The sequence below is a fragment of the Aristolochia californica genome, unplaced genomic scaffold, assembly GCF_029961685.1.
Source record: "Aristolochia californica isolate CCGP_79_NKW_82.1479 unplaced genomic scaffold, dmAriCali1.0.hap1 SCAF_4, whole genome shotgun sequence".
NCBI classification, from domain to species: Eukaryota; Viridiplantae; Streptophyta; class Magnoliopsida; order Piperales; family Aristolochiaceae; genus Aristolochia; species Aristolochia californica.
This window is the reverse complement of record NW_027182103.1, coordinates 36,214,513-36,286,601: the sequence shown is the minus strand read 5'-3', so window position 1 is coordinate 36,286,601 and position 72,089 is coordinate 36,214,513. Positions and strand designations below refer to the sequence as shown.

General features: G+C 35.5%; 4 protein-coding genes across 9 annotated transcripts; all 4 read right to left on the bottom strand.

Moving 5' to 3' along the window:
* Window positions 1-13,970: 13,970 nt before the first annotated feature.
* LOC137962651 (large ribosomal subunit protein eL37z) lies at window positions 13,971-15,953 on the bottom strand. Its single transcript, XM_068809651.1, has 4 exons — window positions 15,843-15,953; window positions 15,582-15,717; window positions 14,429-14,530; window positions 13,971-14,335 (listed from the first exon to the last, which is right to left on the bottom strand). The coding sequence occupies exons 1-4, from the start codon at window positions 15,843-15,845 to the stop codon at window positions 14,289-14,291; spliced, it is 288 nt and encodes a 95-aa protein (XP_068665752.1). The 5' UTR covers window positions 15,846-15,953; the 3' UTR covers window positions 13,971-14,288.
* An 18,947-nt stretch (window positions 15,954-34,900) lies between these two features.
* Window positions 34,901-37,661, bottom strand: LOC137963296 (potassium transporter 26-like). The gene is made up of 6 exons (XM_068810434.1): window positions 37,521-37,661; window positions 36,850-37,408; window positions 36,701-36,751; window positions 36,363-36,623; window positions 36,213-36,265; window positions 34,901-36,103 (listed from the first exon to the last, which is right to left on the bottom strand). Exons 1-6 carry the CDS (start codon window positions 37,659-37,661, stop codon window positions 34,901-34,903), a joined length of 2,268 nt encoding a protein of 755 aa, XP_068666535.1.
* Window positions 37,662-39,388: 1,727 nt separating this feature from the next.
* Window positions 39,389-43,182, bottom strand: LOC137963777 (potassium transporter 26-like). Of its 4 annotated transcripts, none has more exons than XM_068810979.1 (9): window positions 43,101-43,164; window positions 42,899-42,939; window positions 42,021-42,177; window positions 41,711-41,933; window positions 41,376-41,618; window positions 41,223-41,273; window positions 40,882-41,142; window positions 40,735-40,787; window positions 39,389-40,628 (listed from the first exon to the last, which is right to left on the bottom strand). In XM_068810979.1, the coding sequence occupies exons 3-9, from the start codon at window positions 42,159-42,161 to the stop codon at window positions 39,426-39,428; spliced, it is 2,175 nt and encodes a 724-aa protein (XP_068667080.1). In that variant the 5' UTR covers window positions 42,162-42,177; window positions 42,899-42,939; window positions 43,101-43,164; the 3' UTR covers window positions 39,389-39,425. The 4 variants fall into 4 exon arrangements, with proteins under 4 accessions (XP_068667080.1, XP_068667079.1, XP_068667078.1 ...); XM_068810978.1 differs by having other exon boundaries at window positions 42,021-42,171; window positions 42,899-42,944; window positions 43,101-43,126; XM_068810977.1 differs by having other exon boundaries at window positions 42,899-43,182.
* A 982-nt stretch (window positions 43,183-44,164) lies between these two features.
* LOC137962928 (uncharacterized) lies at window positions 44,165-52,845 on the bottom strand. 3 transcript variants are annotated; one of them, XM_068810065.1, is made up of 8 exons: window positions 52,551-52,845; window positions 50,180-50,658; window positions 50,005-50,077; window positions 49,756-49,836; window positions 49,586-49,649; window positions 44,744-44,831; window positions 44,573-44,657; window positions 44,165-44,453 (listed from the first exon to the last, which is right to left on the bottom strand). In XM_068810065.1, the coding sequence occupies exons 1-8, from the start codon at window positions 52,662-52,664 to the stop codon at window positions 44,415-44,417; spliced, it is 1,023 nt and encodes a 340-aa protein (XP_068666166.1). In that variant the 5' UTR covers window positions 52,665-52,845; the 3' UTR covers window positions 44,165-44,414. The 3 variants fall into 3 exon arrangements, 2 of the variants coding, with proteins under 2 accessions (XP_068666166.1, XP_068666167.1); XM_068810066.1 differs by having other exon boundaries at window positions 50,180-50,637; XR_011115185.1 differs by lacking the exons at window positions 44,165-44,453; window positions 44,573-44,657 and adding an exon at window positions 47,353-47,672 and having other exon boundaries at window positions 44,748-44,831.
* Between the last annotated feature and the right edge of the window lie 19,244 nt (window positions 52,846-72,089).

The window sequence follows — 72,089 nt, the reverse complement described above, 5'->3', positions numbered from 1 at the left end:
AGGCCCCGAGCAACTTCAAAAAGATGACGATTCTTCCTTTCAGTAACACCATTTTGTTGAGGAGTATAGGCACATGATGTTTGATGAATAAGCCCATTACTCTCAAAAAATGATTTGAAGTCATGAGACATGTATTCCTTAGCATTATCAGATCTAAGGGTTTGAATTTTCTTCCCAAATTGTGTCAAGACCATAGCATGAAAATTTTTAAATAAAGGAAGAATTTCGGAACACTCTTCAAATAGAAATAACCAAGTCACTCGAGTAAAATCATCAACAAAAATGACAAAATATTTAACTTGGAAAATATTTGAGACACATAAAGGGCCCCCTACATCAGAATGTATTAGCTCAAACAGAGCAGTACTTGTAGTTGTAAGACGAGGAGAATATGTACTCCTGACATGTTTACTTAATTGACAAACCTCACAACTGATATTAGAAAGTCCTTTTAAAGATGGAACCAAAGAACGAAGTGAAAGGGTAGATGGATGACCAAGTCGGTTGTGCCAAAGTTGGGCCCCAGATGTAGTGGACGATAATGCAGCTAATGGTGGAAGAGTGAAGTAGTACAAACCCCCCTTTTCATGGCCGCCACCAATCACCCGCTTCATAGTGAGATCCTGAAAGACACAAGAAGATGGTGAGAAGGTGATAGAGCAATTTAATTGTTTGGTCAATTGGCTAACCGAGAGCAAATTTAAAGGAAATTGAGGAACAAACAAAACATCTTGAAGGGGAATAGATGAAGTAAGAGAGGAGGAACCTTGGTTTGGCTACCATCCGCAATAGTAACGAATTTATGAGGATAACAAGGAGATAAGGACTGCAACAAGTGTTTGTTACTTGATAGATGTTCGGAGGCCCCGGAGTCGATGATCCAAGAGGAAGAGGAAGAAGAGGAAGAAAGCATACCTGAGGAAATAGTTGTTGCAGCAATAGATGATGAGGGAATAGATGATTCCATGAAGGACTTCATTTTTTGAAATGTAGCATAGTCCTCAGCCGTAAGAGTCACATTTTCGGATGATGATTCAGCCTTATCTTCATTTTTCTCAACGTTAACTGAGACTGGTTTAGCTGTGGCCCAATCAGGCTTGCCATGAAGTTTCCAGCATGATGCCACAAGGTGGTTCTGACGGCCACAATAAGTGCAAAGTTGAGGCTTAGTACGAAAAGAATTCTGACCCATTCTACCACCTCTATTTTCAGCCCCTCTCATAGTTCGACCCCCTCTCATATTTCTACCCCGTCCTCAGGATGAAAAAGATGTTCCCCGATTGCCAGAGAACATCATCGATGGAGCATCAATAGGGGAAGGAGGGGATGGATTTGGTATCCTATGTAATGTAGCACTAATATCATCGAAGGATGGAAGAGCAGAAGAACTTAGAAGTTGAGTTTTGGCCACCTCAAGGTATGGTTTAATATTCGATAAGCAAATGGCTGCTGCCAAAGCTTCTCTTTGTCGTTCTCGAACGGCAATATCAGTGGAATATGGCTGAGATAGTTTCCATTTTTGAAGAAGACCGCGAAACCGTGCCAAAAATTCGTGAATATAATCTCCATGTTTCGTATGCAGCATGTTTTGTAAGACATCATATATTTTTTGTAATGAAGCAGTGCTTGAGTAAAGCTTGGCACAAGTGTCCCATATGTTCTTGGCGGTTTCCAAGTGGACCACATTGTTGGCCACTTGCTCTTCCATGCTATTAATGAGCCAACTTATCACCATGTTATCATCCTTAACCCACTTGTGGTAGGACGCATCTTCATCATCAATCGGAGGAGGAAAGTTAACATCGTGGCTCAAGAGGTCACGAGTAATAAGAACCCTCCAAACTGATTGTGACCAGCTCGTGTAATTGGAGAGACCTCTAAGTGGAATTGTAGTAATACGGAGTATATCACTCTTATTACTATTGTATCCAATCTCCATGATGAGGCAAGTAAAATATGGAGGTCAAGAGAAAAGGCCTTCTTCAAAGAACAATTACTCTATGTAATTTGAAGAACCCGTAGACCAAATCAATCACCAACAAAAGAGAACAAGAACAAATTTCCTTCACAAGGGCAAGCACCAAATTATCAACAAATTTGTGCCTTTAGAAAGTGATAATAACATCCAGCCATCACTCAACTTCTCTTGTATTCATAAGAACAAAGATAAGAAAGTAGATGCAACCGATTAGGCCTTAATCCAAACTCCAACACAAATGAGCAATAGACAAAAATTTAGAGAAGATTTAATGACAAACCAAGACACTTGGAAGAGATTTATCTTCAGCTCATGGGAGACTTCAACATAAGAAAAAAATTCAATTGTTGAAGTTAAAAAAAAAGGGAACTACAAAGGGTAAATGGCTGTTGGCATTTCATCAAACATGTAATGGGCATCCAACAACACAACACAAACCCATGAGCAACCTAAAGTAGGAGAAGATACAGCAACATGTGCTGGAATTCTACCTCAAATGAGATGGATCCAAATTACATAAAGGTAATTGAATTTCACCCATCAATCTTAATAAGATGCAAACAGCAAATGATCTTGATCACTCTTGTAATTGATTTACAAGGAGTCAATATTATAACATCAATTTAGTCATAGTAATAAATCTTTACAACATATAAAGATTTATCTTGACTTGATGTGACTCAAAATTCAAGAAGTAAAGAAAAACAGTAAAAAGGAGTATGTAAATAAGAAAAGGAAACAAAAAAAAAAACGTACATAAGAAGATAATGAACTTATCTCTTTTTGACTGAACTCCTTTTACAGCTTCTTGAACAGATTTCATAATAACTCCATGAAGAGATCCTAAACTCTTTGCTCTGATACCATGTAGAATTTAGGATCTCATGAAAGGAACTTTAGATCAACAAGAAAGAAGAAGAAGAAGAAGAAGAGAGAAGGAGAAGAGAAGAAGAAGAACGTGGAAGAAGAGAGTTTGGATTAAGGGAGAAGAGGGTTGCGTCAAAAAGAAAGATGAGGGCTGGATGAATTTGTGGAAATAGAGGAGAGTGCTCCAATGCCCTACCTCTTAGCCAATGCCTTTATTTATAGTTTTACAATACCCTTAGGGCTACAACTTGATAAAACAAAAGACATAAAAGGAACACATATTTACACTTCTATGCCATCTTTTTGGAAAGTACCATATTTTACACGTATGCTACTCCTTTGACGTGTGGGCTTCTTGTCTTGAGCTCGTGGGCTTGACCCCATCTTCCAACATGTACCAATATGCCACCTCTTTGACATGTAGGTTTTCTTCCTAGGACGTGTGAGCTTAAACCCATCTTCTAAATTTCCCCTTGAAGCTGGAGGAAAGAAAACATCATAAATACCCACCTTGCCACATATAAAAGATAGGATCTTAGCCATAACCAGTTTAGTAAAATATCTACTACTTGTTCTAGTGATGAAATGAGTTTTAGGGAGATTATACCCACTTGAAATTTCTCCCGCATAAAGTGGTAGTCCACCTCAATATGTTTGGTCCTTTCATGGAAGACCGGATTCGAAGTGATATGAATAGCTGCTTGGTTATCACAATATAGACCCACAGAACCTCCTTTATAAAATCCTAGTTCGGTAAGAAGGGACATGATCCATAGGCATTCACTAACTACGTAAGTCATATCCTTGTATTGTACTTTGGCACTAGATCTCGCAACCACATTTTATTTCTTGCTTCTCCATGTAACCATGTTCCCTCCAACAAGAATACAATTTCCAAAAGTGGACTTCCTATCATTAGGTGATCTAGTCCAATCTGCGTCTAAAAAACCTTCTATGTTGAAGTGGCTATTTTTCTTATAAAGTAGTCTTCTTCCTGGGGAGCTCCATTTAAGTATTGTAATATCATTTCCAAGGCTTGCCATGGGTAAGTTGTTGTTTATGCATGTACTAACTCACCATACTTACGGTATATGATATGTCTTGCCTAGTTACCATGAGGTAGATAAGTTTGCCCACAAGTCTTTGATATTTGCCAATATCAATATCTTCTCTAGAACTTGCACAGAATCTAATATTTTCATCCATAGCTGTGTCATTTGGGTGGCATCCCATCATTCTCGCTTCTTCGAGGAGGTCCAAGTCATACTTCTTTTGAGATAATATTATCCCATACTTGGATTGAAGAGCTTCTATACCTAGAAAATAATTTAAAAATCCAAGATGTTTAGTTTTAAATTCATGACATATCATATTTTTGACCTCTTGTATGTTATTCGCACCATTGTCGGTTAAGACAATATCATAAACATACACAACCAATAATATCTTTCCTTTCGAGGTATACTTAATAAACATCGAATGATCTACTGAGCACCGATGAAATCCAAATTGTAGTAGTGTTTCACTAAATTTATCAAACCAGGCCCGAGGGGACTATTTAAGCCCATATAATGACTTCTTTAAGTGGCATATGGACTTCCCCTCAACCACAAAACCAGGTGGTTGAATTATATAAATTTCCTTGCGTATATCACTATTTAAGAAAGAATTTTTTACATCGAGTTGATAGACGGACCATGAAGAGTTAGCGACAAGTGATAATAGAATACGTACCGAATTTAACTTGGCAATAGGAAAGAAGGTGTCCTCATAATCCACTCCATAACAATGAGTGTACCCTTTAGAGACAAGCCAGGCCTTAAGGCAAACAATGGACCCTTCCGGATTATATTTAACGGTGAAAAGTCATTTACAACCCACCGATTTCTTACTTGTCGAAAGCGGTGCTAAGTTCAATGTCTGATTTTCATATAAGGCTTGGATTTCCTCATCCATAACCTCCTTCCACCCTGGATGTTTTAGGGCCTCCTGATAGGATTACGAAATAGAGATGGAAGAAAGAGAGGCAAGGAACTGATAACATGTGGAAGACAACCGATGGTGAAACGTAAAGTTGGAGATAGGATGAGAAGTAGTGAAAGTATGAGGTTCTTTTCTTAGAGCAATGGGCCAAGTATCAAACTGTGGACCAAATGGAATAGGGGGAGGACTTACCTTGGTAGGATCCAAAAACTCCATGGGTGTACTGTCAATCGATGATTCGAGGGGCAGAGTGACATTGACATTAAAGGGCACAAATGGACGAGAAGTGGTAGGAGCAAATGAAAGACCCAAAGGAGCATCATTTGAGGAATAGAATGAGCTATCCTAAAAAAAGGTCACATCCACAAGTAACCGCCGAAGGGTAGGATTGTTACACACATCACTTTTTTGGGTGCGAGAGTAACATAAGAAATGCACTTCATAGAACAAGGAGCAAGTTTACTTTTATGAGGAGATGTGAGATGGACAAAACAAGCACACCCAAAGACCTTTACGGGAAGATAAAATGGGTCTTCACTAGGAAATAATACAGAATATGGAGTCTTATGACCAGGTACAGATGAAAGTGACCTATTGATAAAGAAACATGTCGTAAGTATGGCATGAGGCCAATAAAAATAGGGTACCTTCATGGAGTAGAGGAGGCACTAGGCAACCTCAAGGAGATGACGGTTCTTTCTTTTGACAATGCCATTATCTTGAGAAAATTACTGAAACTCACTAGACGAGCACTCTTTAGAAATATCAGACCTAAGTACTTGAATTTTCTTGCCAAATTGGGTTAATACCATAAGATGAAAGGCCTTAAAGATAGTAAATATTTCAGATCTTTCTATAAATAGATATAACCAAGTAACCTAGGTAAAATCATCAAAAAAGTAACAAAATATTTAACTTGAGAAATATTGGAGACACTCAAAGGTAATTGGGTTAATATCATAGCATGGAAGGCCTTAAAAATAGTAAATATTTCAGATCTTTCTTTATATAGATTAACCAAGTAACTTGGGTAAAATCATCAACAAAAATAATAAAATATTTAACTTGAGAAATATTGGCGTTACTCGAAGGTTCCCATACATTAGAGTGTACTATAGAAAAGGGAGGAATACTCTTATTAGTAGGGAGAGGAGCATATATACTCCTCTGGTGTTTGCTTTACTGACAAACACAATTTAAAGTAAACAAAAAATTTAAAGAAGAAAATAAATGTTGAAGAGAAGATGTAGGAGGATGGCCTAGTCAGTTGTGCCAGAGTTGCACCTCAGATGGAGGATGAAAGTGCAGCTAACAAAGGCAAGTCCAAGTAATACAAACCCATTTTTTTAATGGCCTCCACCAATCAGCCGCTTCGTTGTTAGATCCTGAATAACACAAAAAGATAGTGAAAAGGTGACAGGGCAATTAAATGTTTTGTGAGTTAACTTACCGAGAGTAAGTTTAAAGACAATTGAGGAACAAATAGGACATCTCCAAGTGCTATAGAGTGTGTGATAGAAGATAATTCATTTCCAAGTACTTTGGTTTGGGTATCATTAACTATAGTAACAAACTTATCGGAAATACATGGAGAAAAAACATTTAGCATATGTTTGTAACCTGAGAGATACTTGGAGGCCCCGAAGTCTATTATCCAAGATGAAGATGAGGAAGTGGAAGAAAGTATACAAAGCAATAGTGGTAGCAACCGTAGGTAAAGATGTAAGGGAACACCGCATGAATAACTTCATTTTCTGAAATGTTTCAGTCTTCATGAGTGAGAGTCATCTTCCCGATTTGTGATTCAGCCTTTTCTTCCCGTTTATCATTGGTAACGGAGGTTGGAGTAATCATAACCCATTCCGGTTTGCAATGAAGCTTCCAACAAGTTTCCACAAGGGAATAGTAGTAAATTGACCGAGAAGGTCTCAAGTAATAAGAAAGCTTCTAACCGATTGAAACCAACTAAGATAATTGGATTTTGAGTATGTCACTCTTGCTAGTTGTATTCTCTTCAACCATCTTAATTTAACAAATGCTTAACAAAGCACAAACGAGAATTGTAATTCCAATTGAGATCCAATCAAACTAAAATCTCAATTTAGATGGCACCATTTGCTATATTCCACTATTTAAGAGCTAATTGGACTGAAGTTAGGTCACTTTGTGAAGCTTGAGAACCACTTAAAGCAATGATATGCTGTCCAAAACAACAGGTAACCTGAGTAAGGGAATTTTCCTCCGAATCCAAATTTTAACCCAAGAGGGACTTCTAAGGGTTCAAAACAATTCGTACTTGTATTCAAATTGAGATCTCAATCTTGGGAGGCTCATGTTTGCAGAAAAACCCATAGTTTAAATTTTAAAACTCTTTTCTTTATCAAATTTGAACAATCTTCTTTAAAATACCAGCCACTTTCAAAAAAGAATAAGTTTTTATCCACTATATTAGCCACTAAATCAGGCTTCAAAGACACTAAAAATCATGACTTAAGTGGAGTAAATTAATTACTCATTCAATATAAATTCAAATCCTTTTTTTCTTCAAAAACTCAAGAACTCGTGGATAGTTCTTCATCCAACCTTGGTGTAACTTTTCCTTATGATAGGTGTCATATTTATCACTTAAAAAGACACATTTCCCTTATTCATTTCCAAAAAACAATCCTTTAAGTAATGAACTTGTTTGTAAGTCTTAAAGGTTTGGAGAAAGAATTAGCAATTTCTAAAATTCATAAATCACCAAAACTAACTACTCTTTGAGCTCGGAAAAGTCTCACAAACAATTTCTTTATGTTTGGAGAATCTGAATACCATAAATCATAAAACAATTGGATTTAATTTAAAAAAATCAAGTAAATTATTGGTCTTGAATAATGAGAGATAAAGCTAAGTCTCATGCAAGTCTTGTATCATTATTCCATCATATAACCATCAACTTCATAATCAATAGGTCTTCATAACCTTGTAGGCAACCGATTTTGATCAAACTTGCAATATTTGAGTTCAAGAAGATCAAGGTCATAATATCCTTTAAAAAAAAGTATTAGTTTTTTTTGGAAGATAGTCTCAAGCCCACACGACCAAAGAAGGCCCACATATCTAAGAGTATTATAAGATGGGTCACACGACCAAGGAAGGCCCACAAGATGGGCCCAAGCACATAAGAAGTAGGACCCACCATGATTACGACAAGTTGGAATCCTTATCAAATAAGTTGGAAGATCAAGAAGTACTCACAAAGGCATCTTTATCTTATGGTCATATCCTAGAATAGTTCTAATTTGAATTATATTTTTATTTTATCTATATTGAGTTATTTAATTATGCTAGGAATTATTTGTAAGTGTTAGAGTTTGGGTGTAATTGGGACAATGGTAGTTTTATTGAAATTGGACTCTACTACCTTCCTCTATTATAAATAGAGGTTCATGTACTCTGATTAAAATGATAAGTTAATGAAGTCAATGAAGTATTTCTCTTTTTCATAAATTCAACATGGTATCAAAGAAGGTTATGTGAGTTGACTTGGTCAACCCACAGAGATAATAAGATCCTTTTCTCTAAACCTTAAACCCTTAGTCTACGTTCGTAGTTATTTTTTTAGTCCCTACACCAGTAGTTTTCTTTGCAATTTTCACATCTATACTGAGATTTTCATACTGCAAATTATATATTGACGGAAAGATATTTCAGTCTACTTTCCAAAGAAAAATGAATGTTTTCAATCAGATTTATCTAAAAGAAGATATCGATATTTGAATGAACGAAGGTCAGATTGCAAAATGGTTTGAGCAATAGCAGAAAGGTTTCGATTTCGAGGTATTTTATGTTATCAAAAACTAGACTTTATATGGAGAAATATATGTCAAAATAAATATCTGTAAGTATATTATTTTACCTATTCAACCAATTTTTTATCAGACTTATCTACAAATAGAAATCTATATTGGAAGCAGCAAAGGTCAGATTGAAAAAGAGGTTCGAGCAGCAATAGAAAGTTTCAACATCTGAGGTATTTTATGCTATCAAGAAAGAGACTTTATATGGAGAATTATATATCAAAAGAAAGATATGTAAGTCTATTTTCTTACCTATTCAACCAATTCTCATTATTATTTTTATATAAGGAGATATTGATCTTGGAAGAGTCAATTATCATGCTGGAAAAAAAACAGTGCTTAGTTCGGCTAGATAACAAAGACCGAAATATATCAGATTATTTATCTAATGATAACTATATTTTATGAAGAGAAGTTATACTTAGATTAAATTTATTTAAGCCTAGTTTCATAAGGAGAAAATTTTATGTCAATCTGATCTATATTTAAATATATATTCGCATTAGAAGACTCAAATGTCATGTTGGTATTCTGTTGAATTGAAAAATCCGAATTTATACCCATTGTTTTGTGTTACTTTTTGAGTTGATACATCAGAAAAATATCTCACTTCTCCCTTCTTTGAGGGCTTATCTATACATCTCTGTTATATGGGCTTATGGCTACGTCTATGATATTTGGTTCAAACTGGGATCACTACCATTACCTCTCTGCTTGAGGGGGAGAAGTAGAAGAAGTACAAGGAAGAGGTATTTTATTCCATATGTTGTAGAGAAGTTTTTATGTGACCAAAATATTCAAGAAAGGGGGAGCACAAATGAAGTTTGTGCATCTAAGAAGAAATTTTTATATCAGATTATTTTATGGGTTCTTTTACAAGGTTTATTATTTTGGTTCGTGTTATATGTGTTGGAAGATGGTCGTGTTACATTACAGTTGCTGCTATTATGTCTCTTTCGATGAGACATTATTATTGAATAAGAGGTAGCCTCAGTACCTTTTCTCATACCATAATTTATTTGACTCTCAAAAATATCATGATTGGGACACCAAGAGAGTCGATGCCCGGATTGGGACACCATGATAAATTTAACTCTCAAAAATATCACGATTGAAATACCATGAGAATTGGTGTCCAGATTGGGACACCATTATAAATAAACCCACAACTCCCCCTGTAATGGCTTTTATTACTCCTACCACCTGAGAGTCATTGTCCGGTGGAGGGACACGGTGATGGACACTTCAGATCAATGCCGATAGACACACTACCTACAGAAGACGGAGTGTGCCCTACATCCAGCATTAGAACTGGAGTATGGAGCAATGTCTTACTGGCTAGGGGTGATTCTTACTCTCACTTATATTATGTCAGCAGGGCCTCATGGAAGGGCACAATAGCGTGAGGGGGGGTGTTGAAAGATGAAGGCATATTGGAAGATGTGTCATTTTATACAAAAATATTTTATACATCATTTGCGACATGCTGGAAGTTCATGTTGTTCTCTCACCCCCAGCTTGAGGGGGAGTGTTGGAAGATAGGCTCAAGCCCACACGACAAAGGAAGACCCACATATCTAAGAGTATTATAAGATGGGTCACACGACCAAGGAAGGCCCACAAGATGGGCCCAAACACATAAGAAGTAGGACCCACCATGATTACCATTAGTTGGAATCTTTATCACATAAGTTGGAAGATCAAAAAGGACTCACAAAGGCATATTTATCTTATGATCACATCCTAGAAGAGTTCTAATATAGTTATGTTTATCTTTTATCTATATTGAGTTATTTAATTATGCTAGGACTTATCTTTATGTGTTAGAGTTTGGGTGTAATTGGGACAATGGTAGTTTTATTGTAATTGGACTCTACTACCTTCCTCTATTATAAATAGAGGTTCATGTACTTTGGTTATAATGAAAAGTTAATGAGGTCAATGAAGTATTTCTCTTTTTCATAAATTCATCAGTTCTCACAACTTCTCATATGAAAGCCATTAGTTTCTTGATGTAATATAGAGATTAAAGACTCGGTACATAGTATGAGAGTATGGGAACAAATAATCAAAAATCATTGATCTTTCCATGGTTGAATCTCTACCTTCAAGAGCACCTTACATGAAACCTTCAAACGTACTTAAGAATGACTTCAATGTGGGAGTCTTAAATCCTTAGCTTTGATACCTTGTAGAATTTAGGACTCCTTCATACTGATCTCGAACCAAAGAGAGAGGGGAGAAGGAGAAGAAGGAGAGGAAGAAAAGAAGAAGAGAGAAAGGAGAGAGTCTTTAGAGATTGGATTCGAAGAGAAGGGAGAGGAGAATTTGGACGAGATTGAGAAGTGAGGAAAGAACTTAATGTTCTACCTCTTAGATAAAGGCTTATATTTATAATTTTTATAATGCCCTTAGAGCTACAACATTAGAAAATAAGAGACATAAATAGACAAGTAATTACATCTCTATGTCATCTTTATGATAAGTCTTCTTATTTAACAATATGCTACATCTTGGACGTGTGAGCTTTCTTCCATGGACATGTGAGTTTGAACTCATCTTCTAACAAAAATTACACAAGTCAAATTTATTTTAATATTTAATATAAAACACTTAAAGTTAGTACCTGTAAAATACAACATAAATGTTTAGTTTTATTAAAATACAATAATGAATAATTTTTCCACATTTGAGTTGCTAATAAATATAAAAAATAAGATGATTTTGCGGATTGTGTTGCATGTTCCCTTTTGAGTATTTTTTTGTTGATCCTCGTCATCGATAAAATCATCACCATCATCACTATTTTTATTTTCACTTATATCATTACCTTGATCCCTAAAATATGGTTTAAAGTTGAGGGTCGAAGGTTTAAGGTTTCAGGTTTAAGGTTTAGGGGTTTAGACCACCAAACTAAAAAATAGCAAACCCTAAACACATAAAGCAACCCATCCATAACTTTCAATCACACAAAAAATAAATAATAAAATTTTGAATAAATAAAAGCTAACCCTAAAACTTTACATAAATTGGGCTTGTGAAATCAGTGGGATACCTCAATTAAATTCAGTTGAGAAGGGTTGAGAGATGAGAGTAAAGGTTGAGAGAAAGAGAGGGGCCGAGAGAGCTGAGAGGGAAATCTAAAACCAAAGTGGAAGTATAATAGAGAAAGAGAGGGGCCAAGAGTTGAGAGGGAGAGAAATTGGAGATGGACCAAGAGAGGGATAAGCGACGAGCATTAAAAATGGTGAGCATCAATGAGACTAGGGAGAAACACAAGACTTGAGGGAGAGAGGAAGAGGGAGAGGACAAAGAATACAAGAACACAACAAGATAAACACTCTGAGAAAGTGCAGGAAGAGGCGAGCACAGGAGGAGACAAGCATAGAGAGAGAACCTATTTTGATGGGGAACGATGAAATTTCACTTTCCTTCATTCTTCATAGAAAACGAGTAAAAATGAATTCTCTTGGTTATCAACTTTCCACTTTTAACTTTTGCTGCACATTAGCGCTTTTTTGTCACTTCCTCTAAAAAATATCCTTTCTCCCTTGATTCTCTAGCGCTAACATACTCTTAATTTAAAAGGGCTTCTAGGGTTCATGTTTAGTCAGGCATACAAAAAGTGGCTAGTGCAACTTATGTTGAGTGGATTCACAGAAAACGGAGAGAAGTTCCACGCTGATTTCTTTTAGTACTACTGCTTTTTTTAAGATTCTGATTCATTTCTTCCTTTTTACTTTTTTCTTGTTTTTGACAAAGGATTGGCTGCTTCTCTCTGTTCAATTTCCTGGACATACTGAAGCGATGGCGTCTTTGCTAATAAAAGATCAAATGCGAGCACGCAGACCATGAGCAAAACTTGCCCTGAGTTTGTTCTTCTGAAAAGAACAAACAGTAGTTGCACAAACTTGTTCCTCCTGCATAGATTAAATCTTCACATTATTAAATAAGCTGCCATTGTCCTTGAGTGCTAATTCTCAGTGACACAACCTCTAGGATAGCATTCATAGTTTTGGTGGAGTCTACCCATTTCAATAGTTTCTACCAAATGGTTTTATCTCTACCAGCAACTTCTATGACACTGCTCTCGAGTATTCTTACCAGATACCATTATCAGTGAATATCTTTCTCTACAGAATGTAGGCCTAATACAAGTGATTGGACTTGTAAACTATGATTCTTTGCAGTCAATAGATACTCAACTTCGTATCGCACAATCAACTCTGCTTTGGCCTTTGAACCCATACCTGATGAACGGACATTAGCTTACTATGTCCATCATAATTAGCAAAAATCATTCTCAAATACGTCTGCTAAATCTGTGCAATGTTTGAAATTTCACTCCTACCACACCATTCCTTTTTACTGATAGCCCTTCGGATGCTGTAAAGAAAGATTTGGACTTTTTCCTTTTGAACATCACAAGAAAAAATTCAGACTTTAGGAAATCTATTTACAGGGGACGAGCAAAAAAAAATTTTTCAGAATAGAAGCTCCCTAGTTAATGATGGAGAAGAACAATAAATCAGTGGATAACAATGATGATGATAATCGACCTACCATTAGAGCTGGTTCAGAATGTTTGACAAATCCTTTGAATGTGTAGCACAATGTTGTCAAAACTAGATTGAATAAGTCTAAAAGGTGGGATGGCCTGTGAATGCAAGAAGAGTCTTGATGGATGCTGACAACAACAATCACAAAGTGAAGCCTACCTCTACTAAAAGAACCATGAAATACTACAAATAATGAGCAAAGTTCAACAAATCTCCAAACCAAAGCTACTAGAAAATGGGCCCAATCCCACATGACCAAAAAAGGCTCACACGTCCAAATGTATTAAAAGATGGGTTCAAATCCATAAAACCAAGTAACGCCCACACATCCAAGAGATGAAGAACATGGGCTCAAAGCCCACAGACCAATACAATGATGACAAAATGGTAAATAAAGAATCATCTCATAAAGATGGCATTGATATAATTAATTTAAGTTTAAGGGGTATTATTATAATATTACAATTTTATTCATCTATAAATTGAGCTTTAAAGAGAAGGTTAGTACATAAGTCTATAACCATTTCTTCCTCGTGTTTTTCTCCCAATTAGTGTTTTTTCTTTTTCTACATGAACTAAATCCATGGAGTCCTAAAATTCAACAAAATCCATCTACCACATAAAAACTCGATGAAGCAAATTATGTCATATAGCATAGCTTACACAAATTCTTCCAAACAACTTTGCAAGCTTGTAAAGAAATCTTAGCCTAAAGTTTTCTTGACACGCCAACACAAAGGATCCACAGTATATCATTGTATTCCTCCCCTCAAGATAGTACGCACAAATTGAAACAAATACATCACAAAAACCTACCATCAATTTCATACCTAGATAAACACAAAAATGCTCCAACATCCCATACCTGCTTGCCTTGCAGTCCACTAGTACAATATTGTAGAGAAATTCAGTTGTATCAAAACTTCAAATTAGATCCAAATGATTAAGACATTATAATGAGCCTTCTCAATAGAAATAACAAAACGACTTGTTCAATGGAGTCATAATTTGACAAAAAGCAGCACAACTCCTGCTTAAAGAGATCCAAGTGAGAGCCGACTAATTTGATGAAGCTGCACCATGCTTCCTCGGAGCTGCTTGTGTTCCTGTTGAATATTTGGACCATATTAGAAATAGGCCAGGCAGCTATCATATGAATTATTAAATTTAAAACAACATATTTAAACAATGATCATCACCTTCTCTGAAACAGCTCTTAAACCTCCTCGAAACATGACGAAGATACCTCATCCTACCAGTTCCTGTAGTCTTCCTCCTAATTGCCTTGACGCTCCAGTTATCTGTTTTATCAAAATTAAAACATTAACATTTTGCCATATAAGAATAGACAGCTGAGAAGTCTAATAAAAATCAATGAACCATGGAGCCTTTACTGCAAGCATAACAGAGATTCAAGGTGCATCATGAAACATTTGTTATTGAATATGGCAGGAGACGACTTGTTACTCAAAAGACTAAACTTTAACACTATAAAGACCACATGCTCTTTTTCTCTTTATAAAAAACATGAACAATCTTTGATTGAAAGAGGTCATATCAAGATGCCTCGAGAGAAGAAAAGACGACAGAAATAAGCGATGAAACAGTGCAATGTACAAAAAGAAGTTAGCTAAAATGTCACAACAAAGCAAAGGTTCAGAAAAATAGAACCAACAGTGTCTCAACTTAGATACTAATGGTGTGAAGAAGCAGAAAGCAGTTCTCCATTCTAAGACCTTAATACAACCCTCATTAGCTAATTAAGCAGCTCCTTTTCTTTCTTAAAATGATAACTTCATAAAAGGGAGATGTTCCTTGCCCCCTCAAATTATCTTCAACCAGAACACCTCTCTTTAAAACAATATCTTTACGAGATACAAATGAAACTACACAAGGCGTGAATTACTATGTCATTCAACATGACAGGAAAAAATACGTTGTTCATTGACAAAATTCTAAAAGACACTAAGTTTAAAACTACGAAATCTACATGATCTTCATAAAAAATTTATTTCCAAAAAAAAAAAAAAAATAGAATTACAATCGGTGAATCACAGCGCACACAATTTTGGTGCATCTACAAAAACAATCGTAAACAAGTTCATCCAAAAACATTTCTGACTGAAGTACCCATTATGAAACAGAGAAAATAAAGGCAGATCAAGTACAAATGAGACTATAATAGAGCTTATTCCACCACCGAGTGGAAGCATACTAGAAACAATCAACCTCTCCGAAAGAAAACTTAACAAAACTGACTCACATGCACTGATTAAAAAAAAAGACACAGAGCAAAAAATACGAAATTGATCGACATTCGACATATATATATAAACAAGTTTAACAACATACACTTTCGGATTCGGCTCGCAGGGTAACCGCAGGAAGCGCATCGGCTCTTCTGGAGGTGAAAACTCCGACGACCACAGCGGACGCAGAGCGTGTGGGTCTTATTCCTCCTCTTACCAAAACTTCCCGTTCCTTTGCCCTGAAATAAACAACTTACGTTGACTTCCAAAAATAAAAGAAAAAACAACAAATCTCTCTCAACGAATTGTCCAGAAGACGATGATCGAACTGAAATTTTGTCTCCGGATCCAAGAGATTACTCACCATTTCAGCGTTTGAGTTAGGTGTTCTCCTCGGTCGCCCCTTGGAGTTCTAGAGAAGAAAGGACGGCCGACCCCTTCCTCTATCCGAAACCCTAACACCCACCACTCAGTCGAGCATTTTAAAGGACGAGTGAATTAATAAAATTGCCCTTAAGAAAACCGCAATTGTCAAACTTAAAACTAAGCATTATGCAGGTTTCTAGTTTTTCACTATTTAGGTTGAGTCCGACTAGGGGTGGCATCGAGCCCGAACCTGCCTATGTTTGAGCCGAGTTTGATTTAAATATTTCGAGTTGAGCTTCGAGCCGAGCCTCGTCTAGAGCCTAAAATTGTTATCGAGCTCGAGCCCAAAAATCTTAACCAAGCTCGAGCCGAGCTTCGACCCGAACTCGAGCCTCAACATATATTTAAAATTTTTCAAAAAATATATATCAAATTAATTATATATAAAATTATACATGCATTTTACATAAAATTGGACATGACCTTTACAAAAAATTAAGCATAACCTATATATATAATACATGTATAAGAATTGAAGCATAACTTCTTCTTAAAATTGAGTATAATCTATATATATAATACCTGTATAAAATTCGGCATGACTTCTACTTAAAATTGGACATAATCAATATACATAATACCTGCATAAACACTCCATAAATACTCCATAAACACTCCATAAATACTCCGTAAATACTCTATAAACACTCCATAAAATTATCTATACATTCCATAAACACTCCATAAAATTATATATACATTCCATAAACACTCCATAAAATAGTCTAAACACTTCATACACTGTATAATATTATAAATAAACTTCATACAATAATCAAACACAACAAAATTAAATGAAATATCACTATCAATTTACAATCACCCAAATAAAAACTATAAATCCATTATAAAATCACAAACTATAAATGTTTCTCTTAATGCTAGAAAATAATATACATCCCTGCATGAGCAAAATCTCCACCTACGACAAAAACAAAAAAATAAAATTAGTTATTGTCAGATAAAAAAATACTCATCCATTACTAGTTACTTAATGTCGTTAAAAATATTAAAATTACCATGATAAGAGAAACATGAAAAATCATGTAGCTGGTAGCATTATCTCTACACTCTTCTTCTTAGGCTGTAATCATAAAACAAAATTTTAATAAATAAAACTAAAAAATATCATAATAAAGAATTGATCAAAGAAATTCACCTTTTGATTTTTCTTTACACCGTGAAGAACCCGAATCCAATCACTGCCACAAATCAAAGCTTGAACTGAACTTGGTGCCAAGGAAGAACGATATGAGTCTATTACTCTACCACCAGCACTAAATGTAGACTCTGAAGCTACAGTGGATATGGGAATTACAAGGATGTCTGCTGCCATCTTAGATAATACTCGAAATTTCATATGATTCACTTTCCACCATTCTAAAACATCAAAATCATATTGTGAAGTTTCCTCACAACTATATACACCTTCTTCAAGATAAATTTCCAATTCTGACCTTGGTAAATTAACTACATCATTTTGTTTCATATAACTCATCAACTTTGACCAACCTGAACTTGATGAAGGCCTACGACTTGTGGAAACACCCATAGAGCTACTAGTACTTGAAACAATCTCTTCATTTCTAATATCCACATATTATAAGGATACATATTCATCGTAGATCTCATATATGGTGCGTCGAACTAAATTTTTATTCATTGTAGCTTCCTCCATAGAATATATCACTGGAAAACACATTTCGATCAACTTTAATTTGACCCTTGGATCCAAAACTGAAGCAACAGCCATCAATAAATTGCATTCACCCCAATACTTCTCAAATTTCTCTTTCATTCTACTAACCATTGTCCTAATGAAAACATTTTCATTTGTAGAATGAAAATCCAGAACTTCTTTTACCCTATATACCTCACTAAGGTACAAATTAGAAGTAGGGTAGTCACTCCCAGAAATTATATTAGTAACTGCATTAAAAACTTCTAAAATCTCACACACCATGTCAACTTTTTCCCATTCATCAAAACTTGGCAAACAATCATATGTTGGTTCTCTAACTTTAAATCTAGAGAATGCATCTTTGAATTTTAATGCAGAAGACAACATGTCATAAGTGGAGTTCCAACGAGTTGGACAATCAATAACCAACCTCTTTTCACCAAGTTCTAATTGTTGTACAATTTCAGAAAAAGTGTGAAGTCTAGCCTCAAACAGATTTATGAATTTGACACTTTCACGCACATTATCAATGATATCTTTAATCTGAACAAGACCATATTGGACTAATAAGTTCAAAATATGAGCACAACAACGCACATGAAACAACTTTCCACCACACACAAAAAAAAATTTCCTTGAAAAATCTTGTTTCAAAACTCTGATACAAACATCATTATATGCAGCATTATCAACTAAAATACTAAAAACTTTATTTTCAATCTCCCACTCTTTCAAACACTTGTAAATAGCATATGCTATATCAACGCCACGAGGAGGAGGAGGAACATGCACAAAACTCAAGACTCGTTTTTGTAGCTTCCAATTACTGTCAATAAAATGCCCAGTAATAACCATGTATTCAATTTTTTGGTTTTGAGACTTCCAAAGATCTGTGGCAAGACTAATCTTGTTAATCTCTTTTAACAAAATTTTCAATTTTTTTTTCTCTGCCTCATACACTTCCATACACTCCTTCTTAATAGTCTTCCAGGATATTTTCTCATAATTCATATTTGCCATCTTCATTACAAAATTAAATCCCTCCTCTTCTACTATCATGAATGGATGCCCATGCATAAGAATCCAATGAGCAATGAGTACTCTCATTTTAGCTTGATCATAATTTCCTCCAAAATCCATAAAAGGAAGTCCAGATGGACTTTGATCAACATTAGACCCCGCTCCCACTGGTTGAAAGTTTAAGGTTTTTTGTTTTCTCATTGCCACTTTTCTACTAGTGCAATGTTTCAAATGTCGACTCATATGTGTGGTCACTCCACTACTAATAACACTCAAATTGATTTTACAATGAACACACTGAGCCTTTTTTGTACCATTAAGTGATACTTCTTTGAATTCCAACCACACATGAGATTTTTTTTGTCTTTTTGAAGTATGAGTAGAATCACCTTCATCCTCTGGTGGAGTTGAGTCACTATTTATAGTTACACTAGAACTAGTGTTAATTATTGATGTCAATTGAGGAGGTGTTGACATTCTTACTTCTACAAAAAAATAAAATTACAAATGAAAAACATAAAGAAAAGAAAGTTATCCGAACAACAAAGATCCTACACATAATTTAAGATACTTGTTTATTCTTAGAGGAAGGTACGTGACATTGTGACAATCGGGAACGACCCTTGTCTTTCAATGCAGCGGGGTCTCTTTGAGCCAGTAGCCCTGCACCCAATAGTTTCCAGTCCAATATAGCGATCCTTTTTTTATATATAAATTTAAAAACTTCTAAGATAAGGAAATAAGCACACCAACATTCTCTTCTAATATTCTGATGAAATTCAACCTCAATACCAAGAAATTAATGATAAAAATGAAAAAAAATGAAATTCAACCTCAATACCCCACTATACCAAGAACAACAGTAGATATAAGTTCAATGAGAATTAAGAAAGAAGGACAAAAACTAACTTTTTTTTTTTTTTATAATAAAGAGAAGTTGGATGCAATTAAGAAAGCTCCTGATTCCATTAACTATAATAGAGTATTATTGAACAGAATATGTTATTAACACTCAAAATCATGAAATAAAATTCCATTGCTAAAATATATCAAGTAACAATTTGAATACCATTGCTGTTTATTGCTGAAATGTATGATAAACGTATAAAATGTTATAAGAGGCCAGACACCTAAAAATAAGAAGGCAAAAAAGAAACAAGATCCCACAACATAAAAATATTTGAAAGTCTAGAATAATAACTTCATTTATGAAGAACATTGGAATTTAAGCAAAAAAATCATTGACAACCAACCAACTATTTTCCAAACATTATAGCAATTGAGCTTAGTAAGTCATTCTGAGATATACAAAAACATAACAAATGACAAGGTGGGGGATTTTTCTCCCCCACCCTTCCTTTCCTTCTTGAATGTTAGCTCAGTATGAAGTTTCCTGGCTCTCAGCCAACTAGAATGCAATTGATGGTACACTCAAGCAAAAAAAATAAAAAATTAAGAGAATAAAATAGGTCAACCTTATACAATCTGTATAAAATGATCTTCTTACATTCTACCCTTAAATCAAGAACTCACCGTTTCAAAAAATCAAACAGTATCAACACTCAAAATCATGAAATAAAATTCATACCAGTTTTCTTCCAATGATTTCTTCCCAAGTGTACTTTGAATTGTCAGCTGGAAATATCGAAAAAAAAAAAGCAGAGCTAAGTTTGCTTACAGAAACAGAGTGTGCCGTTCGGATATCCAAAAAGACTTTCCAATAATGAAGGAGCACTGCTGAGAAACGAAGTTGAGAAACGAAGCGAGAGTTAGAGATTTTTTAGGTTAGCTCGGCGACGAAAAAAAAAGAAAGATTAAATAAAAATCTTACCTCCTTCCGTCGGACCGTCGATTTCGTCTCGTCGGCGAGGAAAAACTTGGATGAAGAAATCGAAGAGGAAGAAGAGAAAGAAATCTTTGAGGAAGAAGAGACAGAAATCGTAGAGGAATAAATCGAGGAATCGAAGAGGGAGAGGGAGAACGAGGGATTTGAAGACCAAATCCCCATTTCTCCTGAATACCTGCCGACAGACAGTGATTTCTACAAGAAATCACGCTGAAACGGCATGGAAATGGCAGAGGGAGGTATGGGTTTCGCAGAGAGATTTCCCGAATCGAAGAGAGGTCTCCCGATCCCCGAATCGCTCGTTATATTAACGAGTCGGCTCGCGAGCCGATGAGCCCGGGCTCTGCTCGAGCTCGACTCGTTAATGTAAACAGGCCCATCCCTGAGTTTGAGCTCGGCTCGAGCTTGAAATATAACGTTTCGAACCGAGCCGAAACCAAGCCGAACTCGAGCGGCTCGCGAGCCGGCTCGGTTCGAAGCCACCTTACGTCCGACCAAATTGAATCATTTGTTCAATTGGGATTAAGTCAGCGAATGGCCCAAGAAGAAATTATATATCAATTTTTAAAAAAATTATTTTTTATTAATTATAAGATAAATTAAGGAAGGAGTTAGTGTATTTGAAAGTGGTATATAAAGTGAAAGTGAATTAATTTTTTATGTTAGTGTGCTAAAAAAATACAGTGTAAAGTATTTTTTTTTTGTTAGTATGCTCAATGAAAAATGCATTGTAAAGTACTTTCTTGTGTTAGTGTGTATAATGAAAATTTTAGTAGAAAGTGGAAAATAAATTTATTAATAAAATATTATGATAGATTAAACTTTATTAAGATAGTTGTATTTAATTTTTAATTAACAAAATAAAATAAATAATTTAAAATCTTTAAATAAAAATATTAAATTAATTAAATAAAAATAATATACCTAAACAAACATGGTTACTTTTATAATGTCTAGATACTTAATTAAATTCTTATTTTTATAATATCTAAATTATCACTCTTAAATTAGTAATTTAATATACTATTAAAAGTCATGAATATAACAAATAAATAAATAAGTTATTTTATTAATAAATAAGATAATTTTTTGTTTAGTCTAAATTAATACAATAATTACAAAGTAAAAAATTTAATTAATTAAAAAATAGAATACTTAAAAAAATATTTACTTTAGATACTTTATCAAATTCTGACTATTATGATATCTTAATTATTACTCTTAAATTAGTAATTTAATATAATATAAATAATTATAAATATAATAAATAAGATATTTTATTAATAAAATAATATGAGTATTTCCATTATAATCCAATTGAATTAGTTTAGTCTCAGCATCAAGTTAATTCAATTTCACTCTCCACTTAAAAAAATAAATACACACAAGGTTAGATAATAAGAGGGGATACCTTTCTTGATAATGGCAACTCAGTGCCTTCCCATGCCAAAAAATTAAATAACCCATGCCTGCATCCAAGCTTTCAATCTGAGTTAACAATATTTTAATTACCACTATTAAATCACTAATACAATAGAGTAAATAAAAAATAAATATGATTAATGAATAAAAAAGTATTATATTAATAACATAAGATAGAATTTTTACATGGTATTACTATCATTTATCATTCCACATGGAAGTCGATATGGCATCTCAAAATTGTGCGGCTCTTATGGATTCTAATGCACTCTGCCTCCGAAAGCATGTTACTTGGCTACACACATCCTCAAGACCATCGCAATCGTCGTTGTTTGTATACATTTTACATAAAATTGGATATGACCTCTACATAAAATTAGACATAACCTATATATATAATACATGTATAAGATTGGGCATAACCTCTTATTAAGATTGAGCATAATCTATGTATATAATACCTGTATAAAATTCGGCATGACCTCTACTTAAAATTGGGCATAATCAATATACATAACACTTGCATAAACACTCCATAAAATTGTCTATACATTCCATAAACACTTCATGGAATTGTTTATATACACTCCATAAAATAGGCTAAATACTCCATACACTGCATAACATTATAAATAAACTTTATACAATAATCAAACACAACAAAATTAAATGAAATATCACTATCAATTTACAATTGCCCAAATAAAAACTATAAATCCATTATAAATTTACAAACTATAATTGTTTTTCTTCATGCTAGTTGTTCCTCGTCCATTTCCCCCTATGAACTGATCTCCAAATCTTCCCCTTGATTGATCTTTCTCTTGTAGAGGAGACATCTCCTTCAATACTGCAATTGTTACATCATCTGCATTGCCCTGACATGCAAGTAAGAACATCTAGAATAAATCCGTGATTATAGTAAAAAAAAAAGGGTCAATTCTTTACTAGTTTACTTTTAACAATCTAAAAATTCTGAATAGGGATATAAATATTGCCCTGATGAGACATTCTCAAGCAGGCCTCCGAACTCAAAAGTCTCCTACTCCAAAAAAATAAGATTGGAAAACAAAATCTTAGAACAATGGTTGAAATGGCATTGGTCAACAAGTTCTTAACAATATCAAAAGTAGGATATATCAATCACAAGTAGTTGTCTATAAGGAAAATCAAATACAACACTAAATTAATAAAAAAAATAGAGTTTAGACTTACCTTAGGAAATTTGAGAAAAATCAAAGCCGAAGGGTTAAATCGAAACCACAAAAAAAAGAAAATACCATGTGGTGGATATGTATAACACCCGAATCTCCTCACCACATGGCAAAAACATTCCATAGCAATTCAAAAATCCTCAACAACATTCTAAAATATTTCAAAATTAATTAAACTATTTTCACTACTGCATATACACTAAACAATGAGAAAACACACACATCAAGTCCAAATTCACCAAACACCCCTGGTAGAGCCCCATATAACTTCGCAGTCACTATGAACTGTACCTCGTCAGTGATGGGGGTCGGGTTTTGTTGGCTAATGGACGCCCGTGTTGGCAACTCAGCCTTGTTTGAATTGGACTAAAAAAACCCTAATAAAACCTAAACCATAAACCATCAAACCCTATCACCTACTAAACTCAAAACCCTAAACACTAATTCCATAACATAGTACCCTAAACCTTAGAAGCCCTAAACCTTAAACCCTAAACCCAAAAACCCTAGAGCTTAAAAACACAAAACCCCCCAAAACCTTAAAAACCCTATCACCTACTAAACTCTAAACCCTAAACACTAATTCCATAACTTAATACATTAAAAGCTCTAAACCCTAAACCCTACACCCTAATTCCAAACCCTAAACCCAATAAACCTTATAGCTTAAAAACACAAAACTCCCAAAACCTTAAAAACCCTAGACCCCCTAAACCTTAAAAGCCCTAATCCCTAAAATACCCTAAATCCTTAACCATAAACCCTAAACCCTAATTACTGGACCCTTAAATACCGAGCAGCAAACCCTAAAAATAATCCATACACGAATCAAGAATTTAGACTATAAACCGTAACCCTAAATCCCAAAATAATGCACAAATAACCCCCAATTACGCACTGAAAATAAATTTAAATCAAATAAAACACTAATTTAATTAAAAAAAATTAGGGTTTAGGCATACCTTCTGAAATTTGGGGAAATTCGAAGCCGAAGAGTGAAATCGATGCCTAATCGAAGTAGATATTAAGCAATCAATGCTCAAATGTCCAAAATCGAAGAAAATCGAAATGGAAATGGGGAAATCGAACGAAATTAGAAGGAATTTTCAGGGGAAAGGAGACTAGCCAGAGAGAGAAGGGACTGGGAGGGCGAAAGGGAGAAGAGAGAGAGAAGACAGAGAAGAAAGGGAGGTCGGGAGGGAATAGAGAGAGAGAAGTGAGAGAGAGCGAGTCCTAGAGAAGAGAGGGAGTCACGGAGACGAGAAAGGGGGTGCAAGAGACTGGGCGAGGTCGAGAGAAGACCTAGAGATGAGGCCGAAGGCGAGAGGGAACTGAGACGGTGGCCAGAGACGAAGGATGAGATGGATTTTGGCAGCAGCGATGTCGGGGGCGTAGGGAGACAAGAGAGGGAGTGCGGGAGAGAAGAAGAAAAAATGAGAAATGACGACGCGTGATGGGGGGGTGCTAGGAGAGAGAGGGGAAAAATCAAGCGTCACCCGTCCTTCAATTCAAAGAAGATCAAACAAGGCCTTCTTCCACATGATCGAAATTAAACCGTGGAGATGAAGGACCCCTTCATCGCCTGCATCAAGATGAAGCTTCATCTGCGCTCCACTAACGACTTCAAGTGTTGAAGGACATTATGCGGTTGAAAATCATCTCGTCCTTCAAGTTGACTAACCCCCCACCCCTAAATTTCTCCTGCAATGAAGTTGATGTTTCTGGATGAAGGAGAGCCCAAAACATTTGAAGAAAAGCGCAAATTCTCAAGGGGAGAGATGTTAGGCAAGTGCCGAGAGGAGGGCCAAACCAATGGGGAATGCTGTCGTGATCGCCTTTCTCTAGCTATTTGCTTCATTTGGGTGGAGGCACTCTTGTGGATCATTAAGCAAGGAAACAAAAAAGAGACCTAAAACCATAATTTGGGACAACCAGGGAAGACGAGAAAGGCCAAATTTGAGAATCACTTTGGGGGGGTTAGTCAATGCGCATTACATAGTTAATTCGATTAGGCCATTAGTGGGGAATGATGTTGGGGGGGTTAGTCAACGCGCATTACATAGTTCATTCGCTTAGGCCATTAGTGGGGAATGATCTTGGTGCTCATTGGAAAACAGCAGATTATCTACTCTGGCTAAAACGATGGAATAGGGTTTCAGCCCGATTTTTCGAATCTTTAGCTTGAAGCCGCAAGCAGAACGCGTATGTGCCTCCCCCGACCAAAATATTTTCTGTCACTTGCATCTCTGTTCTCCCTCTCGGCGTTCCTCTCCCGAAAATATTTCTCCCTCTCTCTTCTCCCTCTCAACTTCTTTTCCCTTCTCCCTCTCTCTTCTCCCTTCTCCGCCTTCCTCCCCTAAATTTTTTCTCCCTCTCGGCCTCCGTCACAGAGCTGCCATCGCCGAGCGTCTGTTGCATAGCCTCTCGGCCTCCCTCTCTTCTCCCTCTCAGTGTATCGTCGGAGCGCGCTGTCTCTGTCGCTGTTGCCTCCCACCATTATCGGGGCCATGAGGAAGACGACACATCGACGCCGAGAGGAAGACGACGTTGTAATTTAATTTTTCCTAAGTTAGGATAAATTAAACCAGTGTTAAAACTTTATTATATTTATTTTGTAAAATATTCTATTTTTATTAATAAAATAAATTTTTTATTCAGTATATTCAATTAGTAATCACTGTATTAAATTAGTGGTTTAATAGTATTAATTAAAATATTATTAAAGTAAACATTTGATCAATTATTTGGGTTTAATTATCCCATTGCTATAATTAATTAAACCAATGGTTTCAAATTTAGTGGTAATATATTATTAATCAATAATACATAAAAATATATATTATGTTATTGATAAAATATTTTATTTATTTATTTTTATTACTATAATTAAATTAGTGATTTTTAATGTTAAAATATATCTTATATTATTAAAAATTATTTATTTATTTATTATATTCGCTTATGTTATTTTTTATTTTTTAATTTTTTTATAATTTATTATAGTCACACAAAATTATTATATTAATTTATTATAAAATGTAATCATTAATTAATATAATATAGTATATCGTTATTTAGTATATTAATATATTTTAATACTACACATTAAATCACTTATAAGTGTAGTAACCATGTTTATTTTGGTTAATTATTTGTTTAGGTATATGTGCTATTTAAGTATATTATAAAAAATTACTTATTATCTTATTTCTATTATATTTTTCATTTTAAAGCACTAACACTGGAAACTTTTTTCCAGTGTGCTTGAACTCGTCTACACTAACACCCAAGGAAGAGTCATTGCCTTGAATTTGAAAAAGAAATTGCTCTATGCCCCTCTTCCCCATTTATAACCTAAATAATATAACAATTACATTTACATCCCTACAAACTCTTAACCCTACGAAATGATTTCCTGCTAAAAATTATTTCTCTAAAAACTAAATAATTTTAATTAATCTAATTATTCCTTTCGAAAAATCCAAAAGTAGATAATTTTCACTCTCATTAAACTACCAAATACACTACAAGAAAGCGATAATGAATTTAATTTCGCTAGTACAAAGACCTCTCATAGCGAATACTACAATGTGGTGAGAGAGATAAAAGTTCTCCTAGTGAGTTACAAATTCGCTGGGAGCAATCAATTTTTAGAATACTCTCCCAGAGAAATACTAACATTTGCTAGGAGGAATATGGGAGGATATACCTCTCCCAACAGATTTCTTTTTTTTCTTCTCCTATTATTTTTTCTTCCTCTCTCTTTTTTTCCTTTGTCTCATTCTTTCATCTTTTTCCTTGTTCTCATTTTCCTCGTAGCGGAGGAGGAGAAAATTGAAAAATTGGAAAACTGGAATTGGATTTCTCCTAATGAATTTGGGAATTTTGTTGGGAGACCCTTATTTTCTCTCTTTTCCATTTTTTTACTTTCCTTCCTTCTTCTCCTTCTTTCCTCTCTTCTTTCCTTTTCCCTCTTTTCTTCCTATCTTCCTTTTTCTCTCTTCTCTTCTTTTTTCCTCTTTTTTCTTCTCCTCCTATTTTTAATTTTCCTTTTTCTTCCTCTTTTTTTTCCTTTTCTTCTTTCCTTTGTTTCCTTCATCACCTTTTCTGATGTGAACAAAGGTTGGTTTCACTCTATTATATTGTGGGACCCACTATGGTGGCACAAGCTAGTGGGACCCACCATGAGGACGTGGGCTGGATTTACTCTATTACAATATGGGACTGACCATGGTGGCACAAGCTGGTGCGACCCACCATGACAACGTGGGATGCCAAAAAGAGTCCTCAGGAGTGAGAATTTTAGTTATATTAGATCTCTACTAGATTATGTTATCTTTTCAAAATATGTTTATCTTAGATAGATAGAATTTGAGTTATGTTAGAATTCTAGTTTACATTCAGTTATCTTATTATGATAGGTTTATCTTTAAGAGTTAGAATTTGAATGTAATTAGGACTCTACCACGTCCTCCACAATAAATAGAGAACTTGGTACACAAATTAAAATTTTTTTTCATGATTATTGATATTGTGTGAGTTATTTACTTTTCCGAACTTATCAAGGTTTCCTTGTGGCGTTCAATATCGACTTATCAAATGGATTTTCCATCCCTGTTTATGGCGTCTTCACTATACTAAAGTTCTTGCTTTGCTAAGCAACGGGTCGCGGTTTCCATCAAACTTGAAAGATGTTGGGGACAATTTCCAAATTAAGTATCGGGTTTCGTCATGGGTTGAAGTGGTTCGTATCAGTTGGTATTAGAGCTTTGGTTCATTAGGTTTGTCTTTCCTTTTTTTTTCTTCCTTGTCAAAGTCCTTTTTTTTCCAAACTAAAAAAAATCTAGAAAAAAGGGAATTTCCCTAAAATACCCATTTCAAACAAATTATTTTCAAAAACACCGATGTCATCAAAATATTTCTAAAACTACCCAACTTTGACTGGTCAAATGCCTATGTGTACAGTCAAAAGCGACACGTAAGCTTTGACTGCTTATGTGTTACCACACCATCAGTGCAATAAACATAGATCGACACGTCATCTGCCACATCATTATTTTACCACGTCATTTGCCACATAAGATGCCACGTCATTAAATAAAAAAATTGAATATTTTTTTTTAAAAAATAAAAATCAGATACATTTTTTATTACCTAATATTTACAATATTGGACATTTATCTTTGGGAAAAGTAATAAAGTTTATGTCTCGAAGCCTAAAAATTATTTTAGAGTTTAAAAATACAATTTTTTTGTATAATTTTTATCACATTATTTACAAAATAATAAATTATTAAAAATATATATTAGTTAATTAAAAATCTTACAACACCTTTTATTATCAATTAAAATATATATTAACTGAATAATATAAAAATTGTACTTGAGTTTAAAAAATAAATGTACCGGTACACTTTTTATTACCTTATATTTAAAATAATAAGTTATAAAAAATCTTACTCTTACCATTTTAACACCTTTTTATTATCGATTTAAAAATTATTTTAATAAAAAATTTTGAAAATTTTAGTTTTGAGTTTAAAAATCAAATTTATCAATACGTTTTTTCAAATTTATTATTACCTTATATTTAAAACAATTAAAAATAAAATAAATATATAATTAATTAAAAAATCTTACTCTTACTAATTGAACATATTTTATTATCGATTTAAAATATTTTTTAATTTTTTAATTGAGAGGGGGCGTCGAGGCCGAGCGGCGGCAGCAGGCATAGGGAGGGGGGAGGAAAGGAGGCCGAGGCCGAGCGGCGGTGAGAGGGTGAGAGGAGAGTGGGCAAAAGGAGAGGAGAGGAGGTCGAGGCCAAGCGACGACAGTGAGAGGAGAGAGGGCAAGGCCAGAGAAGGCCGAGGCCGAGTGGTGGCGAGAGGGTGAGAGGAGAGGGGGTGAGAGGAGAGGAGAGGAGGCCAAGCGGCGGCGAGAGGGCGAGAGGAGAGGAGAGGAGAGGAGGCCGAGGCCGACCGGCGGCGAGAAGGCGAGATGAGAGGAGAGGAGAGGAGGTCAAGGCCAACCGGTGGCGAGAGGGCGAGTGGAGAGGAGACGAGGACGAGGCCGAGCAGCGGTGAGAGGGCAAGAGGAGAGGAGAGGAGAGGAGGCCCAGGCCAAGCGACGGCGAGAGGGCGAGAGGAGAGGAGGCTGAGGCCGAGCGGCGGCGAGAGGGCAAGAGGAGAGGAGAGGAGAAAGATGAGAGGGGACACATAAGGCATTTAAAACAACGTATTTTGAAAAACAATGCCTATGGTGGAATATGGTGAGGATTATTTAATTTTTTATTTAATGACGTGTCAGCTTATGTGGCAAATGACGTGGTAAAATAATGACGTGTCAGACGACATGTCGATCTATGTTTACTACACCAATGATGTGGTGACACATAAGCAGTCAAAGCTTACGTGTCGCTTTTGACTGCACACATAGGCATTTGACCGGTCAAAGTTGGGTCATTTTAGAAATACTTTGATGACGTCGATGTTTTTGAAAATAATTTATTTTAAATGGGTATTTTAGGGAAATTCCCTTACAATTAATCTCCATTTTGACCTTATTACTGTTGGACAATGGACAATCATGTCTATTATTAATCTAATGCCTGACTTGGGTAGACTCGGCCCCTCGACTTAGGCTAACTTAATACCTTGGCCGGCTGGACTCAATCTCTTAACTCGACTTAACTTGGGATCTTAGCTAGGCTTGACATGCTCCTTGTGTCTCATTGCTGCATATTGGGTTATTACCTTGAATTATTAACTCATTGACTGGTGTCCGTTTGCACTATGATGAAAATTGTTTCAGTCGAATAATTTACACTACTCTAGAAGCTAAAACGTCTAATGGCTTATACAAACAGCCATGCCACCTCCAACAAAATTTCTCCTATTACTGTTACTTTTAATAAAGGTATGATTTTAGAGACCCTTCCTTGGTTTCTCATCCACAATCATTGACTTAAGTGGAGACTTCTAATAATTTGTTTTCTGATCTCTATGTTCCAATTGCTTTATGCTAAGGAGTTCAGCCTTCTATTCTCTATTCTATTTCTAGTTTTATTTCTTTTGATCAATTGTCATCTTCATGTCCATTCCTTTTTGCCTATCCTATCCAATGCTTCTATTCCTAAAACTCACAAGATGCAATAGAAAATCTAGAACTGAAACAAATTAAGAAGATACCATGGATTTTATATGGGCATTGTGAAACCTCCTATTAGCGCTACATTTTTTGAATATAGAATTGTATGCCGTAAATGATCATCCAAATTGAACTATTAAAAGATATAAAGTTTGTTGAATTTTTAGAAAAGAAAAAATCTATTAATTGTTTGTAATCTCAGTACATTGGTTATGTTATAATAGAGAAAACAGAGAATAAAAAATTCTTTGACACCCATAATAGAATTCCAAATAATAAACAAAGTAAACAACTAATATAGATTGCCTATGGAACTGAAACACCTATCCTATGAGACTCACTAAGATTCTACCATATTAATTCTTCCACTATGAAACTTCTTTACCATGACAAACACATAAGATGCTTACATATTTGTTTGTTCAACACTCCCCCTCAAGTTGGAGTTACTAACATCAACTTGCAAAAAGAAAATTCGTATCTTCAATCTTCAACACTCTAGATTGCAAAACAATTCTAAGATGCAAAGTCTTCATCCCCATTCTTCCGCTTACTATGAGCATTAATATTTTTGGTTAAAAAAAAACCATTGGTCATAATAAACTTTAGCCAACACCACCATACTCGTCTACTTTTTCCCCTCGAGTTAGGGATCCAAAGCACACAAACACCCAGCTTGGACCAAAGAAGAAAACATGCATCTCTCTCCAAATAATAAAGGGCCTCCAAAAGACCAAAAAAGAGAGAAATATATAAGAAAATAAGTGAATAGATAAAATTTAAGCTAACACAAATTACAAGTAAAAAAACTTGAATAAGTTGGAGACCCTCCTAAACACCTTTCAAATAAGAAAAGCTTACCCATATCCAAGGAAGCAAACAAGTCATTAACAATATAACAAAAAAATCACCCGTAGAAAATTAAGGAGACTAACTCAAGGAACTCAAATAGAAGAGATTGACATACTCAACACCCGAAACATGAGACAATTTCTTGAGACAAAGTTCAAACTATAGATGAAAACTAAACCAGTCAAACAGAAAATAATGAGTTTTATGTTAACAAATAAAGGAGAATCAATATCACTCTTGAGATGACATGAGAGAAAAAAATTACTCAAAATAAAATAAAATAACTACTTGTGGGGCAATGAATCAGAGAAGAATATCAAAATAGACCATGGGAGTTGACTATAAAATTGACCACGTCTTGACCAATAATATGACTAAATAATACATCATATGAAACAATCGCAATGTTCAAGAGGAGAGTCCAAGCAAACCATAGAGGACGATGCTCAAATTAATTACTAAACCTGAAATCATGGTAAAAAAGAAAGAGTAGGGGATAAATCTGAAAGTTGAGGACAGCATCCCCGTTAGTTTATTATCAGCCAAGGCCAATGTCAGGAGCTTCTACCAAATGGTTGTTGTTTGTCAACAAGTGAGCTGCTATTCTTTTTTATTGCCAGAGAAGACAAACAACAATTTGTTTCTAGTAGAAACCATCCATGGGAAGCAAGTTTTCATTCTGCCTCATGCTTCAACCTCATGAAGTAGCCATGCTCAGCTCCAATTCCAAGCTTTTTGCATCAAGGATTTCGATGAATTGTTATGAGAATGACCTAAAAAAAGACTTAGAATAACCACTACAATTAGATCTTTTCGCAAAGCAAAGTCGGGGCAACAGAGTAACAAAACAAGGACGATAACAAAGTGAAAAAAAATTACCAATTAACAAAAGAACATTAAAAACTGGTAATTATACCAAGAACAATTTCATCTTCTTTGGGGGTTAACTATGTCAATTACAGTAACGTTGAACTTTTGGGAAGAAATAAATTCATTGATAGGTTGTAATCAGAGTACATTGATTCTCTATTTATAATGGCAAAACACATAGAATCAAAGTAAAATTAAACTTCCCATATCCCAATTATACCTAGAATAGAACTACCAATAAAAAATAAAGTAACCAATTAATATAGAGAATTAATAAAAATACCTCTTTAGTGAGACTTCTCTCCATGAGGCTCACATAAGATTCTACCATATTAATTCTTTCATTAAGAGATTTCTTTACCGTGAGAATCACATTAGATACTTCCATGTTTGTTTCTTCAACAAAGTCAAATTAGCAACTACATCTACTACTTCAAATTTTTTTATTCTACGGCCATTTATCTAGATTTCAATAAGAAGCACATGTCAAGATTTTGTGAGAAAGCTGGACACCAGGCTTAGCACAAAAATTAAAAATTATAACTCTTACAACTATCTAAACATAAGTTTTCCTACATTTTGCTTGGGAAACTCCAAACCAATTGGTTTAAATTTAGACAACTATGTCATGGAAAACAAGTTTAAGAAGGAATGGTGTTGGAGAAGTCATCTATGCATCTATAAATACCTTATGACCAATCAATCCAACGTTTTCTTCTCCATTTCAACTTATAGTCTCCCACTTTAGTCAACTTGCTTAATTGTGTTAGAACAAAGACTTTCTCTCCAAAACTTGGTTGAGTAAACGACTTCTTTGATCATCTTTGATTGTCTCACCAACCTCTCACCCAAGCATGTAAGACCGATCAAACACTTTGAAAACCTAATTAATGAGACTGGAGAGGATAAACCATGGAATAGCTCGGAAAGAAAACCGAGAGGGAAATAAAGATAAATGAAACATGGAACAAAAAACCGCCTAGTGAAATAAAAAAGAACAAATTGCCAAATTGAAGGGAAAGATGGAAAAACTCTCAACATATTTTAATCATGTTTTTGACAGCTGAGAGAAGCTCAACTTCCTCTGTGACTTCAGGTACATCTACCCTCATTGTCATAATCATTTCTTTGTTTTTACAGTTTCTCTATTTTCAGCATTCTTCTGTGTTGCTTTCGTTACTCCAATCAGGTACATTTTTGTTATTCTTCTTAGTTTTCACTTCTTTTGCTTTTCTTTTCTTTTCTGCATCTTCCATCTTCTTCTTTTTCTTCAAGTTTGCTTACTTTATTCCATCTTACTTTGTTTCATCTTCTTGCTTTGTTCCTTTTCTTTGGTTGTTGCTTATTCTTTGCTTGCTTTTAATCCTCTAGTTTTGCTTTGGTCCTAGTGAGACCATCTCAAGTATAACTCTTTTATTCCTGTTTCCCAAAATAAACCTACCCCACTATATTTTGCTAATTCCATCTACATATTCTATTTTGCTTATGCTAAGCGACAAAGATTATTTTAATATATGTAATACTTGTTTATTTCATACTTAATTATTTTCAACTATTAATTTAATTAGTTTACTAATTTTATCTATAACTGATCATTCCTTTTACGTATTAATTTTATCTCATATTTAATTTTTTATTTTATTTTATTTTTTTAATTCCTTTCTTGTATTTATTTTTTACCTATTTTTTGGGGAAGGGCTGAGGTTCGGATGTAGGGTTTTTGAAAAACTTATCCTGATTGGATGGGGTGAGAGGCCAGGGGAAAGGAAAACAATTCAGGATAGGGGATGGGTTGGTTTTTTAACTTAGGTTTTTTAGGTTGGGTTTAAAGGTTGAGTTTGATTGGGAATGGGTTTTGGGCAAGAACAATGTCAAGGGAAAAGGAATTGGGCAAGTGGGGGTTGGATTTCTAACTTTAGATCGGGTTGATGGAAAAGAGAAAGGAGTTGGGGTTGGTTTTTCAATTTTTGATTGGAGTTTTTCTACATGGGTCGGGGTTCAGGGTTGGGGCCAAAGTTGGGTTTTAGAAAACCTAACATTGACCAGATGACACAAGAACATAATCAAGGGAAAAAGGGAATGGGGTATGGTCAAGATTAGATTTCTAACTCTTGTTTTTTTAGGATCGGGTTTAAAGGTCAACTTTATGATCAAGGTTTGGTTTTTGGGTGAAAATAGGGTCATAGAAAAGTGAAAAATGGTGAGCTAAAGGTGAGGATGTCAGAGTGGTTCCGTCCACTCTTGTGAGCGGTGGCTTTCCGCACTTAACCGACTAGTCGTTTAGGTTGTATTGGCCAACTTCTTGACATTGGGAGTTTTGGGGCATGCCACGTCCCGCGTTCAAATCCCGTGAGAGGCGGTAGAGAATGGGCGGGGTGGGTGTCAGAGTGGTTCCGTCCACTATTGTGAGAGATGGCTTTCCGCACTTAACCGACTAGTCTTTTAGGTTGTATTGGCCAAGCCAACCTCTTGACAAAGGACTGGGTCGAGGAAAAGGGAAATGGGATGAGGGTTTCAACTAAGGTAAACGTTAGAGGTTGATGTTCAGAGTTTGATTATATGTTTAGAAACCCAATCAAAACCAACTGGTTTCCACGTTATATAAGATGCAATACACTATTTATTTTTATTTTTTTGCCCATAGCTTGATCGTTACCTGATCATTAATCATTCCAAACAAAAACCACATAAAAAGGGTAAAGAAGGAGATAAAAGCTCAAATGGTTACTTCCTCCTCTAAGTTCATTGTTCAATATAAATAATTAAATAAATAACAAGGAAACAATAATGATGATAACGAATTTTAGTATTTCCTAACATTCTACTTAAGACTTTTAAAAATTAAATGATTAGTATGATCCTACAACAAATTAAATTAACCGATAATCTATTACAGTAGGTATCACGTTGCCAAAAAAATCAAAAATCATCTCACAGAGTATCTAAATCTCATAGAGCATTCCAACTTGTAGCATCTTGCTAGGAGGCACTCTCAAAGAAGCCATTGTAGGCCTACAGTTCTTCTGGAGAAACCTATAAAGACAATCAATGGCAAAACGACACAACCAACTATTTGTCTCCTTGCACTTGAGAATGGTTCTACCCATCACAAACATCACCCCACCACTATTCATGGCCGACTTGATCACTGCTACCTCCTCAGGTCTCTCCATCTCTACTTCTTTGAGTAGCTCCACCACTGCTTGCACAAAATCCTCCCCTTCCATATTAGGTTCATCTTTGTATCCATATTGCACCAAACACCTATAAACACCCTTTGGACCCAACCTTGCTACTAAGCAGCGTTCCGTAGGAAGAACTGATTTAACTGGAAGAGTCCTTACTGTCACAATTACCATGACTTGTCGAAGGGAGCCAACGAGTTGTACATAGTGCCTAATGATTGGTGGGACACCATTCACAAGGTCTGTGCAAAAGAAACAAATCCCTGGAACTCTAGTTGCTTGATCACCTGTCTGTGAGATCAATTTTGTGAGCTCATCTAGGCTCAACTTTCTTTCTGCTTCATACTCACTCTTTTTTCGTCGTCCATACCTCCACGAGTAGATGATGAACAAGACGAAGAAAGAAATAACAAAAGGAACCCATGCCCCCTGTGGAATCTTATTCAACAAAGATGTCATATATGCTCCTTCCACCATCAAAAAGACCCCTAGGAAAAGTAAAATGAGCAGAAAATGTGTATCCCAGATAGCAAGCATTACCACAAGCATCAACCATGTGGTTATAAGCATCACTAAAATCACGGCAGCCCCATAGGCATTTCCGATCTCTGCACCTCCTTTGAAGCAAATTACTATCAAAAGGCATAAAACCATGACAAAGTAGTTGACTTCAGGTGAGTATACTTGTCCCTCATATTTATCAGAAGTATGTATCATGGTTACTCGAGGGAAGCAACCCAGTGCCATTGCCTGCTTTATGATAGAAAAACTTGCTGATATTAAACATTGACTACCGACCACAGCAGCAAGAGTAGCTATGACAAAAACTGGCCAGAACACTGGCCTCGGCACGGCACTATAAAATGTTGTGCTCATATCTTGTGGGTTCTTTATCAAGTAAGCTGCTTCCCCAGAGTAAGTGAGTACTAGAGCTGGATAAACAAACCCTATAAAGGCCACCTGCATCCAAAATTAATCACTCAAAACAACAACAACAACAACAACAAAAATATATATCCAAGTTGTATTTACAATATCATTAATCAAATAGAAATAGTTGTTTTATAACCTGAATCGATCGTTTGTTGAAGTGACCTAGGTCGGCAAACATAGCTTCCGCTCCTGTTTTTATGATTATACAAAAGGCTATCAAGATTAGGATAATTGCAACAAAAAGATGAGAAACAATGATAAGCATGAGATATATATGACTAGTTACCTGTCAAACACAATGCAGTTGAGCCGAGAAGTTTCCATGCTGTCTTGGGATCTTTAAGAAATAACTTGACAATATAATGTGGTGATACGGCCTTTAGAATAGCAGGGTAATGTTTGATGATGTTGAACACACCGATACCAGCAGTACATAAAAGCCAAGTGAACATGATGGGTGAAAATGTAAAGCTAACTTTAGTTGTTCCCATTCTTTGGAAGAGAAAGACAAATAGCAGAATTATAACTGACATGATCACCACGTGACCTACAAAAAAAAACATTAAGTTCGTTGAATTTAATTTTAAAAAAAGGATTTAACTATCGATCAATTATATTTTTCACCTTGGTGGATCTTGGGAGTTCTTAATTGAATTCCTTGAACAGCAGAAAGAACTGCTCATTGAAGCAAAGTTCATGTTGTTAGGGCAAATTAACTGATTTATATATAATTGATACAAAACAAACACTTCAAAAGGGAGAAATTCAAATACCTGAAATTGCAGGAGTTAGAGCTCCATCCCCAATGACCATACAAATACCAAGTAAGACTATAAAAGTTAGCACAGACTGTGCTGTTTTACTTTCCTCAAGCAACTTCTTTGTCTTTGTCTGGAAGACACTACTACTGTAATATCTCAAATTTGCATCTGAATCAAGCCTAGAGGTTTGTGAAATCTTATTATTTCGCAGATTTAAGTGTCGAGACAGCAAAGAATAGATTGCAAATGTACCACCTAAACAAAAAGATAAATTGCATTTAAAGGTGATCACAATGATGATAGAAATAATAGTAGAACAAAAATGACTTATAGAAAAGATGCATTTACCTTCACCATGATCATCTGCTCGTAAGACAATGCAAACATATTTTACAACACAAATTAGTGTCAATGACCATAATATGATGCTAAGTATCCCAAGTATATCATCCTCTCTTGGGTTTGGTAGTTTGATTGCAGGGAAAGTATAGAGAGGTGAAGTTCCAAGATCTCCATAGACTACTCCAAGAGACTGATAGGCCAACAATACCGTCTCGCTTACAGGATAATCCTACAGAACATACTAACATCTATTAAAGGAGAAGACAACATTATTAGACATAAGATTGACTTCATGATTAGACATAGCGTCAAGTTTAAAGAAACGAGTTTTCGAAACATACCATTCTAGGTTTTACGGGTTTGACTTTGTAAAGATCAAGAAAACTCAACCTTTTCTCCACTTTTTTTGTCCCTATAGCTTGTTCTACATCGACATCAGTATGATCTTCAACAATTTGACGATCTTCTACTATATTCTCCATTTATCTTTCTTTGCAACTAAACATTTAAAATTGTCATTAATTCCTTTTGAAAACAAATCAAACAAAATATGTGCCCAACAAAGGATTTATAAAATTATTCAGAAAAAAATAATTAATAGAAATTAATAGATTTTTATTGACTTATCATGCTAATAAGAAATTAAGCATGATGTAACAATAGAGTATATCGATATAAAAACAAAAAAGAATACTCCACGAAACTGGAAAAGATATCCAAACAGAAAGCATATAAAGAAATTACCCCACAAAAAAATTACGTCGACCTAAAACAAAAAAATAAAAAAGAATCAGGAAGGAGATGATCAAAACATCAAGCTAAAGGTATGTCAAACGTCAAATAAAAAGAATCGGGAATGATCAAAACATCAGAAAAATAAAATAGAATAAAAGAAATAAGCAAGCAAAAGGTATATATCACTGCCATCACGTCAAATAAAAAGAATCGGGATATGATCAAAACATCAGAAAACAAAAATAAAAGAAAAGACTGATTCAAGCAAAGGAATTTCAATGCCATCACGTCAAATACCGAGAGATGATGAAGACATCAGAAAACAAAAATAAAATAAAAGAAAGAAGCAAGCAATGGTACGTCACTGCCATCACGTCAAATAAAAAGAAACGGGACATGATCAAAACATCAGAAAACAAAAATAAAATAAAATAAAAGAAGCAAGCATCACTGCCATCACGTCCTTGAGAACGGAGGCCTTGAAACTATCCAACGGAGCAGAAGCAAAGATTGAAGAAAACAGAGATTTGAAACTGACCAGAGAAGAGCAGGAGTCGTAGAACAGTCGCAGCAAACAGTCTTCAATACAAAAGTGTTTTTATGGGTTTCGTCTCCCAACCCGAAGAACAGAATACCGAATACGAAGCCAACAGACGTATTATATTAGATGTAGGGTTTTTGAAAAACTAATCCTGATTGGATGGGGCGAGGGGCCAATGGAAAGGAAAACAATTTGGGATAGGGGTTGGGTTGGTTTTCTAACTCAGGTTTTTTAGATTGGGTTTGATTGGGATTGGGTTGAGGGAAAAGAGAAAGAGGGGGTTGGGGTTGGTTTTTCAATTTTTTATTGGAGCTTTTCTACATGGGTCAGGGGTTCAGGATTGCGGCCATGGTTGGGTTTTAGAAAACCTGACATTGACCAGATGAGGCAAGAACAAAGTCAAAAGGAAAAAGAAAAAAGGAAATGGGGTATGGTCAAGACATCTTTATTTTTAGGATCGGGTTTAGGGTCAGGGTTTGGTTTTTGGGCGAGAATATGGTCATAGAAAAGGGAAGCATGATGCGTTAAAGCTAAGGTCAAAGTTAGAGGTTGATGTGCAAAGTTAGATTAAATGTTTAGAAACCCAATCAAAACCAACTGGCGTCCACATTATGTAAGATGTAATACACTATTTATTTTTATTTTTATTTTTATTTTTATTTTTATTTTTTTGCCCATAGCTTAATCGTTACCTGATCATTAATCGTTCCAAACAAAAACAACATAAAAAGGGTCAAAAAGGATGGTTGCCTCCTCCTCTATGTTCATTGTTCAATATAAATAAATAAATAAAAAGCAAGGAAATAATAATGATGATAATTAATTTTAGTATTTCTTAATGTTCTATTTAAGACTTTCAAAAAGTAAATGATTAGCAAGATCCTAAAATAAATTAAATTATTTGATCTTTAAATATCATGTTGCATTAAAACAACCTAATTTGTAGCTTGGTTGGAGGCATTCATTGCATCTAAATCTCATAGAGCATTCCAACTTGTAGCATCTTGCTAGGAGGCACTCTCAAAGAAGCCATCGTAGGCCTGCAATTCTTCTGGAGAAACCTATAAAGACAATCGATGGCAAAACGACACAACCAACTATTTGTCTCCTTGCACTTGAGAATAGTTCTACCCATCACGAACATCACCCCACCATTATTCAAGGCCGACTCGATCACTGCTATCTCCTCGGCCCTCTCCATCTCTACTTCTTTGAGTAGCTCCACCACAACTTGCACAAAATCCTCCCCTTCCATATTAGGTTCATCTTTGTATCCATATTGCACCAAACACCTGTAAACACCCTTAGGACCCAACCTTGCTACTAAGAAGCGCTCCGTAGGAAGAACTGATTTAACTGGAAGAGTCCTTACTGTCACAATGACCATGACTTGTCGAAGGGAGCCAAGGAGTTGTACATAGTGCCTAATGATTGGTGGGACACCATTCACAAGGTCCGTGCAAAAGAAACAAATCCCTGGAACTCTAGTTGCTTGATCACCTGTCTGTGAGATCAATTCTGTGAGCTCATCAAGGCTCAACTTTCTTTTTGCTTCATACTCACTCTTTTTTCGTCGGCCATACCTCCATGAGTAGATGATGAACAAGACGAAGAAAGAAATAGCAAAAGGAACCCATGCCCCCTGTGGAATCTTGTTCAACAAAGATGTCATATATGCTCCTTCCACCATAAAAAATACCCCTAGGAAAAGTAAAATGAGCAGAAAATGTGTATCCCATATAGCAATCATTACCACAAGCATCAACCATGTGGTTATAAGCATCACTAAAATCACGGCAGCACCATAGGCATTTCCGATCTCTGCACCTCCTTTGAAGCAAATTACTATCAAAAGGCATATAACCATGACAAAGTAGTTGACTTCAGGTGAGTATACTTGTCCCTCATATTTATCAGAAGTATGTATCATGGTTACTCGAGGGAAGCAACCTAGTGCCATTGCCTGTTTTATGATAGAAAAACTTGCTGATATTAAACATTGACTACCGACCACAGCAGCAAGAGTAGCTATGATAAAAACTGGCCAAAAAATTGGCTTCGGCACAGCACTATAAAATGCTGTGCTCATATCTTGTGGGTTCTTTATTAAGTAAGCCGCTTCCCCAGAGTAAGTGAGCACTAGAGCAGGATATACAAATCCTATAAAGGCCACCTACATCCAAAATTAATCACTCAAAACAACTACAACAACAACAAAATTATATATCTAAGTTGTATTTACAACATCATTGATCAAATAGAAATAAATGTTTTATAACCTGAATTGATCGTTTGTTGAAGTGACCCAGATCGGCAAACATAGCTTCAGCTCCTGTTTTTATGATTATACAAAATGCTATAAGGTCACGATAATTGCAACAATAAGATGAGAAACAATAATAATCATGAGACATATGACTAGTTACCTGTTAAACACAACGCAGTTGAGCCGAGAAGTTTCCAAGCTGTTTTGGGATCTTTAAGAAATAGCTTGACAATATAATGCGGTGATACGGCCTTTAGGATAGCAGGGTAGTGTTTGATGATGTTGAATACACCGATACCAGCAGTACATAAAAGCCAAGTGAACATGATGGGTGAAAATGTAAAGCTAACTTTAGTTGTTCCCATTCTTTGGAAGAGAAAGACAAATAGCAGAATTATAACGGACATGATCACCACATGACCTACAAAAATAAAATATTTAGTTGGTTGAATTTAATTTAAAAAAAAAAGATTTAGTTGTCGATCAGTTAAGATTTTTCACCTTGGTGGATCTTGGTAGTTCTTAATTGAATTCCTTGAACAGCAGAAAGAACTGCTCATTGAAGCAAAGTTCATGTTGTTAGGGCAAACTAACTATTTTATATATAATTGATTGATACAAAACAAACACTTCAAATGGGAGAAATTCAAATACCTGAAATTGCAGGAGTTAGAGCTCCATCCCCAATGACCATGCAAATACCAAGTAAGACTATAAAGGTTAGCACAGATTGTGCTGTTTTACTTTCCTCGAGCAACTTCTTTGCCTTTGTCTGGAAGACACTACTACTGTAGTATCTCAAATTTGCATCTGAATCAAGCCTAGAAGTTTGTGAAATCTTATTATTTCGTAGATTTAAGTGTCGAGACAGCAAAGAATAGATTGCAAATGTACCACCTAAACAAAAAGATAAACTGCATTTAAAGGTGATCATAATGATGATAGAAATAGTAGTAGAACAAAACGACATTGAGAAAAAATGCACTTACCTTCACCATGGTCATCTGCACGTAAGACAATGCAAACATATTTTACAACACAAATTAGTGTTAATGACCATAATATGATGCTCAATATCCCAAGTATATCATCCTCTCTAGGGTTTGGTAGTCTAACAGCAGGGAAAGTATAGAGAGGTGAAGTTCCAAGATCTCCATAGACTATTCCAAGAGACTGATAGGCCAACAATAGTGTCTCGCTTATAGGATAATCCTATACAACACACAACAATATTAGACATAAGATTGACTTCATTATTAGATATAGCGGTAGTTTAAAGAAATGAGTTCCGAAACATACCTTTCTGGGTTTTATGGGTCTGACTTTGTAAAGATCAAGAAAACTCAATCTTTTCTCCACTTTTTTTGTCCCTACAGCTTGTTCTACATCGACATCAGTACGATCTTCAACAATTTGACGATCTCCTACAGTATTCGCCATTTATCTTTCTCTGTAGCTAAACATGTAAAATTGTTATTGATTCTTTATGAAAACAAATCAAACAAAACATGTGCCCAACACACGATTTATAAAATTATTCAGAAAAAATAATTAATAGAAATTAATATATTTTTGTTGACTTATCATGCTAAAATTAAGCATGATGTAACAAAAGAGTATATCAATATAAAAACAAAAAAGATATCCAAACAGAAAGCTAGAAATATGGATAATATAAAAAAATTACCGGACTACGTCGACCTAAAACAAAAAATTAAAAAAGAATCAGGAAGGAGATGATCGAAACATCAGAAAACAAAAATAAAATAAAAGAAAGAATCAAGCAACATGGATGTCAATGCCATCACGTCAAATAAAAAAGAATTGGGAATGATCACCATCACGTCAAATACCGGCCGGGAGATGATCAAAACATCAGAAAACAAAAATAAAATGAATGAAAGAAGCAATCTGTCACTGCCATGACGTCAAATAAAAAGAATCGGGACTTGATAAAAAAAACAAAAAATAAATAAAAGAAAGAAGCAAGCAAAAACTGCCATCACGAACTTGAAAACGGAGGCCTTAGTGCAATCTACAGACAGATGAACTGTTCGATCTATGACTAAACCGTTTGTTTTTCTTGTTGTTCACAAAAGAATTTCACAAAAGAATTAGGTAGTTATCAAACGGAGCAGAAGTAAAGATTGAAAAGAAAATAAAGATTCGAAACTGACCAGAGAAGAGCAGTAGTAGCAGAGCAGTCCCAGCAAACAGTCTTCACTTCGTAAGTTCGTATAAAGAAGCAGCAGGTTTTTATGGGAGAACAGAATACCGAACACGGAGCCAACAGCGAGATGAGCAATTTGATCCACCTCAATAACCGGAAGAACGGGACGAACAGTAAAACAAAAGTAGTCAGAGAGAGAGAGATTGTACACTGGTGTAAAAATAGAGCTTCAATTTGAATCTTGATAGTACTCATCGAGAGAAAATCCGGGATAGTGAAACAGAAATTCCGGAATCGTGTGGCGTCTGCAATTTTTTTTTTTTTTTTGGTTAAAACCAAGTTTGTAAACAGTATCTCTGATGCCGTTACTTCGGAGACCTATTGATATTCAAATCCAATTCGAGCTTCTTCTGGAAGATTGCTCTTTATCTCTATTTGCTTAGAAACCGAATGACTTCTCTTCCAAACTTCCGATGCATCCTGTAAACATTCAAAAGAGTTTTCTTTGTCCACTCAACGCTGACAATAACGTTTCCTATTGCTATCCGCTCCTCATATTTAGGAAGAGAGGATCTTTTTTATTTTATCAAGCGGTGAAGATCCTCAATGTTCCATGTTTCTGTTTTGTATTGTTTTGTAAGGTGTAACGAAGGAGACGTGCAATTTTACTCTTTTATTATCTTCAAATATTGTTTATATTATATTTAATATTGTTTACTATTTAACATGTTTTTTTTTTTAAGGAAACCCATTATATAGGCTTGTAGCAACAGAATCACGAAGAATTTTGTGTAAGCCTGAATTGAATATGACATTAAAAAAAAAACTCATTAGGAAATATACACATTTACACATTCTATTTTTATAAATAAAAAAAGGGTAAATATTATTCTCAAGATCCTCATTCAGAATGATTTTGGTGATACCCATCTAAGACTATTCAAAGTTACAACAGAAGGGGCAGTGAAGGAAAAATATTTGAACAAAGTTCAGTATTCGAATTGCTTTTGCAAAAAAAATTGGTAAAAGGTTTTTCAGAGATTTTCAATATCTGGGTCCTATTTTTTCTAAATCTTAGCAAAAAAAAAAAAAAACAAAAAAAAAATCACTTCAAAAGTCTGAATGACGGCCTATATTGCTCAATTCCTTGCAATGCCTCCAGTGCAATCAAGTTAATAATTGAAAGCTTTGTCACTACTATCTTCATTTTATCGCCACAAGTAAAACAGTAAGAGTAATGGATATTAGATTGTTCATTTGCAGCATACCAAAATGATGTTGGATTTATCGAAATTTATGTAACCTCTTTGTTATGCTTCGTTAGCCATTCTCGAATAAAATGGATACAAGATTAAAGAGGCTGTGAGATGACCTAGACGGTTTCCACACCATATGATCATCAGAGCTTTTTTTTTTTATCTTAATGAAAAAAAAAAAAAAAATCTTGAGGTCACACTAACAATAAAAAAAATTGAAAATGGATACAATATCTAAGATACCTCTGCTTCTTATGTCACTTTCAACTACGCAAGGTAACGAGAAGAATGTGCAAAGCCCCACAACTGCATCAATAAGCTCACAGATATAACATTCCAAATGACATAAAAGGCAGTATTGCTTATAAATTGAAACAAAATAAGACCCACCCAACAAGCCAAAGCCATTGATTCGCTACACGTACCTCAACTTTTCTCAATTCAAACTCCGGATTATGAGCCAGACACAAATTCCCGAAGGTCTCACTTGGCTGACTTGTTCCCCGTAACCTTTCCAGGAGAGAGTGAGAATGAGTAGATATTCATTTTCTAGGATTATAAAGTGAATGTCAAGACAAAAAGAACAAAAATCTTACAGGTCCCCATCCAAGCACAGCGCAAAATTACCACCGCCACCGAGTGCCAGCAAGTCATTCAGGCAAAGATAGTAGTATCTATTGGCACCTACATCAAACAAAACCAAGACACTTATTATAAAAATCGACAAAGAAATTGTTAAGCATTGCATGTACTATTTTAATAACTTTACCTCCGTCTTAACATTCGTCTTCTATTATTTTAATTCTAGTGTCTTCAGATTTTTATTAAAGACAAGGCCACAGAGAGGGAATACACATAAACAACGAGAACAGAACAAAGAAAAATAAAGTTCAGCTAGAATTAACGAGTAAGGTTTGTCAACAACAATATGATGTTGATACAAGATATCATACTTGGCCAGCAATATAGTCCGCTTCATGTGAACAGAAACACCAAGAGAGAAATAACACTCACAAACTTCTTTTTTTAAGTATTAGGTGAAGCCTCCACCGGTCTATTTCTCACGTTTTCATCCAACTAATATGATTGGGTAGGTAAAAATAAAAAATCTCATGTCCTTGCAGTAGATAGAGAGCTCAGTTTCAGCAGAATCAGCAAAGCCTATTGGTCCAAAATATGTCATTACATCACAAACCTTTGAGATTATAGATCATCTACCCACAACCAGCACGTCAGGGGTTCATAGTAGAGCCCCCATCAGAGTTTGATTCAATAGGCAACTAACTTCGAAAGCCTCATTCTCATTCACTGGCAAAGGTCCTATGCTCTTCGTCAGTACTGGTCTAAAGGACTGTGACTAGTGTTTTGACTAGTAACTTCCTCCAAGTAAGTCTGCAAGTTCCTTTATTTCCAAATACAACAGGGAAGCTTTCCACAAGAATTGCCCTACTTCAGATAATGGCCACGAAAAGCACTGCATATCACTGTTAATAATCACAGGAGTTGAGCATACAAAGCTTCCTTCCAACTCTGTTAATAATCATATAGACCAGATAGAAAAACCGGATAGGCAGCTAATGTTCAAATGCCAAGCAGTTTTTTCCACTTCTTCATCAGATAAGATTTCCAATGTGTATACTTCTTATCTAAATGGTCACAAGTAAGTATTTGCTTTCAAATAACACACTAAAGTAATTATAAAGCACTAGAGAATTTCAAGCCAAGAAAGGGAGCCTGAATTTTGCATAATGGAGTGTGAAAAAGTTAAAGATTGAGAAGGAAATGAAGAGAGAATGAGAAAGAAAGAAAAAAGAATGGGAAAAGCTCTTGATTGAGCTGCATTAGGGTCGTGCACAACCCCCATCTGTACTTAATCCCTTATATCTCCCATTTTACATATCCTATGTACATGAAACTTGAACCATAAACATAATTACAAATACAAAACAAGATAACATTGAAATATAAATCTATTGGTGAGATAAAATAACCAAAATGCCCCTGGGCTGATTTTCCAACACTCCCCCTCAAGTTGAAGGATATATATCCATAAAGCTCAACTTGTCACAGAAGTTCATGTTGAATTTTTGGAAAAGAAAAAAATTCACTGACTTGATGTAATTTGAGTACAATGAGCTTCTATTTATAATAGAGGTAACAAATAGAATTCAATTATAATTAAACTACCCTTCTCCCAGTTACACCCAAAGTTAAATACTAAAAGTCCTCGAGCAATTGAACAACTAAACATAAATAGAAAACTAACATAACTAAAACACCTTTAACTGAGACTTTTCTATGAGACCTCCTTCCATGAAACTCTTCTTAGACTCCACCATATTAATTCTAGCTCTGTGAGACTTCTTTATTGTGAGAGTAATGTAAGACTTTTCGATACCTGCTCTTCAACACTCCCCCCTCAAATTGGAGTTTATAACTTCAACTTGCAATGAAAATGATTTTTGGTCTTCAATTTTCTTTTGTTGAATTTTTTCTTCATAGAAGAGAAAACTTCATCTTTTGTGCTTCCCTTTCTTGAATATTTTCGTCACATAAAAATCACGACAACATGTGGAACAAAATACCTTTTGCTTATACCTACTTCTACTTCTCCCTCTCAATCTGGAGGTAAAAAGGACATAGAGACCTAGCTTAGACAAAACACAATATGGGAGAAGAAAATCACTCCTAGTTGCACGACAAAACTCCATACACCAATAAAAAATGGCCGTAGTCTCAAACACACTCTACTCAATTTTAAAGGCGGAAAAACGACCCAATTTGGGGCACAACAAAGAGACTATCCACTTTTTAAGGGTAGCTCAAACACGAATCACCTCTTGGGTGGAGAACAAAAGACTTTACTCAAGCTAGATGTTGGGCACGCTCTTATATTTTTTAGGTAATGGGTCTAGGCATTGCACTGAAGTGATAAAAATACAAGATGATAAACTAAAGAAATACTAGAGGAAAACAACTTTAACCGGAAGGAGGCAACTATGCAACACTCATACTTCGAAAATGACTTTTTTCTTTTTCTTTTGAAAACTAGGGGAGACTATAATGGTTGAACTTAATAAATATGGCCAAGTACAACTTTTTTGGGTTGACCATAATTTTTCAGAGTTTAACTATGCAGAAGAAACACAACCAAGTAACAAAAACGCAAAACTTGAAAACAATATCAAAGCAAGATATTGCACACCTTGATTCCCTGCGAATCGCATTGTGGGATCTGGGACCATAATAGAAAAGTTCAGTATGAAGGTGCAAATGCCAAGAAAACAACCGTTACTGGAACAGGAAAGAAAAAAAAATAGAATACAAACCTAAACAACTAGAGATGAATAGAAGAGTTAGCCCATACTGGTTTGCCAAATTTAACCCAACACTTATCTTAGTAATGGTTGGTTCGCCCACAATTAGTACACTTCTTCTCAGGTTTAACATCACCTCAACCTCTACCTCCATTTGAGCCATCCATACCCCTACCTATGCCGGTACTTGTACGGCCTCCAGAGGAGTCTACAAAACCAAGAACAAAATCAGAAGTATTAAGTGCAATTGCTTCCATTATCTTAACACCTTTACTCCTTTTGGGTACAATTGTTTTCTCAACCCTTAAAATTCTATTAAAAGTGGTAGATAATGTAAGTTCTTCATCTTAGGCTAGAACATAGGCTTTAACTCCATCAAATTCAACACCCAAACCATCAAGAAACTTTACTACATGTAGCTGATTCTATTGTTTTATTAATTCACGTTCATTTGTAGTGAACGGATTATACATATTGATCTTTGGCCAAATGCCCAGAAAAGCACTATAATACTCTGTAGCTGTCTTGTTTCCCGTCTTCAGGCCAAAGAATTCTATATATAATTCATACACTTGAGATAGATTGCTCTCCTAAGTATACAAAGATTCTAAAAGACACCCACATAGCCTTAGCAATTTCATAGTTCATCACTTGATTTCTTAGTGTAGAGTCAATACTATTGACAATCCAAGAAACTTGGCTATCCTCTGCTTCCCAATCATCATTCGTAGGAAGTGGGGATCATCTTCTTTTTGACCTTCAAATACATTCTGATTGATTGGGCACAATTGAGATAATTTGATCTTGTCAATCTCTCAGAAGTAATAACAAATGTATCTTTCCCACAAATCCAGTAACCTCTCTAGATGGGGTATATACACTTGAATCAGTGATATTATTCATATAGGATCACAAATCAGTCTAATATCACTTCCCAAGTAACTTCTTATATATCAATGATGTGGCCCCACCTAAAAAAAATAGGCTTAGGGTAACAGTATGATGTGTGCACTTCAACCAATCAAATCAACACATAAACTTCAACTTCAGAGAAAATAATCCCCAACAACCCTCAATTAGGGCTGACATCAGCCTAGATTAAGGTGACATAGGCAATGGGACAAGGGTAGATGGCACAAATCTCAAGAAAAAACTAGGCAAGTAAATCATAGAAAACTGCTCAATAAGCAGTAGAACCAATCAATTTATCAAGAAGCCCATCTATGATGCAAGAACGGCAATATCACCTGACGGTGCACTAAATGCAGTTTAAAACCCATTCATAATCTCAACCAGAACCAGCTGACCTGATATAAACACAGAGTACACCAATTCCACATGGTGTCTCCCATCTGAACACCAGTATCACTGTTCCAAAGGTTGCTTGTAGTAGTGAATTGCGATTCATGGGCGGGGGGAGAGTTTCACCCTGAGGATGGTTAAACCTTCCAGGGCAGGAGTCTCACCAAAAAGAGAGTTCTTGACAATGAATAAAAGAGACAAAATCGATTATAATGCAAAAGACTATCAAATACTCAGACTCAACCATTTCTCGATAAAAAAACACAAATAACACTCATAAATACACATAGACAACTTCTAACTAATCAGGATTTTTAACTTGTAAAACTTAATAGTCATAGAACCATATTTTTTGTTAATAAATAAATCGAAAGTCCCTGATCTCATCTCAACCAATGAAAAAAAAAACACAGAACCTAAGTCATTTTTTGGTCTACAATGTATTATGAATGATGAATTTGGCACTACTTTCGATAACTGCTAATAGGAATCTTAGACCATGACATCACTGATGCATAAAAAATTTAATGCTTCACTCAGGAGAAAAGAACACACTAACTTTTTCTTCTTTTTTTAATGAAAAAAGACATGCTAACTTAATCACCAACTACAATTTAGTGACGTGCACATAAATGAAACTTCCCGTTTTATTTTGCATATGTAGTCTTTCAATTATCCTCTGGGAAATACATTCTCATAAAACTTTATTTTGGCCGAATATTTAACTTCAGATTGACTAAAATGCAAGATAACACTGGAGACATAATTTGTCACTGGCATATCAGAGAAAAATAGAGATTGCATTAGTTAAACAAGTACCGGTTGCTCTAAATAGCCTTGGTGCACCATATATTGTCGTAAAAACAAACGATTGGTTTGTTCCCTGAAACACAAAATGGATTGGTATGAAATCACAACTGGGTCAAGTACATTAATAGCACCTTGCAATCTAGCAAATGGCACCAAAAAAAATTAAAAGGAAGACGTACTTGGTACTTTCTTTTGGTTGTAGGTTGAAGAGGGCACTCTAAAAGCCCACCAAATACAGCACCTTCACTATCCCCAACTATCTAGAAAGACAAAATATTTTGAATATCAATTTCTAAGTCAAGATTATCTTTAGTGAACATAATTATAATCTGAAATATAAACCAGTAACGAAAACAACATAACAATTTGATTCTCAGAAAAGCAAACAACTTGTCAAAAATAAGCCTCTTAAAACAAAACTGACTCACCAACAAACAAAGTCCTGGAAGAGTAGCACTTCTGCGTAGAAGTGTACGGAGTGATATACCATGTTTCGCCGTACTGCCCTTCATCCAAACAGAGAAGCAATAAATCAGGATTCAGGACCTCTATCAGAAAAATAAGACTAAAAATGTATCTGAAAATGAAAACTCTCTCACTTACCTATACAACAACACCCACTGGCACCCCTTGACTATATTAGGGAGGCAAGACTGCAAAAACTCATATAAATGAGGTGATATGAATGAAGACTCATCTGTTAGATCAGGAATACACTTGGCTAAACTTGGAGAACTTAATGCTTCCTCAAATTTGTCAGAACCATTGCTCTCCCTTCCAGACTCAGGATCTAGGTCTTGATCACCAATTCCCAGGACCTGATAGGTTTCATATTCATGCACAAATTCTGGACTTTCTTCTGAACATAATTCTTTGGAAGAATTTTTTCGACTTCTCCATTTATTTGGCAGCAAATGAATAGGTGAACGTGCAGTATCACTTGAATACCTTAATTTGTTTAGTTTATAGTCATTGCTTCCTATCGAGATGAATGACGAAAGCAGTGATGAGAAAGAATAAGATTCAAGCTGATTTAACTCCTCAGTTGGCAACGGCAAGCCCTGAAAACACTCAAGCTTCCACTTATGACAGCAGTAGTAAGACAAAAGGCAATACAGATATCAGAAGAAGAAATAAATTTAATTCATAAAGTTAGTAAAGAAAATAAACCAACACACTCAATCCAAATAGGCATCACTAATCTTAAAATAAAATAAAACAAAATAACAAACAACATAAGTCTAGCTGAAGGATCAATGACTCAAAACTGATCTAAACTTGCAAAGATTGGTCCACTCAAGGATATCTTGTATTTGATGAGAGCAGGAATGACTACTGTAACATATCCAAACTACTTTTCCTACTTTCAACTGAGGCTTGCAGACAGTCACAAACACTTAGGAACTTCTATTTCTGTTGATATTCATTAAGTAAAAACCACATCATTTGGAGTTGCTTTTATGTTTCAAGCAGATTTGTTTCTTGTCTTTCGATTTTTTTCCCTTTGATAAAAATTTTTTGAATTTTGTCTAACACTCATATGCATTGGCTGTCCATGTCAGTCACCGATTGACATCTTAAATCAAAAGCAGACCTTAATATGACATTTCATTTTAGCAATCGCAAAATCTCTTTTGCACTTTTGCTACGTTTATTTTACCTGTTAAGAAGTTAATTTTTACACCTCAGAGCTTCACTCTTATCTTTACATAAAAAAATTCATGATAACCTAATGACTTGCTCATCTTCTAAACTTCCTAGTCAAACCATTTCTCATGTTTTCTTAGTGCATTCTGATGATCAGAAAGAGAGGCAGCGTAAAAATATAATTATTTGTCATCTTAGACATCCATTTTTATTTCAAGAGGCTGGGCTAATGGTTTGCCAATAAACAGTTTTCCTTTTCAACGACAGGCCTCTTTTCTGGGTTTTAAGAATTAAGAGTGATTTTAAACTATTTTTCATGTTTTCTTAGGACAACTGGTGCTCAAAAAGTAAGTTCCTGTCTTTTAGTTTGAACAAATAATAATATCTGATCTTGGAACCACCTGCAACATATACTGACTTGGTTAACCAATTGCCAAAAAATAATTTTGTTGTCAATGAAAGACTTTTTTTTTTATTGATGGTTTTATAAAATGAAAGTGATATCTTTGAGCATATTAAAGAAATTTTCAATCATCTAACTTTGGGGCTTCAAGCAACATTTAATGTGAGACGGCCTCAATAAAAATCTCCACTGATGGTCAATTTCAAAAAGAGCATTGTTCCCTAGTAAAGCAAAAATATGTGGAAATGCTGATATATCACATTTTGATGCGGAAAACTCATCTATTCGTCTTGGCTTAGAATGAATGAGCCAAACTCCAAAACAATGGGGAAATGTTTGCCATTTTTTGCAAAATAAAAAAAGACTCCAAGTAGAAGCGGCATGATACGAGAGATCAATGGGATCAAGAGAAAGGGAGGCCCAGCTAGCATCAGCGGATATTTGGAAGGAATGCGCTTCAATGTTTGATATCCACAGCTATGGTCAGCTCATTATTACACCAAGAAGTAAATCATGTGGCACCCAGGTGAAGCACAGAAAATGATGACTTATTCACTCAGATGTGGGCTTTTTATTTAACGAAAACTCAATAAATCTTCAAGGACATCGTGGCTCCGTCACAGGGTAAAGTTTCATATTCACTTCGAACGCTTCATTCATCATTAGCTAATAAGTTCCTAATGAAATAATTAAAACATAATCACTAAACCACCAAACTTCCTGATCTCCCCTGGAGCCACAAGAAACAGTCAAATGGATCCAATCATTGCTAGTCACATGGAAGAAAACAATGACAAAAAATATATATAAAAAACAGCAAACAGACACTTCGGTAGAATAAACAAAAAACAGCGAATAAACTGAAAACAAAATGTGCATTGAAAGAATTGTAATTGTGGTTTAAGGAAAACAAAGCAAAGGTACCTGAGATTCAGGTCGAACAACCGGAGAATCCCTAGCCACATGTGAGGGAGATGAAGGGGAATCGGCGAGGATGCGGGAGAGTTTGTCTGCTACTTTCTCTCTCCATGAGCTCATCGTTTCAACGGACAACAGAGAAAAATACAATCACGAAGCCTAAAGCCTGATTTCCATAGACGAAGCACAATTCGATTCAAGAATATGAAGATGCGAAACAACTGTAATTGTTTCTAGCTTTTCTTTTTGTCTCTTTTTCCCCCTCTTTTCATGACAGTTGGGCTACGGAAGTGAAAAGAAAAGGTCGATGCGAAGCAGGGGCGACGAAGAATGACAAATGGTCGTGACGAATTCTTTTTCAACACGACACCTGTGAGGAGTTTTTTCCTTGTCGGGTTACTGGTCGCGCACGTGTTGAATAGCCGACGGTTCTTTGCGGAATTACCTCCGGTTTTTTAACCTCTACAGACCGCTGACTCGTTGACGATGGGTCCTGAAAGTTGAGATGCATTCAAACCAACCGGTTCAGTTTGTGTAAGACGCGCGGTTTATCGTGAGAGCGGTCGGCAGGGTGAATGACATGAATTCCGCATTGTTAGAGAGTGAGAGAGAAGAGAAAGAATAAGAAAAAAAATCAATAAAAAGAAAAAGAGAGGGTTTGAGAGAAAAGAGTAAGGACAAAATTGAGAGAAAAGATGGGAGACTTAATATCTTCCATTTGCTTTAAGCCTCAATTTATAGTTTATGAAGGGGTTATAATGACTATATTACCCTTAAGGTTATAAACCTTCAAAAATAAAATATATAAATAGGCATACATCATCTTCTAGAATTACAGCCTTATGTCATCCTTATAAGAAGGATATTTATTTACACCTTTTGCCATTTCTTTGACGTGGGAAAGGTATTTACCTTAATGGCCATTTGAGATCTCTTTAAACACTCTCTCTCAAGTTGGGAGTGAGAAAACGTCTTAGATACCGAGCTTGTTGTATGTAGTGGTATGTATCTTGGATGTGACCTGTTTCGTGAGTATAACTACTGTTTGTCCTTGAGGTGAAACATGTTTAAGAGAAAAAAAAATAGTGGCAAAAATTTGTGTCTAAATGAGGAATTTCTTTAATAACATCAATCCATCTATTTACCTTAAAAAGTATTCCCAACTTCTGTTAATTTTTTAAGTGCAGTAGAAAGTTGTTCAATCCACCATTGCTTCATCCCTCTCCCCCATTATCAAGTTCGATGTTTATGCTTACTCAACAAAGGAGTTTGATGAACTTGTCTATGGCTACTAGTTGAGCCACCTCCATCACTTGATCTAGGTGTTTGTTCTGCCCCTAAATCCATTACAATGTCATATCCTATTTGCCCTTCATTTTGTTCATTATGTCTAACTTTTGTAGCTTCATTTATTTCATTTTCACCTCTTTCCATAAAATCAAAACTTACAATTGCTAAATTTTCTTTGACTACGGTATAGAGGAGTTCATAGTTGAAACAACTTTGGTACTAAAGTGCTTAGCATCTTTATTTTTCTATAAAAAAAAGTTTAAAAATAAAATTTAACAAAAATATGATCTAAAATCCATTATGCAGTAAATCATAGTAGATAACACATTACTTGGTAAACTCTTCCCAAACATGTGTAAGCACTTCCTTTCATTTATTTTTAGGGTCCCAGGCCCACCCACTTGATGACAGCAATGCTACAATTCTTCTATATTACTTTTTTTTCATTTTTTTAGGATTGATAACATTATATTTCATCTTTTATCTTCCTATTTTGTCTTTGAATTCTTGTAACACTCTAGGTCATCTATCACTTTCACTTTTGCTCCTCTAACAAGATAGTAAGCATAATCTTATCATCATGAGGAGTCCATGTTTTGTATGATCTCCACTATCGCTTAGCAATTCCTTCATACATCTATTAGGTAAAATAGGATCCTTTGAGTTTGTTCAATACATTGGGAATTGTGAAATGTGAAATGATTCATAAACTTGGTAATGATTGAAATGTGAAATGTGTTGCTGGTTTTATATTTTTACTATAATGAAAATAGCTTACTAATTTATCATTTCAATTGATAGATGGACATGCATGTGAGTTTCTAACAAAGTTTCATAGACATTAGGAAATCATAAAGCTAACAGAGAAGAGAATGCCACATAGAACTAAATATATGTTGATATTCAATAGAAAAATCTAAAAGCAAGGACAACTATAATAGAAAATATGAAAGCACAAACAACTAACCAATGAAAGGTGTTGAAAGATGGGCCCAAGCCCACACGACCAAGGAAGACCCGCATATCTAAGTGTGTTGAAGATGGGCCCAACCCATAAGACCAAGGAAGGCCTACACATCTAAGAGATGTCGAAGATGGGCCCAAGGCCCACAGGCTCATACAATGATGGTAGGATGGTAAATAAAGAGATATCACATAGAGATGGCATTGATGTAATTAGGTCAAGTTTTAGGGGCATAATTGTAATAATATAGTTACATTAATCTATATATTGAGTTTCAGGGGAACCTCTTTTTTCTCCTATTTTCTCCCAATGGGTCCCTTTTTTCCCCAAGTTAAATCCATGGAGTCCTGAAAATCAATGCTCTAATACCATGTTGATTTTATTTTTATAGTATGGTTTTTAGGATTTCAGAAACCCATTATTTTTTTCTCATATTAATCATTTTTTATTTTTTTTATTTTCATAGTTGATGAGTTCTAGTTGTCTTGCATTCTCCTAGCCGCGAGCAAACACTTCAGTGCGTCAGGATAACCATCCTCTTCATATTTTCATACAAAGGAGGAACACCCTCGTAAGCCTTGAGACGAGCAAGCACCACAACACCATGCTTCGCCTTGTGTGGAATTATTCCTCTAATACTCATCATCGAAAAGTTGTAGTTATCTTGGATGAAAGACATATCTACTCTCATCCAACCCGATATCGCTCTTTACTTTCATCTAGCCTCGTATCATTGCCATAGTTGAATGCTTGTACAACTGTTTTCAGTTACTTCATCAATCTATCTCGTTGGTTGGCATATACCCAACCCGTTCTTCTGATATTCTGGTTGGCATATATCTAGTTGCTATTTTTTTTTTTCGAATTGGTTCTTCAATGCTAGCCAAATCGTATCTTGTTTAGCAGCAGAATTTTTTTGTTTACCTCGCTGATTGAATTCTGGACATTTTGGCATTCTACTGGCATCATGATTATTGGAAAGTTACTGGTTCGTCTAGTCTTGTAACCTTGCAATCTTCACCTGAAATCTTGCTCATAATCTGGTGAACTTGCTCTGTTTGATAGATTATTTTTGGCACCCCACAATAAAGGAAGGTTGCTATTTTGGATGACTTTCATTGTTGTTTTAGCAGCCAGATCATATTTTGTTACCATATGGTAACTTATTGCTATTATGGAAGTTTATCGAGGAGATCTCTTTGGCTTACTGCTATTACTGGTCATCTAGTATCCAGAATACAACACTAGTCTCATTGGTGCTATTTTATTTTTGGAAGAATTGTTGGAGTCTTATCTTCTATTTGCTCGATTTGTATCAAGATTAAATTGATAAAGAATCGGAGACAACAACTTCCAGGAATGTCGTGTGTTTCAGCAGGTGGAAATTGGCTCGAGCGACAGTAATTTCCAACTGCTTTTTAGAGACTTTTAGGTTTTTACCCAATTTTTAAAACTTAATTAGATAAATGACGACACTTCGAACTTTTTTAGAAAAATAACCAATTTTGACCGATCAACTGTACGTGTGTACAATCAAAGGTGATTCATAGGCTTTGATTGATTACGTGTCGCTACGTCATCAACACTCGGTTAGTTGATGTACACATTGACTGCCACATCACCATTCTGACACGTCAGGACCCAAGTAAGATGCCATGTCATTAAATATTAACACTCATCATGCCATGTCATCTTGCACCACGTAAGCCCTCATCGCCTTCTTATTTTTTTCGCTTTCTCTCTCTCTCTCTCTCTCTCTCTCTCTCTCTCTCTCTCCCCGTTCGATCTTTCTCCTCTCCTCTCCTCTCGCCCTCTCGTTGTGCCAGCTACTGACTCTCCCCTACTACCACTACTCCTTGCTGCCACCGCTCGGCTTCACCCTCACCCTCGATGTCCCCCCTCTCAACCGCTCTCTCTTCCTCTCAACCCAGACTTCGTCTCAGCCACATCTCTTACTATTGTTCTCTGTTTCCCTCTGTTCTTCCTCTTGCAGCCCCTTTCTCAAAACCGAAGCCTATCATTTCATCTCCTAACCGCCCCCTCTCTCAAAATCGAACCCTATAATTTTCTCTCAGCGCCCCCTATCTTAATACCCTATCATTTCACCCTTTCGCTACCCCCTCTCTCAAAATTGAAGCCCTACTCACCCTCCAAATCTGAATTTGAATTTAGAAGCCGATTTAGCAGGGTGTTTTTTTAGGGCTTTTGTTAACTGAATCTAATTACTGTGCTTAATTATAATATTGATTTTAATATTAATTTTAATTTAGGTATTTAATTACTGTATTGATTTTTTGTGTAATTTACTATTTAATTTCTGATTTTAGTTAATGAAATTTCTATCAATTGCAGATAAATTAAAGTTATTGTAAAGTTTAATTGAAACTTGATTGAATTGATCTTTGCATTTATTAATTTTTTTGTATTTTAGTTTATGGATTCCTATGCCATTAAATGTTATATTTTCTGAAGTTGCTAGTGTAATTTTAGTTTAATTTAGTTTAATTTCTGATTTATGCATTTAGTTTAATTTTTTGATTTATGAAGCTGCAATTTATTCTATTGAGATAAGATTTGCAGGGTTTTTAGTTGCTACTTGTTATTAAATAAATTTGAAGTGTCATGGAATGATCATGCCAAGTGGTAAGGAGATTTGGGTGTTATAAATATCTACCACATGGTTTTTTTTGTTTTGTTTATGTTTTCTTGTGTTTGCCCTAGTTACTAGGATGGGTGCAAAATCTGACTAAGAGTAGGTTGGGTAATGGAGGGTGGGTTGAGTCTAGTTCAAACTAGGCTGAGTCGCCTACACAGGTGTCCATTAGCCAATGAAACCCGACCCCCATCACTGATGAGGTACAGTTTGTAGTGATTGCAAAGTCATACGACGCTCGACCAAAGGTGTTTGGTGAATTTGGACTTAGTTGTGTTTTTGCATTGCTAGGACTAGTCATCTACTATAGAATTAGTTTGATTAATTTTTACATATTCTAGAATGTTGTTGAATAATTTTGAAGTACTATGGAATGATTTTTCGATGTGGTGAGGATATTCGGGTGTTATAAATAACCACCACATGGTATTTTTTTGTTTATGTATTATTGAGTTTCCATGTGTCCCTAGGGATGGGTTGAGAGTTTGATTAAGAGTAGGTTGGGTAATAGAGGGTGGGTTGAGTGTAGTTTAAACTAGGCTGGGTCGCTTGCACGAGAGTCCATTAGCCAAAGAAACCTGGACCCCATCACTGACAAGGTACGATTCGTAGTGACTACGAAGTCATATGGGGCTCTACCAGGAGTGTTCAGTGAATTTGGACTTACGTGTGTTTTTGCATTATTAGGACTAGTCATCTGCTATAGAATTAGTTTGATTAATTTTTAAATGTTGTAGAATGTTGTTGAATAATTTTGAAGTGCTATGGAATGATTTTGCCATGTGGTGGGGAGATTCAGGTGTTATAAATAACCACTACATGGTATTTTTGTTTTGTCTATGTTTTATTGAGTTTCCATGTGTCCCTATGGATGGGTTGAGAGTCTGATTAAGAGTAGGTTGGGTAATAGAGGGTGGGTTTAGTGCAGTTTAAACTAGGCTGGGTCGCTTGCACGAGAGTCCATTAGCCAAAGAAACCCGGACCCCATCACTGACGAGGTACGATTCGTAGTGACTACGAAGTCATATGGGGCTCTACCAGGAGTGTTCAGTGAATTTGGACTTACGTGTGTTTTTGCATTGTTAGGACTAGTCATCTGCTATAGAATTAGTTTGATTAATTTTTAAATGTTGTAGAATGTTGTTGAATAATTTTGAAGTGCTATGGAATGATTTTGCCATGTGGTGGGGAGATTCAGGTGTTATAAATAACCACTACATGGTATTTTTGTTTTGTCTATGTTTTATTGAGTTTCCATGTGTCCCTATGGATGGGTAGAGAGTCTGATTAAGAGTAGGTTGGGTAATGGAGGGTGGGTTGTGTCCAATTCAAATTAGGCTGAGTTGCTTGCACGGGCGTCCACTAGCCAACAAAACCCGACCCCCATCACTGATGAGGTACGGTTCGTAGTGACTGCAAAGTCATATGGGGTTCTTCCAGGGGTGTTAAGTGAATTTGGACTTAGGTGTGTTTTTGCATTGTTAGGACTAGTCATCTGTTATAAAATTAGTTTGATTAATTTTTAAATGTTGTAGAATGTTGTTGAATAATTTTGAAGTATTATGGAATGATTTTGTCATGTGGTGAGGAGATTCGAGTGTTATAAATAACCACCACATGATATTTTTTTGTCTATGTTTTATTGAGTTTCCATGTGTTCCTAGAGATGGGTAGAGAGTCTGATTAAGGATAGGTTCGGTAATGGAAGGTGGGTTGTGTCTAGTTCAAACTAGGTCGAGTTGCCTGTATGGGCATCCATTAGCCAACGAAACCCGACTCCCATCACTGATAAGGCACGGTTCATAGTGACTGCGAAGTCATATGGGGCTCTACCAGGGGTGTTCGGGATACATGGTTGGTTCTTCGTCTCAGTTTACTTATTTTCATGCCATTTAATCTCTCATGAAATCTTAATCTCATTCTTCCCAGAAGCTACTAGTCCACTTGTTGCCTTGGAAAATGTTTGATTTCTCATTTACCTAAGTGTTTTTAGGTTTTAATTGACATTTGACTTCGCTATGTACTGCTCCACTGTATATAGGTTGAGCTAGTTGGATTTACAGTTGGAGGAGATTTTCTGTTTCTCATGTATGAATTTGCACAAAATGGTGCACTCAGTAGTCATTTACACAACCCCGGTACTAATGGTTTATAGTTTATATTCTTTCCTTGCTACTATTTTGTTTTCTTAGTATTTTATTTAGATATATTTGCGATGATTTCCTCCTTGGCAACTGCTTCAAAATTTATGCCATGGTTTTTTTGTTCAAGATCACCGTGGTGAATTGCTTATAGTTGAGCTCGGGGTGTTCCAGGTTCCACTCCAATTCCATGGACCACTAGAGTTCAAATTGCTCTTGATGCAGCAAGGAGACTAGAGTGTATACATAACCACTATGTTCACCGAGATGTGAAGACAAACAATATTCTTCTGGATGTTAGGTTTCAAGCTAAGGTTAGTAATCTGCTCTATGATATTTTATGGTATTTGAAACATGTTAAATATCAAGCCTTGATCTGAATGGTTGTGTAAAAAACAATTAGCATGATAAATGTGAAGCTATCTATGTGAAGAAACATGGTGTTCTTCTTAATGCATTAGCACAAAAACAACATTGGCAACAAGTATAGCATAATAGTATTATTTTCATCACGTCACAGTGGGAGTGCTTGCTGATCAGTTTGCAATTTTTTGTACAATTTATTTAATTTTAGTTTATTAAACATGTAGATTATCTGAACGGTGATATTTCTATAGAATTTAGTGAAAATATGGTGGAATTCTTTTAAATTTGATTCTAAATCAACCTATACTAATCAACATATGTCATGTTAAATGGATCTTAACCAATGTTCAGTTCGAATATTATATGAAGTGGAGTTGAATTCTTGTACTTCTTCCATATTGGCAAAAAAAAAAAAAGTGATTATATGAATCAAATTTCTTCCTTGTTTGGTAGTGGCGATTGAGCGAAAATGGGTATTTGGGGGGAATCTCCTGGTCAACTATACTTTTCTGATGGGTTCTTTGTTGCATTTTGCAGTGGAAGAAGAAGCGTATGAGGAGACTCAAGAGGAAACGCCGAAAGATGAGGCAGAGATCAAAGTAGAAGTTTTGTTGGTAAGGCAAGATGGATTTTCTCCTTGTGCAGTACTCACTGCTCACGTCGGTGCTTCTCGCGTTGGCCCGCCCCACCTTTCCTTCTTGACCTACCGAGACTGCTATTAAAACGAATAACGTTTGGAGTACCCAAACCCCCCTCCCTTATTTCAATAAATCCCCAACATATCCTTCTCTTCGTTTTACCAACCTACCCCTCTATCTCTTTTATTGCCTGTAAAATTTGAAGAGAATATTTCTCTTAAATTTCAACTTTTTTTTTTTGTATACAAAGGTGTAAAAATTATTTGATTTAATTTTATTTAAAAAAATTACCCTTTAGCTATACTTTATTTGACATGAATTTTTATATTCTTTGACATTTTGATGTAAAATAAATTATTGATATATAACTTCCTTTACATCCATCCTTGCTTATTATTGTAAATATAAGGTAATAAAATGTGTAACGATAAATTTGTTTTTTAAACTCTAAAATGAAAATTTCAAACATTTAATTAATTAATTAATATTTTAAATCGATAATAAAAAGTATTAAATAGATAAGAGTAAAATTTTAAATTAATTAATATACTAATTTTATATTATATTATTTTAAATATAAGATAACAAAAATGTATACTGATAAATTTGAATTTTAAACTCAAAAGCAAATTTTTTGAATATTTTTTTCAATTAATTAGTTTACTTGTTTTATTGTTAAATATTTTAAATATAAGGTAATAAAAAGTGTACCGACAAATTTGATAAAAAATGTTATGATAAATTTGATTTTTAAAATCTAAACTAATTTTTTTATTTTTTAATTAAAACATATTTTAAATCGATAATTAAAAGGTGTCAAATAGGTAAGAATAAGATTTTTTAATTAATATATAATTTTTAATAACTTATTATTTTAAATATAAAGTAATAAAAATTGTACCAATACATTTAAGTTTTAAACTCTACAATAAAATTTTCATATTTTTTCAGTTAATAAATATTTTAAATCGATAAAAAATGTGTTAAATAAATAGCGTAAGATTGTTAATTAATTAATATTTTTATTAATAATTTAGTATTTTATAAATGATTTGATAAGTGTACTGATAAATTTTATTTTTAAACTCTACAATAACTTTTTTGTATAATGTTTCTATTTATAAATATTTTAAATCAATAATAAATGGATAAGAGAGATTTTTTCAATTCGTAAATATTTTTTATTTATAAATATTTTAAATTGATAACATTTTAAATAGGTAAGAGTAAATTTTTTAATTAATTAGTATACTTTTTTTATTTTTTTATTTAAAATATAAATTATTAAAGAGTGTACCGATAAATTTTATCTTTAAACTCTTATATAGATTTTTCTTTTTTTTAATTAATAAATATTTTAATCGATAATAAATGGTGTTAAATAGGTAAGAATTAATTTTTTATAAGTTATTATTTTAAATATAAGGTAATATACAACGTATTCGTAAATTTGATTTTTAAAATCTAAAATGATTTTTTCAATTTTTTTTGTCATTTAATGACTTGGCATCTTACTTGGTGCTGATGTGTCAGAATGGTGACGTGTCAGTCAACTCATCGAGTGCTGATGACGTAGCGATACATAATCGGTCGAAGCCTACGTGTGACCTTTGACTGTACACACGTATAGTTGACAAGTCAAAGTTAAGTATTTTTCTAAATAAGTTCAAACAGTTGTCATTTATCTAATTAAGTTTTAAAAATTGGGTAAAAACCCAAATTTCCCTTTTTTTTTTTTTTTTTATCTTCAATTTCCTTGGTATCGTGTTGCAAGAGAGTATTCTTCTCTGGTTGATAATTTGGCATCTCATAATTGATCTCGTGAGCTTAATCTGGACAAATCTGGCTCGTCAAGCTTAATCTGGAAATATGGCTCCCTTCTCGTGAACTTGGGTGACAATTAGCTTGCTACAAATCTGCCTTACTGCTATCAATCCAGGAAAGTATTTCTGAGTTACTACTAATTAATCTCCTTTCCATCTCTGCATTGCTATTTTCAGAAACTCCCGATTATCTACAGAGCTGTCTCTCCGTTGTTATTCACTGCGTCAACGTTGTTGCTGTTTCCAAAGACGACAAATTCTCATTACGAGGAAGTCGCACTACGAGGAAAAAGGCCATTGATCCCTCCAAATTATCGTCGAGTTACTTGATCTTATCGGGTGATTGTTCTTACTGTGATTTCCATCCGAGACCTCTCCTTGCTGTCCCACTCTGTTCGGAGACCACCAATGCCATTGTTGGAGAAGACAACTCTACTAAGTCCATTTTTTGTTTCTGCTTGGTGGATTATTTCCTCCGTCGAGAACTCTATTTCCCCAGAGAAGAGAGGTGTTGATTCGAACGAGCAAACCAACGTATCAAGACCATTACAATCTTTCGGCGAAGGGGAGAAGAAGAAGTTCATTTCCCAAGCTGTTTGGAGCCGTGAGGAAGAGATTAAATTTTCCTAAGTGCGCGTTGAGCCGCACCGATTCTGACCAACCTGGACCGGGCCGAGTTAACCCAGCGACGCTGGCGACCCGAGCTTTGCTTATATTCTACCGAGTTAACTCGGCTCAACCTTGTTAGGGTCAACTTGACTCGGTCCACTTATTTTTTTGCCTCGGTTATACGTGTTCTAGTCCGGAGTTCTATACCTATTTCTCCCGCGACTCGGCAATATTGGTCAGATATTTGTGTCGGCTTGACTTGGTCCTCTTTCTTCAGCTGGATTATTATTTTGAAGTATTGGTAGTATATTCCTTGGTCAACATATTATTTGGTGTAGATACTTGCATCGGATTATTTTATGGGTTCTTTGACAAAGATTTTTATAATTTGGTAAGTGTTATTGGGCCCAGACCCATTTAGTTGTTGTTATTGTGTCATTTTGGATGAGACATTATTATTGAAGGATTTCTCAATTGCTAATTTTTATCAGCATTGGTTATTCCGATGATGAAGAAAGTCAAGGTGGCCTTAAAATATTATCTTCCGGGTAATTGCTCGTTACCTCCATTAATTAGTATTTATTACTCCTACCATTTTAGAGTCGGTGTCCTGTGGAGGGACACAATGATGGAGGAGTTTTATTACACTTTTGAGCACTATGTATAGACCCCTACCTACGTAAGATAGGAGTGTGTCCTACATCCAGTATGAGTTAAGACTGTAGTATGACGTGATGTCATACAGTTTGGAGTAATTTTACTCTCACTTATCTTATGCCAGTTGGGCCTCATGGAAGAGACCACCGGTATGAGAGGGAGTGTTGGAAGATATGGATGACTGCCATTTTATACGACAAGATCATATACACCATTTGGAGCAAACTGGGAGTTCATGATGTTCTCTCAACCCCAGCTTGTGGGGGAGTGTTGGAAGATGGGCCCAAGCCCACACGACCAAGGAAGGACCGCATATCCAAGTTAGTTGGAAGATGGGTCCAGCCCATAAGACCAAGAAAGGCCCACACATCCAAGAGATGTGGAAGATGGGCCAATGACCCACAGGCCCATATAGTGATGGTAAGATAGTAAATAAAGAGTCATTTCATAGAGATGACATTAATGTAATTAGGTCAAGTTTCAGGGACATAATTGTAATAATATAGTTATATTAATCTATAAATTGAGCTACAATGGAAAGGTTAGGAGAATAAGTCCATAACCTCTTCTTCTTCCTATTTTCTCCCAATGGGTCGCCCTCTCTTTTTCTCCATGAGCTAAATCCATAGAATCCTGGAAATCAATAAAAGACAACACTCTTTGGGGAAATAATAAACCGGTTAGCTAAGCAATAAAAGGTAATGCTCTTAGTGGAAAATAGATTCACAGTAAAAGGGAAATCAAACACATAGCCAATTAGCTAGTAGAAATTTGGAGCAAGAGAAAGCCTGAGTCGAGTTTGGATCACTTGGGTTGTTTGGTCAAGAATGTTCCCCAAACAAATATCAAAGAGAAAAATGAAAAAATCTTTCTCTTCCACTCGTGGAGAAGAAGAATGTATCTTAAAAGAGAAAAAGGACACTAGTCGCAATTGGTGGGTTGCCACTAGTATACAATTGGTGGGTTGCCACTAGTATACAATTTTGTGGAAGTTTTTTTTCAAATATAATTTTTGGGCAAATTTTTGTGATTATCCTAATTGACTATCTACATCATTGTATACTAGTGGCAACCCACCAATTTTGTTGTTGAATTTAGATATGATTTTGTGTTTTTGGTTGTGTCTATTGCTTTCCTATAGTGAAGCCAAGAAAGGGAGGAGAGAAATAGTAGAATAAAGTTGTTAAGCTAATTGCAACAAACAATAAAATACAAAAAAAACTATTGCCAAGTAGTCACCGACAATCTCAAAATGAGTCACAGTCATACCCATACCTAAGGGTGGCTTCGAACCGAGCCGGCTCGCGAGCCGCTCGAGTTCAGCTCGGTTCGAAACGTTATATTTTGAGCTCGAGCCGAGCTCGAACTCAGGGATGGGCTCGTTTACATTAACGAGCCGAGCTTGAGCAGAGCCCGGTTCGGCTCGTCGGCTCGCGAGCCGACTCGTTAATATAACGAGCGATTCGGGGATCGGGGATCGGGAGACCTCTTCGATTCAGGAAATTTCTCTGCGAAACCCATACCTCCGTCTGCCATTTCCATGCCGTTTCAGCGTGATTTCTTGTGGAAATCGCTGTCCGTCAGCAGGTATTTAGGGGAAATGGGGGATTTGGTCTTCAAATCCCTCGTTCTCCCTCTCCCTCTTCGATTCCTCGATTTATTCCTCTACGATTTTTGTCTTCCTTCCTCAAAGATTTCTTTCTCTTCTTCCTCTTCGATTTCTTCATCCAAGCTTTTCTTCGCCGACGAGATGAAATCGACGGTCCGACGGAAGGAGGTAAGATTTTTATTTAATCTTTCTATTTTTTTTCGTCGCCGAGCTAACCTAAAAAATCTCTAACTCTCTCTTCGTTTCTCAGCTTCGTTTCTCAGCAGTGCTCCTTCATTATTGGAAAGTTTTTTTGGATATCCGAACGGCACACTCTGTTTCTGTAAGCAAACTCAGCTCTGTTTTTTTTTTTTTTTTCGATATTTCCAGCTGACAGTTCAAAGTACACTCGGGAAGAAATCATTGTAAGAAAACTGGTATGACTTTTATTTCATGATTTTGAGTGTTGATACTGTTTGATTTTTTGAAACGGTGAGTTCTTGATTTAAGGGTAGAATGTAAGAAGATCATTTTATACAGATTGTATAAGGTTGACCTATTTTATTCTCTTAATTTTTATTTTTTTTGCTTGAGTGTGCCATCAATTGCATTCTAGCTGGCTGAGAGCCAGGAAACTTCATACTGAGCTAACATTCAAGAAGGAAAGGAAGGGTGGGGGAGAAAAATCCCCCACCTTGTCATTTGTTATGTTTTTGTATATCTCAGAATGACTTACTAAGCTCAATTGCTATAATGTTTGGAAAATAGTTGGTTGGTTGTCAATGATTTTTTTGTTCAAATTCCATTGTTCTTCATAAATGAAGTTATTATTCTAGACTTTCGAATATTTTTATGTTGTGGGATCTTGTTTCTTTCTTGCCTTCTTATTTTTAGGTGTCTGGCCTCTTATAAAATTTTGTACGTTTATCATATATTTCAGCAATAAACAACAATTGTATTCAAATTGTTACTTGATATATTTTAGCAATGGAATTTTATTTCATGATTTTGAGTGTTAATAACATATTCTGTTCAATAATACTCTATTATAGTTAATGGAATCAGGAGCTTTCTTAATTGCATCCAACTTCTTTTATTATAAAAAAGAATAAAAAAAGTTAGTTTTTGTCCTTCTTTCTTAATTCTCATTGAACTTATATCTACTGCTGTTCTTGGTATCGTGGGGTATTGAGGTTGAATTTCAATTTTTTTCATTTTTATCATTAATTTCTTGGTATTGAGGTTGAATTTCATCAGAATATTAGAAGAGAATGTTGGTGTGCTTATTTCCTTATCTTAGAAGTTTTTAAATTTATATTTAAAAAAAGGATCGGTATATTGGACTGGAAACTATTGGGTGCAGGGCTACTAGCTCAAAGAGACCCCCTTGCATTGAAAGACAAGGGTCGTTCCCGATTGTCACAATGTCACGTACCTTCCTCTAAGAATAAACAAGTATCTTAAATTATGTGTAGGATCTTTGTTGTTCGGATAATTTTCTTTTCTTTATGTTTTTAATTTGTAATTTTATTTTTTTGTAAAAGTAAGAATGTCAACACCTCCTCAATTGACATCAATAATTAACACTAGTTCTAGTGTAACTATAAATAGTGACTCAACTCCACCAGAGTCACTACCCTCTGTCATAGAAGTGGGCCCAGATGAAATTACCATAAATGAGGATGAAGGTGATTCTACTCATACTTCAAAAAGACAAAAAAAGTCTCATGTGTGGTTGGAATTCAAAGAAGTATCACTTAATGGTACAAAAAAGGCTCAGTGTGTTCATTGTAAAATCAATTTGAGTGTTATTAGTAGTGGAGTGACCACACATATGAGACGACATTTGAAACATTGCACTTGTAGGAAAGTGGCAATGAGAAAACAAAAAACCTTAAACTTTCAACCAGTGGGAGCGGGGGCATTATGGGAATTATTGTAACCCTAACCCTAAAACTCCATGACGTGATCTATTTAAAGGAAAGAATGAATGAAATAGGTAAGCTTTGAGATTTTAGAATAACCTAGTGTAAACAGGCTGAGATCACCTCTTGATCTCGAGTTTAGGGTTTACTCCAAAAATCCAACATATCCTTCACCCTCCATTGCCATCCATCTTCTTCCATCTTCCATCACCAGCTTCCCAAGTAAGAAGGGGAGCTTCCTGCCCCTTTTCCTAGCCCAAAGAGAAGGTCTGTCCTCCTCTGCAGCAGCAGCAAGAGAGGCCTCAATTCCTCCCTTATCGAGCAGAAAAGTGAGGATCTTCATCCTCAGACCTTGAGCAGTCCTGGTGCAACGTGGGAGCTGATCATAACAACAAAGAAGAGGTAATAATCTATTCCAAACTCGTGTTTCAAGTTAATTCATAAAGAAGGATTGCAATTTTAGCTAGAGCAGCAACAGAGAGGTCCAAACCCTCTTTGTCGTGATCAAGAAAAGAGAGCAGTTTGCTCTAGCAAGCTCAACATTATTGTAGGGTATCCTACCTTTCTCAGCAACTCGTTAGGACCATCAAAAGAGGAGTTTTCCTCCTAGTCGAGCACTGGTCAAGAGAAAGACTCAATTCTAAGTGTTGGAGTCTCAAGTTCCATGCCGTGTTACTCGATCCATGATCTAGGACCGTAACAAGATCACTCAAGTAACTTAGGAATTATGTTTTGATTTAATGCAGCTCATAGAGCATGTAAGCCAATGGAAATTCTATAAAAATAGTAATTGGTCCTCAACGTGTTAGCTTAAGAGGACGGAAGAAATGAAAGAGGGCAAGTCGAATTTGATACGAACAAGGTCATGGTTCTCCTCCGATGAACCTAGGTTGCAGACTTCCTACAAGCGCCGTAGGTTACAGACTCCCTTCAATAGTCGGGTTATCTCCCTTCCCTCCATTCTCGGTCACTCTCTCTTCCTCACCTTCTCTCGTTATTAACTCAGAAACCAGAATCATAGGCAAACCAGGGAGACCACGGGACCCAGATGCTGAATCTGAACAGGACGAAGACCTCTCCTTCCGTCGTGTTACCCAGTCCATGGTCAAAGACCATAACAAAAAACCATTCTGAAAAACGGCAACAAGGTTTCTTAGAGACAAATAAACTCTCAGAAATTTAGAGCAGTAGCAATAAATGAGAGTCCTTGAAGCCAAACCAAAAAGCAATGCCAGAGACAACTATGCAACTAAAAAAATAAAAATACTATCAACTGAAGCACGACTGAAAAAGACTCACAAAAATAGAATTCTAGCAACTATAAAAAAAGAATCAATATGAGAAAAGAAAATTAATGTATTTCTTGAATCTTGAAAACCATAGTCGGAATCCTGAAAATAAAATCTCCGATACCATGTTGATTTTCGGGATTCCAAGAAATTTAGCTCATGGAGAAAAAGGGAGAGAGACCCATTAGGAGAAAACCAGAGGATGAAGAGGTTATGGACTTGATGTCCTAATCCTCCCCCTGAACTCAAGGTTTAGGGTTTTAACCCTGGAACTTTAATCTAATTACATCAATGTCAGCCCTATGAGATGACCCTTTATTTACCATCATGCCATCATCGTATGGGTTTGTGGTCCTTCTCCTTCATCTATGAGCCTTGAGTCCATCTTCCACATCTCTTGGATGTGTGGGTCTTCTTTAGTCTTATGGGTTTGAGCCCATATTCTAACACACTTGGATATGTGAGTCTTCCTTGGTCGTGTGGGCTTGGGCTCTATCTTCCAAAAATTTCAAACTTCATTAAAAAGTTCAATGGATATCAGTCTAAAACAAAGGAAACAACCCACACTATTGCCCATGCACTCAGCTTGGTGTTGGGCTAATGTTTATTAGTTAGCAATATCATGAAATCAAATCTAAAAGATATTTTAGACTAAATCTAGTCATTATAATCAACATTCCATCAAGCTCAGCTAAATAATTTAATCTATAGGACAACCTAAGGGTGCTCTGTGACATACTTTAACCTATTTTGTCCCTTTCAATGTTGGTCATAAATCCTTGCTCACAATTTTCTTACAAGGTTCTAACTCTCCTGTAAATAGATATAAGTTTTCTATCAATTAGCCTTTGATCATTGCAAACACGGTTCTTCTACAAACGTTGAAAACTCCCCCTTCTTGCTAGTCTTAAAATTGCATCCCTTTTCCTTACAAATCCTTTTTCAGAATACAGGACATATGCCAAAACTCAATCATATAAAGCTTGCACAACTCCATCAAGTATTCCAATTTATATTTCTAATCCCGAAAACTTAGTTTGTAGGCTACATTATTTTGTCATCCTAATATTACTAAAATCACATACTTGATGAATCAGACTCTTCCTGGACTTAATACAATCAATTGTCATGTAAAATCCAATCCAAAGAATCCATATCCAAAAATGTTACTAGCTATGACAATATCTCCATATCTTATAGAAGAGTCTCCTTTATGATGCCCAGTTTTGATTCCTTATCCTTTTTTTTTTTTCGCTTGAGCCATTCAACCTTGATGAGATCAAATTTAGAAGATATTTTGGACTAAATGTAGTCACTATAATCAACATTCCATCAAGCTCAGCTAAGGTTGCTCCTCTACATTCATTAACCTATTTCGTCCTTTTCAATGTTCGTTACAAATACTTGTCGTAATCATGGTGGGTCCTACTTCTTATGTGCTTGGGCCCATCTTGTGGGCCTTCTTTGGTCATCTAGTCCATCTTATAAAACTCTTAGATATGTAGGCCTTCAATGGTCATGTGGGCTTGGGCCTATCTTCCAACAACTTCTAACAGTATAATCAATATGAATATAATAAACACAACCAAAAACTTTCAAGAAAGAAAGGTTTACCTCTTTGCCACTCCAAACTTCTTCTGATATTTTGCAATCCAATGGTGTTAAGGGACCTCTGTTGATCAAATAGGCAACGGTGCTAATAGCCTCAGACCAGAACATCTTTTATAGTCCCGCATGTAATCTCATACTCCTAGCACTCTCATTCAAAGTTAAGTTCATCATCTCTGCCACACCATGTTGTTGAGGTTTTCCATAAATTGTCTTGTTCATCTTGATTCCATTATTAGCAGAGTACTGATTGAAATCATCATCTATATATTCTCCCCCATTATTTGATTACAAATATTTCACCTTCAAATTTGTCTCATTCTCAACCATTGCTCTCCATTGTTATGATATCTTGCAATGTATATTAGATAAAAAAATTTTAATAATTGTTGTACAATTTGGGTTAAGTAAATAGGGTATTTAGATTAGGCTTAAAGGGTTGGTGGCATTGTATTGGGCCCATGGGCCGATTTGTAATAGTCACTCAAACCTAAACTTAAATAGATAATGAAAGGAGAGGAAGGCATGAGAGAATTTCAGAATGACCTTTCATCTTTGCAGAAAGACCAGAGAGACTGACATTCTCTGTTTGGACTGTCTCGTCAGCCCCGTGAGGTGGTGGTGGTTCCATCCACCACCGTAAGAGCTATGAGCTCTCGCTGTGCCGTCAGCTACAGTTCAACACATTTCGTTCCCGTGAAGACCAGATCATAAAATCTGGCCTTAGCTGATCTGTCGGCCTTGGTTCACCATCGGAAATCTTCGGTGACATGGTATCAGAGCTTGCTCCATCTGAAAAGTAATCAAATCATCTTCGTCCGAAGAGTTTTCGCCTGATGAGCTATTGTCCAACGACTTAGAGTTTGGCAAAACTCTCAGGGGTGGTCGAAAAACACCGTCCGAGCTCAGAGGAGTGGTCGGAATTCTCTATCCGAGCTCCTAGGAGTGTCTCTCGCCGGAAAGGTGAATGGACAGTTTTTTTCCGACATTGGTTGGAACTATTTTCGTAAGTTTGGAATGAAATTATTTGCATAAGGTAGTTTTTGTAATTTTCAGAAATTGTGGGGCAGATTTGAAAATTTTGAAAATCTGGGGGCAATCTGGAATTTTTGACATTGTGGGAGTAGTAGATCTGGAATTTCTGATATCTTGGGGGCTGATTTGGAAATTTTGAAAATGTGGGGGCAAATCTAGAATTTTTGATATTGTGGGAGTAGATCTGGAATTTCTGATATTTGGGGGCAGATATGGTATTTCTGAAAACGTGGGGCATATCTAGAAATTTTGAAAACGTAGGGGCAGATTTGAAAATTTTGAAATTGCGGGGGTAGATCTAGAATTTTGTTGGCAGCTGTGGCGGCAAATCTAGATTTTTCAGCGGGGTGGTATTTCTGCAAATCTCAGCAAAATTTTGATCTTATCATGTCAACAGACAAGTTAGATTTCTCTCCTATTCGGTTCACGGATAAGAACTATAGTGCTTGGGAATTTCAATTATGGTTATTTGTCATGGGAAAAGATTTATGGGGTCATATTGATGGGAGTGATCCGGCACCTCATGATGCTGAAGCGTTGTCAAAATGGACCACCATGGATGCTAGAGTCATGATCTAGATACTTGGATCCATTGAGCCTCATCTAGTCCTTAATCTGAGGCCCTAAAAAATTGTAGCGGATATATGGAATTACCTCAACAAGGTTTATCATCAAAACAACACGGCGCATCGGTTTCAAGTCGAATATGAAATGACAAATTTCACACAAGGAAGCCATTCCATTGAAGAATATTTCTCGGTCTTCCAAAATCTGTGGGCTGACTATATTGATATTGTTTATGAGAATGTCCATGTTTCTACTCTCTCTGCAGTGCTAGTCGTACATGAAACCAGTAAATGGGATCAATTCTTGATGAAGCTCCGTCCAGAATTTGAGATTGCTCAATCACATATGGTGAATCGTCATCCAGTGCCGTCACTGGATGCCTATTTGAGTGA

Coding starts and splice junctions, on each gene's coding strand:
- LOC137963296 (XM_068810434.1), bottom strand. CDS start 37,661: ATGGAGAATATAGTAGAAGATCGTCAAATTGTTGAAGATCATACTGAT. Junction 36,752..36,849: donor TCTAACTCCTGCAATTTCAG/GTATTTGAATTT, acceptor TTCAATGAGCAG/TTCTTTCTGCTGTTCAAGGA. Junction 36,624..36,700: donor AACTCCCAAGATCCACCAAG/GTGAAAAATATA, acceptor TTTTTTTTGTAG/GTCACGTGGTGATCATGTCA.
- LOC137962651 (XM_068809651.1), bottom strand. Junction 14,531..15,581: donor TGCGAGCCGAATCCGAAAGT/GTATGTTGTTAA, acceptor TTGATAAAACAG/ATAACTGGAGCGTCAAGGCA. Junction 14,336..14,428: donor TAAGAGCTGTTTCAGAGAAG/GTGATGATCATT, acceptor AATATTCAACAG/GAACACAAGCAGCTCCGAGG.
- LOC137962928 (XM_068810065.1), bottom strand. CDS start 52,664: ATGAGCTCATGGAGAGAGAAAGTAGCAGACAAACTCTCCCGCATCCTC. Junction 49,837..50,004: donor TTCCAGGACTTTGTTTGTTG/GTGAGTCAGTTT, acceptor TTGTCTTTCTAG/ATAGTTGGGGATAGTGAAGG. Junction 44,658..44,743: donor CTGTGCTTGGATGGGGACCT/GTAAGATTTTTG, acceptor TCTCCTGGAAAG/GTTACGGGGAACAAGTCAGC.
- LOC137963777 (XM_068810977.1), bottom strand. CDS start 42,161: ATGGCGAATACTGTAGGAGATCGTCAAATTGTTGAAGATCGTACTGAT. Junction 41,934..42,020: donor GACCCATAAAACCCAGAAAG/GTATGTTTCGGA, acceptor TGTGTTGTATAG/GATTATCCTATAAGCGAGAC. Junction 41,143..41,222: donor AACTACCAAGATCCACCAAG/GTGAAAAATCTT, acceptor TTATTTTTGTAG/GTCATGTGGTGATCATGTCC.